Source organism: Pelobates fuscus, chromosome 4 (assembly GCF_036172605.1).
Source record: "Pelobates fuscus isolate aPelFus1 chromosome 4, aPelFus1.pri, whole genome shotgun sequence".
Taxonomy (NCBI): Eukaryota; Metazoa; Chordata; class Amphibia; order Anura; family Pelobatidae; genus Pelobates; species Pelobates fuscus.
In genome coordinates this window covers 63,109,854-63,181,942 of record NC_086320.1, presented here as the reverse complement: position 1 = coordinate 63,181,942, position 72,089 = coordinate 63,109,854, and the positions used below count along the sequence as shown (strand labels likewise).

At 41.3% G+C, this 72,089-nt stretch overlaps 2 protein-coding genes across 3 annotated transcripts in view; one reads left to right on the top strand and one right to left on the bottom strand.

The window, feature by feature from the left end:
- LOC134608443 (RING finger protein 151-like) overlaps positions 1–11,432 on the top strand; it is a 21,866-nt gene extending 10,434 nt beyond the window's left edge. Inside the window, exon 6 of the mRNA XM_063451248.1 lies at positions 11,123–11,432. Coding sequence (XP_063307318.1) covers positions 11,123–11,359 — 237 coding nt within the window. The 3' untranslated portion in view covers positions 11,360–11,432. The remainder of the gene's footprint in view (positions 1–11,122) is intronic.
- A 15,474-nt stretch (positions 11,433–26,906) lies between these two features.
- On the bottom strand, positions 26,907–63,409 carry VIRMA (vir like m6A methyltransferase associated). 2 transcript variants are annotated; one of them, XM_063451242.1, is made up of 25 exons: positions 63,311–63,409; positions 61,424–61,539; positions 59,043–59,129; positions 58,911–58,959; positions 57,924–58,098; positions 56,135–56,263; positions 51,548–51,841; positions 51,272–51,328; positions 47,448–48,561; positions 42,307–42,798; positions 41,776–41,930; positions 40,752–40,834; positions 39,444–39,537; positions 38,606–39,150; positions 38,002–38,237; positions 37,465–37,714; positions 37,002–37,219; positions 32,704–32,836; positions 31,337–31,486; positions 30,891–31,051; positions 30,602–30,698; positions 29,744–29,907; positions 29,086–29,420; positions 28,594–28,734; positions 26,907–27,334 (listed from the first exon to the last, which is right to left on the bottom strand). In XM_063451242.1, exons 1-25 carry the CDS (start codon positions 63,371–63,373, stop codon positions 27,180–27,182), a joined length of 5,493 nt encoding a protein of 1,830 aa, XP_063307312.1. In that variant the 5' UTR covers positions 63,374–63,409; the 3' UTR covers positions 26,907–27,179. The 2 variants fall into 2 exon arrangements, with proteins under 2 accessions (XP_063307312.1, XP_063307311.1); XM_063451241.1 differs by lacking the exon at positions 51,272–51,328 and having other exon boundaries at positions 63,311–63,387.
- Between the last annotated feature and the right edge of the window lie 8,680 nt (positions 63,410–72,089).

Genomic DNA, 72,089 nt, shown 5'->3' with positions numbered 1-72,089 from the left:
CTCCAGATCAGTGGGCAGGATTATTAGCCCCTTGCCTCAGTGGAGAATCCCAAAAAGCATATTATGATTTGCCTTTCAGCCAAGCACAAGACTATCAAACAGGTGCACTATATACATAAACAATATGCAACAGTGCCAGTGCGTAGTGCTCAATAGTAGTCACTTACTCCCCAGCTGTTTTCTTTAGGGGTATGTAAGATATTTGGGTATTCTTTACTCTGAATGCAGTATGTTCCTCAAAAGAAACAAAGAGAAAACAGGGAAAACTCGCCCTGGTGTTGAAATCCTTATGATAATTGTATCTAAAATCAAATAAAGGTGAAGATTGCTTCTCACCTGGATCAGAGCCTGTAACCTGGCTCTGAGTGTAATAGCCCGTGAGTCCTTTTAATGGGATGACTCCTTCCCTCTTTAGCAGGATAGAAGATGTACCAGGTTTATCAATTGATAAAGCCGGGAGGAATCGGCGAAACGCGTTTTGGACTGATACCAGTGTTATGTATGTATTTCATGATTTTAACAATTTGTAGAATAAAAGTTTTATTGCTTAACATACACCTGGTACATCTTCTATCCTGCTAAAAAGGGAAGGAGTCATCCCATTAAAAGGACTCACGGGCTATTACACTCAGAGCCAGGTTACAGGCTCTGATCCAGGTGAGAAGCAATCTTCACCTTTATTTGATTTTAGATACAATTATCATAAGGATTTCAACACCAGGGCGAGTTTTCCCTGTTTTCTCTTTGTTTCTTTTGAGGAACATACTGCATTCAGAGTAAAGAATACCCAAATATCTTACATACCCCTAAAGAAAACAGCTGGGGAGTAAGTGACTACTATTGAGCACTACGCACTGGCACTGTTGCATATTGTTTATGTATATAGTGCACCTGTTTGATTATGTTTCAATAGGATTGGAGGGTTCCTATTTGTGTGTGTGAGCTGCTGCACTAAGAGCACTTTTTTGGAAATTGTTTTAAGCGCCTGTTTAGCACAGATCACTTTGTGAATTTGTTTACTTAAGCACAAGACTATGACCGATTAAAAGCAGAAATACTAACACGGCTTGGAGTTACGCCTGCAGTGCGAGCCCAAAGATATAATGCTTGGGTTTATGATACTGAGAAATCTACTAGGTCACAAATGTATGACCTCTTGAGACTTGCCCAGAAGTGGCTACAGCCAGAAATGAACTCTGCTGCAGTAATCATTGAAAAGGTGGTTATGGATCGCTTCCTCAGGAGTCTGCCGATAGCGCTACGGAAATGGGTCAGTTAAGCGGATCCAAAGGACCCAGAAGAAATGATGAACTTGACAGAGATACCGGTTTGCTAATGAAACTCAGAGTAGAGAACCTTACCTCCACGCCAAATTGCAAAGTAACAGGATACCTGCAAAGAAGTCTGGTGGGTTTAAAGAAACAGATGGGGGAAAAAAGATTCTGTACAGATACATAGACAGACTGACTACCTGGAAAATTGGGTGCCCAGGTTCCCAACCCGGCCACAAGGCCAGACTGAGAGAGAGATAAAGTGTTATAGATGTCAGGAGATTGGATATATTGCACGTAACTGTCCACAGACTGATGAACCTATGGAATGTAATTTAGGGAGGGGGGGAGAAAAATGGTGCATTGTTGGTATACACACAAATGTCTGCTTTAACAAGTACTGGTGGTATTAATCATGTCAAATCTGTAAATATGGAGGGGAGGAGTGTGCAAGCACTCTTAGATTCTGTGAGTGAGGTTTCATTGGTAAAGAGATCTTTACTTCAGAGTGAGCAAGTAGATAAAATTCACGTGTTGGATATAATATGCATACATGGTGACACCCACACGTACCCCACGGCCGAGGTGGAATTTTCTACCGCGGTAGGGGCGATAAAACATAGAGTTGAGGTGGTACCATCATTGCCTTATGATGCTGTATTGGGGCGTGATTTTCCCCTCTTTCGGAAAATTTGGGAAGATACTGTAATAAAACAGGATAAGCGTAAAGAGGTAGAGGCAGAAACAGTGGGTTTAGAGAATGTTTTCCCTTTTTCTACTGATGCAGTATAGTGAAAATGAACCCACTGTAGTATGTTTGGGTGAGGAAGGGAAACACAATGAAAGTGATTCTTCCCAAGTAGAAAATCTAAGGGAAGAGGTGGAGTTCCATCATCTAGGTATTAGTTCAGGAAATTTTCGGGCTGCCCAATGGGAGGATCAAACCTTAGTAGCTGCCCGTAACAATGTTCAGGTAGTGGAAGGTACTCCTGTTAACCCGGAAACCCAATTGTCCCTTCCCTATTTTGCAGAAAGAAATAATTTACTTAACCGAGTAGAGAGGCGGGGGGTTGAAGAGGTTGAGCAATTACTGGTACCTCAATCCCACAGGAACCTAGTCTTAAAACTAGCTCACAGCCATGTATTAGGGGGGGCATCTTGGGATTGAAAAACCCAGGGAGAGAGTACTAAGAAGATTTTACTGGCCAGGAATCTACTCTGCTATAGAGCGATTTTGCAAGTCATGCCCAGAATGCCAAAGAAAGGCTCCATTCCAAGCTTTCCGTAAACCCCTCATTCCTCTTCCCATTATAGAAGTCCCATTTGAAAGAATTGCTATGGACCTGGTTGGTCCTCTACTTAAATCCGCTAGGGGGCACCAATATATATTGGTAGTACTAGATTATGCTACCCGCTATCCCGAAGCTATATCTTTAAGAAATACCTCAGCTAAAACCAGAGAGTTAATGTTTATGTTCAGCCGGTTTGGAATACCTAGAGAAGTACTTACAGACCAAGGTACTCCTTTCATGTCACGAGTGATGAAAGAGCTATGTAACTTGTTGAATATTAGACAATTGAAAACTTCAGTGTATCACCCACAAACTGATGGGTTAGTGGAAAGATTTAATAAAACATTAAAAGCAAGGCTCTGTAAGGTAATTGATAAAGATGGTAAGCATTGGGATCGTTTGCTCCCATATCTAATGTTTGCTATCAGAGAAGTCCCCCAAGCTTCCACAGGGTTCTCACCCTTTGAATTGTTATATGGCAGACATCCTAGAGGTCTCCTTGATGTTGCAAAGGAAACATGGGAACAGGAACACACGCCTCATAGGAGTGTTATTGAACATGTGGCACAAATGCAGGATCGCATTGAGGCCATAATGCCTATTGTCAGGGAAAATATGGAGAGAGCACAGGAAGCCCAGAAAGCTAGTTATAACAGGAATCTAAGGGTCTTTCAACCTGGAGACAGGGTTATGGTACTAATCCCCACAGTAGAAAGTAAATTCCTTGCAAACTGGCATGGCCCATACGAGATCATTGAACGAGTCAATGAGATGAATTATAAGGTGAGACAACCTGGTAGAAGAAAGCCCGAACAAATATACCATATAAATTTACTTAAACCCTGGACAGACAGAGAGGCCTTGATGGCCATGACAGACAAAGTTCCTCTGACCAAAGTAGACAAAGTACCAGAGGTTAACATTGCTGACACTCTAGCACCTCATCAGAAAAATGAGGTCCGAGAGTTTGTTCTTAGAAATCGGGATGTGTTTGCTCCAGTACCAAGAAAGACTCATGTTATTGAACATTACATAATTACGGAACCTGGAAAAAGGGTTAACTTGAAACCCTACCGAATCCCAGAGGCCAGAAAAGAAGCCATCAAAGCAGAGGTCCGAAAGATGCTTGAGCTAGGGGTTATCGAGGAGTCACAAAGTGAATGGAGTAATCCTATAGTGTTGGTACCCAAGCCAAATGGAGAAATCAGATTCTGTAATGATTTCAGAAAATAAATGGGATATCAAAATTTGATGCTTATCCCATGCCTAGGGTTGATGACCTGATAGAGAGCTTAGGACGATCCAGATATCTGACTACATTAGATCTGACTAAAGGTTATTTGCAAGTTCCCTTAACAGAGCGGGCCAAAGAAAAAACTGCTTTTTCCACACCAGAAGGTTTATTTCACTATAAAGTCTTACCTTTTGGGTTGCATGGTGCACCTGCCACCTTCCAAAGAATGATGGATAGAATCCTTAGACCCCATAGTGAATACGCGGCTGCCCACCTTGACGATGTGGTTATACACAGTACAGATTGGGAAACACACCTTCCCCAAGTTCAGGCAGTAATAAAGTCTATACGAGATGCAGGTCTAACTGCCAATCCATCCAAATGTACAATAGGTTTGTGTCAGGGTCCCGCGGGCGGCTGTGAGGGGAGGCTGCACTCCACTCGCGGTACTCAACCTCCAGACGTCCGCGGTCCCCTCCTCCTCGTGGGCTCGGCAAGCGGCATCCTTCCAGCCTCGGATGCCGCCCGCGTCTTCCTCCACGTCCCCCAGCGGCAGCATGCATGACGCTGCACGCTGGGAGAAGACCAATATATTAAAGGCCAGGGTCAGCAACCTGACCCGGCATTAAAGGCACAGTGCCTCAATCACAGTGGGAGGTTTAGATATCTCTCACGTGTGATTGTTAATTCTGATTGGAAATTATCCAATCAGAATTAACCTTATGATTTAAATACTTACCTTTCCTGTTCCTCCCTGCCCTGTTGTGGTCTTTGCTTGCTAGTATTGCTACTGAAACTTGTGCTTCTGGTTACGTACTCTCTGGCTCGTTTATCTGACTTTGTGACTTTCTCCTACCCTTTGACCTCGGCTTGTTTCTCGTTATTCTGTATTCTGGTTCCACTTACTCGGCTTGTCTCCTGACTTTTCTTTGTGTGCTTAGCCCGGCCACTCTAAGGTCCGGTACAGCGCCTTTTCTGTGTGTGTGTGTGTTAGCGTGTTTGGTTCCCCGAACCGTGACAGTTTGGAAGAGGCTAAGTATTTGGGCTACACTATTGGGAGGGATCTCCTGAAACCACAGAAAAGTAAGGTAGATGCTATTTTGGATTGGCCACATCCTGTGACAAAGAAACAAGTTAGGGCATTTCTAGGCTTAGTGGGCTACTACCGTAGATTCATACCTAACTTTGCTACGATCGCAAACCCGTTGACAGAGCTAACTAAGGCAAAAGGCCCTGTTATGATAAAGTGGACTCCCGAGGTAGAGAAGGCATTTAGTACCCTGAAGGAGGTTTTGTGTGCTGACCCAATTTTGGTTACCCCAGACTTTACAAAAGAATTTGTGGTACAGACAGATGCGTCTGATGTGGGCCTAGGAGCGGTTCTTTCTCAGGTACACAGAGGAGAAGAACATCCCATTATGTACCTGAGCAAGAAGCTGAATCCCCATGAACAGAGATACTCAGTGGTTGAGAAAGAATGCTTGGCCATAAAATGGGCACTGGAAACACTTAAGTATTATCTATTGGGGAGAAGGTTCAAACTTGTCACAGATCATGCGCCTTTGACGTGGATGAGACAAAATAAGGAAACAAATGCCAGAGTAACTAGGTGGTTCCTTAGTTTTCAGCCATATAACTTATCTATGGAGCATAGAGCTGGTAAAGACCAGGGGAATGCAGATGGTTTATCCAGAGTCCATTGTTTGTGGTCAAAGGTCGCTACGACCGATGGGTCTAAGCTGGCGGGGGGATATGTGACAGAGTCTATGGGAGGGTAATAGAAGGAAGGTATCTAGGACCCAGAATCTTCCATAGTCTGTACTCATTCACCTGCCCAATTAGCAACTGCTGAGGCTTTAATTAGCAGGTCTCAGAGCAGAAAGAAGAGAGATACAATCTGACCTGCAGAGAGAGCAGGTCTGTGCAGAGCAGCACCAAACAAAGTGCTAAAGGTTGGTGAAACCAATGTTTATTTTTGATGATTTGTGTAGTTTATACCCTGGTTTAGTAAGGGGCATTACTTTATGTTTAGTTAGCGCTCGAATTTGAGCTAGGATTTTGTTTGTAGATTTTCCTTTCTGTTGTGCTGCAGTTTTGAACAAATTGATTGCTACATGGATTTTTGTGCACGCTGTAAATAAACCACACCATTTTTGCATAAGAGACTGTTGTTCTATACCTGTTACCCTATGTTACGACACTCACCGCCAGGGGAATGAAGCCGCCGTTTAGTCGATAACCCCCTTTCTCTAGAAATGCAATTTTAGTCCAGCCGATTGTAAAACTCCCGAACAGAGTATACGAACGCGGCAACTCCAGATCAGCAATCCATCCGAAATACTTTCACAGCTAGAAATAAACGAAAAAAACTGTCCCAATAGTAAATCCCTCCACAAACGAGACAAAGCTCCGTCTTGAAGGTCAAACAGGAATGTGTTTAATGGGGGCTACCTGCCCGGTATTTATGCGGGTCTCCACAAGGTGGAAGACTGTAAAACATATTGGACAGTATCCAATCGCAGTGGCTTCAATATAAGCCCTTCCCATTTTACCCATAAATCCTTCTTCTCTATCCCGGAGATAATTAGGAGGAAACCTAATTATCTCCAAGGATAGAGACCATCGCCATTTTAAAACATAATAAGAAAAATACAATAAAATACGTAAAGTCAGAAATACCGATTGCATATGGTTCGTGTAACGTATCCCCAGATAGCCTGGATCTGAGGGCATATTCCTACCGAATAGCGCTCAGATCCGATGTACATAGTTCAATCGCCATGGAGTCAAAGTCTCTCACAAGTCCTTCGGTATACGAATGACTCCATGGGATGGCTACCTGGGTAAAGTCCATACGAAGGATAAAAACTCCCGAACTAACCGGTGTTAATACGCCGCAATGGAATAGAAGGTGGGCGGCAGCCTCCAGCGGTGTTCGGCAGATAAAGTATCCGTTTTTAGTTCCATAGGTTTTGCACCGAACACCGCTGATTCTCCTCGTGTCCAAAATGGCCGCCGCCTCGTGGTCGGCATACGAACGACGACCACCTGTACGAATGGAATGGAGAGGTGTCTGCGGTTAACCGCAACGTTCTAATTGTGGTCAAGGTGTTAACAAGCAGCACACTCCTCTCCTGGGTGGCCGTTTGTTCGGTAGTTTCAATCGGTACTAGGGAAAACAGACGAACAGGGGCATACGGACAGGAAATCCATGAAATCAAGGCAAACAGACGAACCAGCAATATAAGTCTATACAGATGGGTTCGTCACACCCTACTGTGTTGCTTTGCCCATAAAGGTCACAGTTGCTATAGGTGTAGGAATTTCATTTATGAGAATAGAACATGCCATGCTTATACATAGACAACTGATAGCACAACAAGCTAAGAAAAGGGTCACTTAGGCCCAATTGCAACCAGACGACTATGAACCCCTTACAAGAGCTCACACCTAGTAGACCATAGACAGGAAGGCCCGAACCTTGAGACTCGACTAAAAGTTTACGTGTTTTATACAGATTAAAAAACAGATAACTCAGGGGCCATGCTGGGGATAAACAATGCGTCCCTCAGCTTACTACTGTCAACATGAGAAACTACTATGTCATATCGTTTGCATACTTGGTAATCCTCATTCACATCATAGCTACTCCAGTTTCAAGTTACACTCTGTAGTATTATTGACCAAGGGATGCGATACGCTCACAAATAATACTGATTCCCATTACCACTGTTTAGCCAGTAGCTCCTAGCTGCACTCAAATTAATTGGTATACCTACTGTCGTCTTACACTACCACTGCATACCGGGAGACTAGCTACACACTATTATAAGCATGCTTTACATCCCACTCTAACTTACTTCTCACTTTGTCTATGACTTTGCATAGCCCAGTATTTCTCCCTCAATAATTATGCCAGACATGTAATGCTTAGTCTGTACTCTACAAAAAATTGTGCTATATATTCAAATGCCATGTAAGTGTGATGTCTTGTTTCATTAACCTTTCTTGCCAATGCTGTTGTGGCATTGGAGAAAATGTCAAACTCATGCACACAAAAAATAAAGAATTAAAAAAAAAAAAAATCAATAACCATAGTGATAACAAAAATAAAAAAGTGCTACCAGATGCAGAGATTAAAAGAAAAATGAAAACGTTTGACGAGTGTTTTGGCGTGTTCAAAACGCCGTCGTCAGGAGCCTGTACATGGGCTTTTATACCTTCATTGCAAATCATGCAAATGCCATTGATTAGACTGTTTTAGCCAATCACATTACTCTATTACCCAGTCATACACTCCATTTGTCACCATTTTCACTTGCATATGAATTTCTAGTGGAATCAATACAATGCTCGGATTAAAAAATATATATTGCAGGTAAAATTCCCGGCCCAGATGGTCGCACCATCAAATACTACACAACCTTTTTCAACATCTTGTCTCTGCATCTGCTACACATGTTCAACGCCATACAGGACGGGAGGACGCTGAATCTCGCTACGCTATCGGCACGTGTCGTTGTATTACCCTAGGAGTGAAAAGACCCTTCCGTATGTCCTAGCTATAGACTGATCTCCCTGTTGAACGTCAACCTCAACCATTGCTACCAGCACTAATCCATCCAGACCAGGTTTCGTGAGTAGGAGAGAGGCAAGAGATAATACCACCAAACTGAATTACGCAGCCCGAAAAACTTCCTCCCACAATCTCGTAGTCTCCATGGAAGCGGAGAAGGTATTCAACAGGGTGGATTGGTCATTCCTATTTACCACACTCCAATGTTTAGGCTTCTGACCTCACATGCTGGTCTGGATGAAAGCCTGGTACCTCTGACATTCTACATAGGTGTAAGTGAATAGAATGTCAGAGGTACAAGGCTTTCATCCAGACCAGCATGTGAGGTCAGAAGCCTATCTGAAATAGAACAGACAGAGGTTCCTGCTGTCTCCTCTGTTTCGTCCTGGCTCTCAAACCCTTCTTAAACTTGGTTTGCACTAACCCCCGAGGTGACAGGGATCTAAAGCCCCACAATTCATGTCATTGTTGGGCTTACCATTGCCATGTCGCTTGAAAGACATTTACAAGAACGGTACAATTTAACCCCTATCGGCACTGATGCCATAGCAGCCTCCTACACGGCTGCATGAACTGAGATACCATCAGTTAGTGCATTTTGTCACTCACATTCCGAACCTAGATACCGCTAATAGGCAACTGACTCTGTACGAAGAGCTATGCACATCCTCGTCTCCTCCACTACAAACTATCTCAATCCTAAATGGGATGTTAATCTTCCCTTGGGATGATAATTCCCTCCTATACTTCATGACTAAAGAACAATAAACGGAGACATTCATCCTCATGCACAAGTCCTCCACCAAATAGCAAGAATCCGGATACAAGATGACATCCCACTGGCACAAAACTCCAGAGAGACTCGCCATCACTATATCTGGATGTGACCTAGAGTGTTTGAGATACTTGATGGAACTGGGCTCCCTTTTTCACATTTGGTGGCCATGCCCACTCATACAGCCCTCCTGGAAAAAAAATACACAAAATCTTCTCCTCTCTTTCTGACACCCCACTAACTACTTCTGGTTCACCTTACTCCTATTCCATTGAAACAATACAATAATTCTGTAATCCCACACCTGATAAATGCCATCCACAGCCTTTTTACATGCTTCTGGAGGCAACAAACGGTACCGACAATTAGAGATTGTATTTCTAGGGTGGTGGAGATCAGAGTAATAAAGACTAAGAGATGATATCCTTGGGGGCAGGTAGGGCACAGAAGTATGCACAGATCTGGTTCCACTGGAACTAATGGTGTCTAATAGGTAGCCCTAAAACCCACCAGCTACCATGACAAATGAACCCTGGGGGGGGGGGTCGTGCCAAGCCTGTTTATGCTATTTGCAGGTGCTGGGCAGGGGTGACCCAGGGGGTGGAGGGCAAACTGGCCCTCTACCCTTTTCAGTAGTTCCTGGGGGGCGCAATCCTCTTTCCCTCTTATTCATATCCCTCAATTTAAAAAAAAAAAAAATGTTCCTCCTTCTTCTTATCTCTCTTACCCCTCCCTCTCCTACTTCTGACAACTGGCAACATAGTCACCAGACACACTATGGACACAGGGAGTGTTGGGAATATCCAGATTCCCTTTCTCCTACCCTTTAGCGACCCGAGAGTCAGATGTGCCGCCAAGCCCTACATAGTGGTGTACTTGTTCTCTTGGATAATGTATGTAACAATCTGCTTAGAACACAAGACACATGTTCGATTGCTACATGTCTTCATGTTATTGTTCATGTCCGCACTCTGTATAAAATTGTTTTGCTGATGGTCTCAAACATGTCTATTAATACTTGTGTTATATTCTTTCTGGATACTGCTGATTTTGTATCATTTGCTGAAATGTTAATAAAAGCGACTTGAATAAAAATATATATTGGCGACAGTCATTGGCTAATATAATATTATAGTATTAATGATTGCATTTATGTAACATTTCTCAGAAACTATACCTTATTTTTTAAACACCATAATAGTGTTGAAAATGCTTGACATTCCTCGAGATAACTCTCTTGAATATCATGTTCCTTTTAGTTTTCCACTGTAAATCATTGTAAATCATTGGTTAGAGACAGTGGCAAAAATAGTAGACTTTTCTGTGATAAATACATTTAACATAAACACTTTGTGTTGTAATTTATTATGAAAGGCATCCATTTTAGGCAACAGTTATCCTTTATAGGCAACTGCCACAATAAATTCTTACAATATTGACTAGAAGAAAGGAAATTCTTTTTTTACAGTTAGAACAATAAGGTGGTTTTATCAGAGTTTGTACGGATGTTTTAACAGCAATTGGATAAATACTTGCAAAAACTAAATATTCAGGGATATAATTTCTTATTAGTGAGATAATAATTTCTTGATCCAAGGAGATATCTGACTGCCATTCTGGGATCAAAAAGGATTTTTTTTCCCCCCTAGTTTGTAGGAAGCGCTTCAAACTGAGTTTTTGCCTTGTTTTGGATCAGCATAAAAAACTGATCTGAGGAATGATGTACTTAATGGACACATGTCTCGTTTTAGTTATGTAACTATGTAACCCTTTAACCCCTTAAGGACACATGACATGTGTGACATGTCATAATTCCCTTTTATTCCAGAAGTTTGGTCCTTAAGGGGTTAATCTATTCTAGATTACGATTCTCATGCAAATATTTCATAATGCTGAACAAATAATGTTTTATGTAGGCACCAGTCAGGACCCCTCATGAAATAACAATACTTGCTAATTATTTCTTATTTTCAGAGCCAGATGTCACGGTTAATGGCCGATGTTCGCGCGCTTCTGGCATCTGAGAGGCAACATCGACAGGACATTGAGCAGGCAGATCTGGAGAAGAAAGAGTTAATGGAGCTTCTAAAAGGACTACAAAAAGAGTGCAGGCTAAAAACTAGCGATGGAATCCAGAAACCTGCCATTGTTCGCCCTCTTATGCGTCTGGAGAGCATCAAGAGGAAGCCCAAAGAAGTTACAATTATTTAGCCTAGAATTATAAGCAGGATAGTCTGTTAGCATAATGACTTTTTATTGGTTTTGCAATGCATTTGAACATTTAAGATACACTGTAATACTTTGAATAAATTAGCATTGTTTGGTATGTTTATTGGCGTTTAATTATCTGGTTAAATGTAATTTTTTTCCAACAGATGATCTGCATGATGATGAATTTTCAAATTTTGACAAAATGTAAAATAAACAACCTTTATATTAGGTACTTGCTGAAGTTCTTTATGTGTCTGGAGTCTGTCACATTTGTGACATCTTAGACAGCAAGCTCCACTGGCCACGGGACCACCAGGGAATCCTGGTATTCCCTCCTCCTCCCTGGCCAGAGGCATGCGCGGGGGGAATAAATATGAAAATATTTAATAAAATTAAACTGCTCACTCCAGACAATACACAGTCCATACACAGTCCATGTCCTCCTTACATCACAAAGTTACACACAAAGTACTGCCTCCACTACACCCACACCACATCCACTATACACACCCCGCATCCATTACACACCATGAACTGCAGCCTTGTGGATGTACTTGAGTGTGTGTCATTTGTATGGACTCCAAGTGAAAAGGTTAAAATTCACTGTTTGCACTAGGCCGAGAATAATGATAACATGTTTATAATTGGGGTATGTTGGTCCCCCCAGGAGAATTAGACTAACAATTCACAAAATACAATGTAGCACAATATCTATGCAATTTCAGACAAAAGAACAACTTACTAAAGGAATATTTATTATGAACAAAACAATAGTCACAGTGAATACAAAAAAAAACTGATCACAGACAAATTATTTACACCAACAACAGTTAAAAATAAAAAGGAGAAATAAACAGAAAAGTAAATTACTCACTTAGAGATTAAAGTAACAATATCTTCTGTCTGGGGGGGGCTCAGGCAAGGAAAATCGGCGACTTAAAGGGACACTCCGGGCACCCAGACCACTTCTGACCATTGAAGTGGTCTGGGTGCCAACTCCCACCACCCTTAACCCGGCAAGTGTAATTATTGAAGTTTTTATAAACTGCAATAATTACCTTGCAGGGTTAAGTCCTCCTCTAGTGGCTGTCTATCAGACTTCTGTGTTCTTAGAACACGAAAAGTGTTTTAAACAACGCTGGACGTCCTCACGCTATGCATGAGTACCTCCAGCATCTCCGGAATCGCCATAGGAAAGCATTGAATGCTTTCCTATGGGGAGGTCCAATGTGCGCGCACACGCACGGCCATTGCTGCGCATGCTCATTAGGTCTCCCCCGCTGGCTGACGTTGGGGGAGGAGAATGGGCGAGGCGCTGGATTCAGGTAAGTAGTTGAAGGGGTTTTAACCCCTTTAACAACATGGGATGGGGGTGGGAGAGGGAAGGGGCACTGCAGGGTCCTGCAGTGCAAGGAAAACGGATATGTTTTCCTAGCACTGGAGAGTCCCTTTAATTAAAATGAGATCTTGGCCCCCTAGTCAGCACACCAGTCATTTTCATGTCATCAGATTTATTCTTGTTGAATTCATCTTAAGTTTCCAAGACGGAGGTGGTCTAGCTAGAGGGAAGGCGTACCTATAGGAACTGCAAGTGGACACCCCATTGGAGACAAATACCAATCTAAAAATAAAATTATTTTCTGTTGTGTGCTTTCTACAGAAATAATTCTTGCATCTATGAATTTGTTGCAATGTATCATGTCACACTTCCTACCTACGACCCAATACCATGGACTTTACAGTTCCTTCAGAAAGTCTTAAAGGGACCCTATAGTCACCATAACCACTAGAGTATTCAGTATTAAACTGCTCGAAAATGCTTTAGCACTAACTGGGTAGATGTTTCCTCCAGGGGACTCCAGTCACTACAATATAACCAGTGCAATGAGAGACAGTGCATTAAAGATCACATAGAACATGCCTGAGATACAGTGTTTAGTCATGGTTACCAATCATGTACCAATCAGGAGCCTGTCAATAATAATGGAGATATTTTAATTATATTCTTCTAATTTAACCCCTTAAGGACACAGCTTCAAAAGCTTGTCTAACCCTTAAGGAAACAAGCCATTTTTGCATTTTTTGCCGTTTGTGTTCAAACGCAATTTACATCTGTCATTTATTGCACCAACACATATTATATACCGTTTTTTAGAGGGCATAAAGGGCTTTAATTTGATGTCACATATACATAGAAAAATTCTCACTAATTATAAAAATAAATTCCAAAAAATGGGGGGGGGGAATAAAAAAAAAAAAAATTCCCCCACACTTTGGGCAATAATAGCGTGTGCATATGTCCAACTTACGAAAAGTAATTCAAAATAAAATCATTTATGTGTCTTGATTTGACTACATAATATGTGTAGAATTTCAGCTTATTTTGAAAGTTGCAGGACACAAAATACAAGGACTAAAATAAAATTTCAATGTGAAACAATTTTAGAAGTTGGTATGTTTGTCTTGTAGGTTTAGTAGCCATCACAGAAAACAAAATTGCCACAGAAAAGTATGTATTTATATAAAGTAGATATCATCATATAACGTAGCTAATCTCTGCTAAATATTGGAGTAAAATAGTGGGTTTTTTTATCCCTCTATTTTGGCATATACACATATAACAAGGTTTTTGTAATGTATATTTTGTAAAGCTAGTGTGCGGTATTCCTTCACAGAACCCCATATTGTGTTCAGCTACATCTGCTGAGTATAACGATACCCCCATTGTATGCCTTTGGCACTATTCTGTGAATCTACAATGCCAAATAATAGACAAGGCTATTTCAGTTTTTAGAGTTAGAATTTTCATAGATGGATTTGACGGGCCTATGTCTCATTTTGGGGTATTATAGCAGTTTGACTGTTCAAATAACCCCACAAAGGGCTTTTGTTTGATAAAGAAGGCACCCCAGGGTATTTTATATGGCGTATGTTGTGCCTTCATTTGTCACCATTTTTTCATCAATTTATGCCAATGTTTGTGGTGAGAGGAAAATAATTGCATTTTTTTTTTGTATTCTTTATTTTTTCGTGCATATAGGTTTAACAGACATGCTCGTGGTACCCCAAAGGCATTCCACTCGCTTATACCAATAACATTAGTAACAGTGGGGTATACAGTGTCACGTGCACTTTTTGTATTTAAAGTGAGAGTAAGTAATAAGAAAACATGAGTACATTGAGTTAATCTTTGTCAAGGTGCTTACTAAGCAGTGTGCGTTTACGCTTCCTGCGCATTCTAGACATTATACATGGAAACACACACTAGTCATTGTGCACTTATGCACGCTATCCATGCTTAACATTTAACGTTTTAGAGCTTATATGCATAACAGACATGTGCACAAACATTTTTGGAAAACAAATAGTTTGTCTAGGGAGGTCTGTCAAACAAGGTAAAGTAGAGTAGATTAAATGAAAGTAAAGTATAGTAGAGTAGAGTACCACCAGGCAGATTTCGGCATGTTGGGTTATCATTTGCAAAAGTCAGGATGTTGACGGCCATTATGTATTGCCAGTTTGAGTGTGACCTTACTGACTTAAATGTCCGTGTAGCGGTGAGTGCCGCCAGAGTGTCTGTTGGAGGGGGTGTCTGCGGTGAGTTCCGCGGCTTGTGCCCTTCATGTATTCCTTCGTGAGGAGTTGGAGCTGCCGACAGGTCTTGTGCCATGGATGCTGTTGCTGGGCATGCTCTTCTTGGACGTAGGGATAAACCCTGCAGATCATCCAGGGTCCGCCGGGTCCCAACGGCCCGTTACAGGGCATAGGGCCAGCGCGGCCACACCACCCGGCCGCGGAGCGAGCACGAGTACAACTCCCGCACCCACCCCACGGCCGAGCAACATGACCACACCGACCCCACGCTGCACAGACCTCATTATCCGGGTGTGGGTAGCAGTATCGTAGTGCGTTTATGAGTGGACCGCCCAGTGAGGGTCTGCGGACCCGGTGGCAGGAGGCTGAGGTAAGATGTTCTCAAGTAGGGCACATATTGGGCTTGTCGCTTGAATGGACGGCAGGTTTGTGGACCGCCGTCTTCTCCTCTTTACCACCTTTGCTGTCGAGGGATGTGCATGGATACAGCTGCGTGGTGTGTGAGGTCTGCCTGCGATTCACCCCCAGCCGTCTGTAAGGTAGTTACATCGCTTTCGGCCATTTTGTTAGGGCCGCGTGGTGGCTGTCGGCGGTCGGCCTCGAGCCGCCCAGGAGTGCCTTGAAGGTGTTTGCTTGCCTGGTGGGGACCGGGATAACCCCCACCGGTCCAAAGGGGGGGGTGAACGAGGCCGGGAGGGCTCCAGCCGCGTTGTGGGTCTCTTTAGTCGGGGCGGAAAGCGAGGCAGTGGCCGTCCGCTCCACTCCCCCCCGGGTAGGCCTCAGTCCCCAAGCTCCAGAGCATCTCACTGGGACCCAGAGTCACCCGGTTTCAGGCGCTCTAGCTGCACCAGGACACTCCGAGCTCTTGTTCCATGAGTTTCCAGTGTGTTTCAGGCTGAATTAAGTGGGTATTTGCCCAAAATTAGCTGAATTCCTCAGGAGCCGTGGTGACTTGCAGCCTGCTAGCATGGCCGCCCGGCCCCGCCCCCCAATAATTGCATTTTTACATACATGTTGCATTTTTGCTGAGTGTTTCTTACACTTCAAATGTGCCACTGTCATAAAATCCCCCAAATTACGATCAATTACATCTTCTGAGTAAAACAATATGCCCAATGTATGACCTAGACACTATTTTATGAAGTTACAGTGCTGTAAAAGAGACGTGACAAGTTCAGGTTTTTAAGTGTGAATTTTCATGGAGGGTTTTAATGCGTCCGTGTCCCACTTTGGAGCACTTTAGCAGGCTACATATTCCAACTACACCATAAAGGCATACTATTTCTTAAAGAAAAACCTTGAACCTTAGTGTGGGATAATTTTTCTGCTAGTTTGTTCTAGGTGCAGTGGTAATGAGAATGTTTTAATGATTTTTTTTACTCTTTTAAACTTTTTTTACTTTTTAAAACTTTTTTACTTAATAAATATTTTTTAACTTTTTAAAAACTTGTTTTTACACTTTGAAAAGTTTTATCAACTTTTTTTTACCATTAACCCCGAAGTAGCCGTAAGCAGCACTAACAGTAAATTCCACAATTTCCCATAACTCCCAACCACCCCAGCCAGAAAAACATATAATTTAAAAATATCAGGGGTTAAACAAAAAAAATCAGATCACAGTTTAATACTGTGATCTGTATTTTGATCACTGTAGGCAGTGATCAACTGGTAGGGAACGGGTTAATTTTTATTAGGACTAGGTAAATGGGATTTTTATAAACTTTTTGAAACGTTAAAACATTTAAAAAAAACTTTTAAAAGCTTTTTTTTTTTTTTTAACGTTAAACCCCTAGCTAGCCTAACATTAAATTCATCAATTCCCCACTAACTTCCACCCACTATTTCCTATCTAATATCGCCAATTAGCAGTGCTCCCTTACCCGGATATGTAAGACTTACTTTGATGCTCACAATAACCTACTAAATGTGACCATTTGTTGTAAGTCCAAATAGTAAATAAAAGGACAGTTAATCAAAATGAAGCCCCCATCCTTATACTAGCCTGTAATCCAAAACATTGATACACTTACTGGAGATAAGAAAAAAACCGAAGCAGCTTGGATTGAGGCAGCTAGACTGAGAGAGGCCTGTGCTCCACTCGACAGCCTAATGTGTTTAAAGCAGAGGTTTCCTTATCCACACCATCTACAACTCAGGGATGTGGAATTTATATTGTTTGACACCCCTGGGCATGCAGTTGCAGGCATAAAGTTTTTTTGTTTTTACATTTTATTCTTTTTGCCCTGCTGAAGCGGCCATAGTTCCTTGGAGGGGTTGGTAACAGGGCTGGGGAGTGAGGTCTGCAGTAGTTGCCATCTTGCAGTCTGGTACTCTCTAGTTAGTGAGAGTGCAGCCGACGGGATTCCCAGTGAGAACCCTGACTTACTGAATGCTGGGACCGTGGCAGCAATAGGTAAGAAATGTTGAATTTAGTTATGGGGTGTGCATGAGACAGACAGTTAAGACCGATCTGCTATATATGTGAGTTTGAGCAGAGGGAAGGCATGGGAACAAAACTTCCACAATTCCCACCGCTTCATGTGTCACGAACATCTATAGAGAATATTTCTCCATAATACCATGTACTGACAAATATATATATATTTTTTTACATCAATCCCAACATTGGATGATATGTTATTTTATTAATACATTTGAACTTAAATTACACACACATTATACACAGCCATCACTCACAACACATATATGACAAACGGCCAGCAGTCACCACAAACACTAACAAAGGGAAGGGCCTATTGGAGAGCATATGGTGAGAACCTCAGGATAATTTACAAAACTCTAAAGTTTAAATCAAAGTGGAGGCACGAATAGCCATGTTGTGACCAAAGCAGAGTTTTCAGGATTAGCTATGTTTGCCTCTGTTTTCCATTTAGATTTAATTTGTGAAAATACAGACCAGCAAATAGCCTTGTCAATGTCTAGGGCTCTTGACAGGAGCCCCAATTTTTGTGGATTAAATTATTTTGTGTCGGGACAAGTGGATTTAGCTAAGATTTTACAAGTAGATTAAAATAAACAAGTGTAAAAATCCTACACCTCTGCCACTGTCATTTCCTAGGTTGGATCCCCAAACACTACAAAGGGTACACAGGAAGCCAGTTATGAGTATGTGCCTGCAAAAATAGAAGCTTCCTGACCTTAAAATATAATCTTAGACTCCTAGACTCCTAAGATCACAGACTCCTTCCTAATTTCTTTGCAGGACATAAAAAAAAAACATGACATATCCACTATAAATAGACTGAGCATGTTCAATTGTGTATATGCTGCCATGGTTAACCAAAAATAGTACTAATATTATCTAAAGACCTACCTGGAAAATTGGGGGGGCGTGGCTAACCGCCGGACAAGATGGATGCTTAATCCTTGAGCTCCGGCATCTGGGCTAACAATCCAGCGCCATCCTAGCATACAGAAAGAGAACAAAGCTTAAAACGACAAGATGTCACAACCTAAAGCAAAGAGGGCGACATCTAAAGCAGAAAAATTAAATTTCTTCGGCCAAAAACCTAGCCAGCTCGGGAATGACTGCCAGACGGCCACCCAAGATGGCGGAGGCGCAGCAGAAATAGGCGATATCTCGCCGACAACTTTGAGCAAAGAAGATATGCTCACCCCAGACCACCTCACAAGAGCGATGGACGACCTCTCGCACAAACTCATCACTGCCTGGCAACACTCCATGGATTCCCTCCGAAAGGATGTCCAGGAGCTAGGCCGCAGAACGGCACATGTGGAATCTAAAATGGATGACATCGCGACGGCCCACAACGATTTGGCTGACCATGCCGAAACTATGGCAGATAAAATTACGCTCCTTGAACAAAAACTGGCAGACTTAGAAGACAGATCGAGAAGGAACAACCTCCGGCTGAGGGGTGTGCCAGAATCTGTCACACAAGCGGAGCTACCAGCTTATGTCAGAGGGCTGCTTCGAGCATATGGCCCTGAGGTTCCATCTGACATGCTCTTGATAGACCGAGCACACCGGATCCCGCGCCCACGCCATCTACCTGAAACCACGCCAAGAGATGTACTCATTCGCATCCACTATTTCCATATTAAGGAACACATACTCAGCGAAAGTAGAAACAAAAACAAGCCGCATGGCGACTTCCCCACTGTTCAGCTATTTGCTGACCTCTCAGCAACCACGCTTCGGTGACGAAAAGAATTTGTTCCAATTACCGAAGCTCTCCGCACGAATGGCATAAGATATAGATGGGGATTCCCCACTAAATTACTGGCGTATAAAGATGGTAACTTTAAAGCGATCTTGACACCAGAAGACGGGCACAAGAAACTAACAGCTTGGGGCATCAACGTGACAGACAACACTGAAGCAAACAACGCACAAGTACGAAGACTTCGTCTGGAGTGGATGAAATCACCCTCCAAACGTTAAATCGGACGCTGACCCTGGGAGAAAACCCGCAACTACTCTGAGCCTGATGGCTCGAAGCACCGACAAGAACACCTAAACCTCCAAACCCTCATAGACTCCTTCACTAGAGACACACTCCCCTAATGTATTGCCGGCAGGCCCGATGCACACTGGAGTTGGTGAGTCGGGTCCTGGGCGTCTCAGCCTACCTGCCCTCCTCACAAGAGGAGGCCGGGCGGGAGGACGCGCCCCGGGGCCTGGTGACACGACCGATGGGGGACGGGAAAGGGCTTACTAGCGTGTACAATTTAAGTCATCATGCTCTTCTGGAGCGGACTGTCACTATCTCAGGTAAACAGGCCTGCTGTCGCAAAGCCCACTATAAGCCTCCTAACTTGGCTGATACCTCTAGGTTGTGTGCCTTCGGTCCCCCCACCTTCCTGACTGATATACCATATAGAACATCCTAATGTATACTGATTGTGTATCGATCATAAGCTCATATGTTATATGTTATTTGGGCTCTTCTGTCCCTTTGAGAGACAGGGATGTAATGTTTGAGGACAAATAAGCCACTCCTATTATGAGATCAAGTGGTTTGGGACGACGAGAGAAAGGGAGGGAATCGAGGAGCGGGAGCCTTGGCCTACTTTCTTCCGCTCCCTGCGGACTGGAGTAGCGCCGATGCGACCGCACTTAGACCGCACTTAGACCGACCGAAATTCCGGGGTGTGTACCATCAACGCCCACCCTACTCGCTGCTCTACAATATAGCATGTCACATTATATATTAACTATGTATAGCTCTAGTGAGTGCAAATATGTATAATAGATTGTCCGGGCTTCCCTGCCCTGATGTGGGGATAGAGAGCGAAACTTTAATGAGGTATACACTGTATCTGATGTAGGCTCAAGATATTTAGAGACGGAGAAGGGGAGAAAAGGAGATGGGAGCGCGGGGGCCTTGGCCAACCCTCTTCCACTTGAGGCGGACTGAGGTGGGGTCGACGTGTCCGTGCTCTGGCTAGACACACATCTCTAAGCTGAAAGCCTTCAAACGCCCACCAACCTCACAGCTCTGCAAACACAGTGTTTAAATAAATATTGTATATTGAAGGTGTATTAAACACGCAAAAACAGCAGTCTGCTGTCTTGCCTGTACTCTGCTGTTCCGTTCCGAAGCAGAGGTGCTCAATTTGGAAACAGAAATGTGCATATGTTAGTAACTATACTTGTTTTGGGTAAGGGATAGGGAGGGGGGACTAGGAAATGGAGCCTTGGACTACCCTCTTCCGCCGAGAGTGGACTGGGGTAGTGCCGACGTGACCACATACTAGCCAGCTACGGGTGGGAGGAGGAGGTTCATTTGAGTAAGCACAGAAATTAAAAATTCATAAAACTACGATCCATTCGCGGATTAAATACGCCGCACAAGAGGCGAGTCTTACTGGACTCAGCAAAAAGGGACAAGATAGATATTCTATGCATTCAAGAGACGCATTTTGTGCGGGACCGCACGCCAGAATTTGCACTTAGGGACTACCCAACTCAATTCCACTCATGATATATATGACGCTTGGAGAACTACGCACCCCAATGACCGCGAATACACCTACTTTTCCCCCATGCACAAGACATATTCGAGAATAGACCATGCACTTGTGGCCCGAACACTCCTACCCTCCATCAAACAATGCTCCATAGGAGATATAATCTGGACGGACCACGCCCCAATAGACATAACATTGATGGACACCTTCCTACACAGAGGAAAAACCCCATGGCGCCTCCCTGACTACTTACTAAACAACCAAGACTTTAAAACGACGTTACAGTCAGAACTCACTGCATACTTCAATACGAATGACACTTCAGCCATTTCTCCTGTGACAGTATGGCAAGCACATAAAGCGGTCCTCAGGGGCCTGGCTATAAGTAAAGCAGCCTACATCAAACGGTCAGCGCGTCACGAATATAATGCACTCCTGAAAACACTAAGAGACCAAACAAATGAACAATTGCTTAACCCAACGGAGACACGACTAAACTCCATAACACATACTACCAAGAAACTCAATGACTATTTACTAACCAAAACAACATCCACACTACAGAGACCCACACATATTGTCAGGGTAACAAAGCGAGCAAAGCCTTAGCTTCTCTCTTGCGACACAAACAAAGCCAATCTAAAATCCCATATCTTAATCTACCAGAGGGCACAAAAGTCTTCGACCCGCAAGACATTAATAACACTATGGCGATGTATTATACGTCGCTGTACAACCTCAAAAATGACTAATACGCAGCAGCCGACAGTTCAAGAAATTCAATCACTCCTGAAACAATCCACTCTTCCCACGCTGGACACAAATCAGCGAAACGACTTGCAGGCCGAAATTACACTCACAGAACTTACAGAAGCCATCAGGGCTCTCCCATCGGGGAAATCACCAGGCCCTGACGGGTTTACAAATACCTACTATAAAACATACTCCGACATCTTAGGCCCGTACCTACTCAAGACATTAAATCAAATCATAGACACAAGTACTATGCCACCAGATATGCTCCTGGCCCATATTGCAACAATACCAAAACCTGGCAAGCCCCCAACTATACCACAGAACATGAGACCCATATCCTTGCTAAACACGGATACGAAAATTCTGGCAAAGATATATGCAAAGCGAGTATCACAAATGCTCCCTGCTCTAATACATGAAGATCAAGTGGGGTTTGTCAGGGGCAGGCAGGGAGCGGACGGCACGAGAAAATTACTTAATCTCTTGCACGTCGCGAGAAGGGGGAGGAAGCCCAGTGCATTTCTGTCACTGGATGCTGAAAAAGCCTTTGACAGATTGCACTGGGGTTTTCTTGCTGCTGTCCTTGAGAAATTTCACTTCCCTCCGAGGTTCATATCTCTAATAGCAGCACTATACTCTGCTCCGTGCGCCAAAGTAGCAAACAGCGGGTTTCAGTCTATGCAATTTCCAATAACGAATGGAACTAGACAAGGCTGCCCCCTATCCCCTCTCCTTTATGTTTTGGCCCTGGAGCCTTTAGCGCAACTAATAAGGAACGACCCACATATACAGGGTATTAAAGTTGGGAAAACCGAACACAAGATCACAATGTTTGCGGACGACATCATGCTAACGTTCAAGAATCCACACGAGTCACTGCTACATGTCACAACCCACCTAACAGCATATAGCGCCTGCTCATATTATAAATTGAACATAACCAAAACAAAAGTAATGCACCAATATTTGCCAAATAAAACACTATGCACTTTAAAAAACACATATGCCTACCAATGGGACAATAATAGCCTCACATTTCTGGGCATAGACTTCCCAACCGATCCTAAACTCCTCTTCCAAGCCAATTATGTAGTGATAGCCAAAGAAATAGCTACCTGGAAGGGGAAGTATGTATCATGGCTAGGCCGCATAGCAGCAATAAAAATGATTCTTCTCCCCAAATTACAGTATTTATTCCGTACCCTACCCATCGCACTTCCACCTCCTTATTTGAAAGCTATACAAAAAACATTCAGCGACTATATCTGGAACTATAAACGACCCAGGGTGGCTGCTGAAATTTTACACAGACCGTTTAGGGAGGGAGGGCTAGGAGTACCCAACATAACTAAGTACTACATGGCGTCGCAACTGAGCCCGTTAATCTCAGCACATCACCTGGACACCCAACCAACATGGCTCAATATCGAAGCTGCATTCACAGACGGTCATACACTCGCAGAACTTTCATGGCTCCCGCACCATCTCAGACCCACATATGACCACATACTACCTACTACATCCCTAACTCTTTCTATGTGGGATACATTCCAAAAGCAAACCAAAGAAAAAATCTCCATAACACCAAGGACCCCCCTGACTGCACTTGCCCCTCTACTTCCCACCTTCTCCGTGGCCCACTGGACCGCATGCGGGATATCCCAAATCCGACAATTATTAAATGGCCAAATTATATACTCATTCCAGTACCTCCAAACAACATTTGGTCTGTCCAACTCGGCTTTCCTCTCTTATCTCCAAATAAGATCTTGGCTCAAGGAGCAAATACCCACAATGGCGGCTGAAATAGATAAAACAACGAGCTCCCATATAACGCCAATTATAGAACTTTGCACTCAAAAGCAAAATCCAAAGAAAAAAAATTGCTCTCCTCATTATACTCCCTCCTAACACGACAACACCATACAGGGAAACCCTCCTTTGTCAGGGCATGGGAATCGGACTTCCAAGAGACATTAGACCACACACAATGGTCAAAAATTTTCCTTGCAAACAAAACACTTACCCTGTGCGCCGCACATATAGAACTAACCAGAAAAATTCTCTACCGGTGGTACATGGTGCCCACACGGCTACAACATATGGATCCCGACAGATCAAATTTATGTTGGAGATGTAAAGCTGCACCGGGAACTATGTACCACACATGGTGGACATGCCACAAGATAACACAATTCTGGGGTGAAGTGAGGCAATTAATACAAGACTCAGCGGGGATAAGATTACCACTTAACCCGAAGACTTACTTACTGCAACTTTTCCCCAATGATATAACGAAAACCACAAAATACCTCTCTTATCACATCATAATTGCAGCTCTCTCTTAGCAAAACCTGGCTATCCGAAAAATCCCCAAATATTAACCTATGTATACAGACACTACAGTCCACCAAGTCATACGAAACCATGGCCAGACTGACTAGGCCCCCTAGACCTTTCTGGAGGGAAGCTTGGAGAATGTGGGAATCAAGTCAACCAAACAGAGGGATGGAAAACGTCTCCCAGAACACACACACCTCCTCGTGCAACTAAAATCTCTCTATTAGAAAACATGCCTCAGACAGCATGCATCTCTAACCATGCAAATCTACCCGGGCACACATTATTTCACAACCACGGCACATAAAGACAAGGAAACTCCCTCCCACCCTGAGTTATCTTTCCCCCCCCTCCCCCAGTTTACATATGTGTTTAAGCTCATGTCTAGCAAAATAAGACGACTTGAGAGATGAAGTATGCTATCACTTGAAGTACCAAAGGGTGGGTCAAAGCTGACATATTGGAGCTTATCAAGTGGTAGACAAAAATTTAACAGACAGGACAATCCAGAGATGTATTTCACTTGTCGCATCCATATACAGAGAGTACAACGCTTTATGTTATCTAATGTTATGGTATAACATCAATGTATTGTAAAATGGAAGTGTGTAACCTCTTAAATAATGTATATACTGTATGCTCGTTCTAACCACCACTTCTTCTCTTCTGTAACCAACATGCTTATGCTTAATTCTTTGAGATATAAAATCAATAAAAGAAAATTAAACTAAAGACCTACCTGCAACATGGACTCGAGTGAAACAGAAAATACAGCATTTTTCATTAGCAGTAAGGCTTTATAAAGCTGACATTACTAAAGGAGGAAATTCAGTTGACTAAAAAGCAGATTGTGATGGCTGAAATTATATTGGACTTTAAAAATATAACTAACCCAGGATAACTCAAATGGTTATATATTGATCAGCCACAAAATTAAAAACAGTGACAGGTGAAGTAAATAGCACTGATTGGCACCTGGGTGGGATGTATTAGGCAGCAAGTGAATAGTCAGTTCTTTAATTTCATGTGTTGTAAGAAGGAAAATGGACAAGCAAAAAGATCTGAGTGACACGAACAAGGGCCAAATAGTGATGGCTAAATGATTGGGTCAGAGCATCTTCAAAACGTCAAGTCTTGTGGTGTGTTCTCGGTATGCAGTGGTTAGTACCTGCTAAAAGTTGTGCAAGGAAGGACAAACTGTGAACGGCATCAGGGTCATGGTGCAAGGTTCATTGATGCACATGGGGAGCCAATACAAAAGTAAAAGACAGATAAGAGCTGCGCCACATGCAATAAAATATAATTAAAAAGTGAGAATAAATAAATAAAATTAAAAGTAAATACTGTGAGTCTTATAGGATAGTATCTTATTCAGGAGGTAGATTCAACTGCGGTTCTTTATACTTAGGGGGTCTTGTATTCTTGGGTCTCCGTATGTGGATGAGAAGAAACACAAAAAAAGACCTAATAGTGCAGTAAGCCAGGGCTGAATAAGCCGGTTATTAAATAATCGTATTACACTCACATTTGAGAGAGCTTTCGCCAGCTATGGTATGAATCGCCTAGATTGGTATAATCCCCACTATTTAGGATATAATGGTGGTGGATCTTGGTAGTTGTCTGGATGCTCAAAGACAAAAGTAAAAAAGGCCACAGATAGTGCTCTCAGTAAGACACGGTAATTATATGAATATTAAGGTTCGACTTACAGACATAGAGCAGGCTCACTGCTCTGTGGTTCCAGCATTGGTGGTATAATCCCAACCTGTGGATATACTTGGGAGTAGTAGTGGACGAATAAAAATATAAAAAATAAATACAAATAAAATTTGGATAAAAATAAAGTAACATAAAATAATAATGCTAAGAAGCCAAGGAGAGTATATGAGTAAAGGTATTGGTACAATAAAAAGTGTTGAAAAACATGGGGAGCTATGGCTAGCAGTCCGGTTCAATCACACAGAAGAACTACTGTAGCTCAAATTTCTGAAAAACGTAATGCTGGCCATGATAGAAAGTGCATTCAATGGGAATGTGAGCATCAGCACTTTATTGAGCCATGAAAGAATGTTACCTGTCTTGATGAATGAGGTTTTCTTTCAGATGAGGTGGATGGGTGGGGCATGTGTTTACCAGTGGAACGATTGCAGGAGGATGCACTGTGTAAAGAAGGCTGGCACAGTGTTATGCTCTGGTCAATGCTCTGCTGTAAAACTTGGCCTGGCAGTCATACAGATCTTACTTTGACACGTACCACCTACCTGGAGATTATTGCAGACCACATACATTCTTTTCATGCCAATGGCGTTCCCCGATAGCAGTGACCTTTTTTAGCATGATAATGCACTCTGCCACATTGTAAAAATTGTTTGGGAATGGTTTTAAGAACATGACAAAGAGTTTAAGGTGTTGCCTTGGCCTCCGTATTTCCCAGATTTCAATCCAATTGAGCATCTGTGGCATGTACTGGAACAACAAAACCAGTTCATGGAGGCTCCACCTCCCAACATACACAACCTAAATGATCTGTTGGTAATGTCTTGGTGCCAGATATCACAGGTCACGATCAGAGGTCTTGCGAAATCCATGCCTCGATGCATCAGAGCTGTTTTGGCAGCACGAGGGGGACCTACACAATATTAGGCACGTGATTTTAATGTTGTGGCTTGTCAGTGTAGGTTCATTATCTGGCTTGCTTCACTACACATTCCAAGAAAAACATGGACAACACTGAAGTAAACTATTCATGAAATTGAAAAAAGACTAAATTTGGGCCAATTTAAAAATAAAACAAAAACCTCAAAGTCTCTTTGATGTATTTTTTTCCTAATTGTCTTCATAATTTGTTTGTCTACAAGCTCATTGTTTAGTCTTTGAGAGAAGACAGCAGTCTCTGCAACAATTTGTGTTTTTATAGTTTTATTATAAAAAAAATTGCGGCAAAGAAAAACCGACAAACACAGAACAATTTACTAGACTGTACATGAAAATAAAATGTCTTATATTTTAACGTTCAGCATATGTATCAAAAGACATACTTTCTTCAAATCCGTGGGTGGTTTAAGAACACATTTTAGCATTTTAAATTCATTGGTTCTTCAGTGCTATGTTTACGATCATTGCAAAATTGTCTCATGATATATTCAAAAATATAGGAAGTCCAGTAGAGATTCTTCTATCGAGTAAAAGACCGTACATGGCGTCCCCTGCTGCCATTTCCACCAAGAAATTTTCCCCGTGAACTATTCCCACTATTCGTAGCATTTGCCCAGGATGGTCCAATGCCGCCACGACCTCTGACAGTCCTGTCTCGTGGATTTGGACGGTATCCTAAAAAGGAAACAAAAAAAAAAACCACGTAACTAGATGTTTGAAACACACTGAATAGTAAACATTGTTCAGGTGATTGGCTTTTCTTTTAATACATAAAGTGAGTCATGTCTTCCATTACGGGTAAAGTAACACTTTGAGGAGGATTGTTGAATTCTATGTATAATAACCTATTTTTTTTCTTCACTCTTTATTTTTGCGATGACAGTATTCAATGATGGGATACACGGAGGTTGGAAGGTACTTACAAGTAACGTATATATAGTGTACAATGAAATATTACAGGCATCAGATTGTAAAAGAACCTTTGTTACAGTATTCCAGACCATTTATCCCTTTGTGAGAAAACCAAGGACCAACTGTCAAAGTATTTTGTTTAGGCATAGGAAAAATAAAGGTATAACAGAAAGGTAGTAAAAGAGGTAAGAAAAGTCCCAGCAGTATTGCCATTATGGGTGTGTGCACTTCGCTATGCGGGGAACGTAGGTGGCAGTAGTTCATTCGTACCATCGCTCCCGATGCCACAGTTTCTATTAATTTGCATTTTCTTTTTGGTTTGTTTTCATCTAGCTCCTCATCTCTACCTGGTTTTGGTAATAATGTGATGTTTGCTAGCGCCACGTTTGAGTCTGGTGCACCTCCGTCCAGAAAGTGTTTGAAAAGGGTAGTGCATGGGGGGCCAGTACTTCCCTGAATTTCTTATAATACCCCATGTTGGATCTGTCCGGTCCCGGTGTTTTATTACCTTTTAGGGCCGTGATAGCTGCGTCAACTTCTAGTGCACCCTAAGTCCCCACCTCTGGTCCTGTGAGTTTTGGCAAATCTAGGTCCGACAGGAATGAGTGTAGGTCTGCACAACCATCAGGGGCAGACCCCTCTGGCTGTGTGCTATGGTTGTAAAATGTTGAATAATAGTCTGTAAAGACTTTGTTAATTGTGTTTGGAATGTCTGCTAGGACCCCCTGCTGACATGCATGATATTTTTCTTTTATACCATAATTTCTCTGGATCGAAGTAAGTCAGCATGGCTGTGTACTCTTAGGTGAAGATTTCTTTATTACATGAAGCTTAGGATTTGGTTACCCCTTAACACGAATAGGTTATCTTTTATTTCACTAATACATTGTACAAAATCACGTAGTTGGTTGAATGGAACCTTGCAGATGCACTTTAACACTACACTGTTCTGGATCACAGGAAATAGAAAAAAAAAATAACCCTTTTAAATAGAACTGATAAATATATGTAGAGGAACAAACCTGTAGAGCTTTGACGAAGAGGAGGCAAGTTTCCTCGGTCAAAGTTGCTTTGTGCTCCTCTGCTTTCCACATAAGTGCCTCGTGGCGTTGTTTGTGCATTCCAGTTGAGGATACGAGTTCCTTCCCGACGGCTATAATTAACTAAACACAAATAGAAATATGTAATGTAAAAATTGGATGTAAACTTAACAGAACATAATAAGATATCACACAAGTCTCTGAAAAGAAGCAAAGAGAGTGAGAAGTAGGATATGACAAGGAAGGCTAGATCTAGCCTTGCTTCATTGAATGAGACAAGCAATTGAAGGAAATATTGGAAAGCCAATAGATCCCTCCCCTTCTTTGGAAAGAAATGTATTGGAAACTAAGTTTTGAATAAAGTCTCCTTACATCTCACTTACCCAGGATTATTTGTGAGACCTGGTCTGTTTGCGAGACCAGCACCACAAATCCTGAACCTAAGTGTTTTATATGGAAAGACCCACAACCTACCTTTAGGAGCAGGTGGAGTGAAGAACCTGCTTTGGTTGTGGAATGTGCCTCTGCCACCACCTCTGTTTCCAAGAAACCCACCACGGGAGGACACCTTTTGAGTCACTTTTGGCAGTCGTTTGGGAGGAGGAATGCCAACCGGTGGTGCCACTTCTTTCCGTTCAGCCGCTACAAAATCATCCACATGCATGGAAGGTGGCCGGCTTGTGTTCTGTTTCCTCTGACGGAAAAGATCATGTGGCCGCATTCCCTGTCCAAATCCACCTCGGCCTCTTCCACGTGGCAAAGGAACAAAATGGGCTCTTTTTGCTGGCTCAATGTACTCAGACTTTCCACTATGAAATGGAAATAAAAGGAAATTATATACACATAGGATATTGGGAAATGGTGAAATTAAATAGTTCAACAAAAATGTAACCTTTTCCCACTGTTTAGTCTGGAATAGGCAACAAAAATGTAAGAAAAATTTAAGAAAAATGTAAGACACAAATCAAAAAGATAACATATGATTGATAAAACAAGAATACTTTTTTGCAGACGTGATTGCAGAAGAAAGCTTTTGCTGCTTGACAAAGGCTTAAGGCAACTAGCGGTGAATGTGTGCGTTCTTGTGTATCCAAGTAAAAATGACAAAGTAATAACAATCACAGAAAGTCACCTTGTAATAAATGTTTCATGCTTGTGTTTTCCCAGTTTAAAACCTTTCGTGATCTTTGTCCGACCAGGTGAAGATGGCTCCAACAAAAACGATCTTTCCAACTCTCCTTTTAAGTCAAACTCACTACAGCATTTGCCAGAGAGATCAATTAAGTCAACTTTCACCTGTAACGAAGACATATGCTAAATTTAATAATAAAAAACATAATAACAAATACAAAGGCCTCCTTACAATTAAAACTGCAGACATGCACATCAATCAGCGATCATTGCAAAAGAAGGCATAGTTAAATGCTAATTTTTTTTAACTGAGATTATAATGAGAAGCTATTCAAAGTCTAGTCCTTTGTGTGGGGTTTACTTTATTAGATTAAAAAAAAAAAATAAACTAAATATTTTCGATGAACTGTAAGCCAAGCTTAAAATGTCTGCATAAAAATACTTTGAGCCTAGTGGTACTAATACTGGCGTAAGGATTCATATTTTTGAGTGGTCCACTGGAGTGGTTGGACAGCAAACATAACTTAAAGATGGTCACACGGAGAAAACAATTTGAGCCATCTAAATTAGTGCTGGTTAACCTTGGATTCCCATACTTTTCTTAACTAAAGCACGCATGATTCTCAGCAACCTTTAAGACTGACTCAGTATCATGAAGAAATAATTCAGAAACATTTGAAATGGCCAACCATTACGGTCTTAGAGTGCATTTGCAGGTATGATCCACACTAACCAATGATATGGTTTACCAGTCATCATTGCATTCTATTTTAAAGCTATATAAATTAGAACACCACAATCCTGAACATTCTAAATGGCATTTCTTCTACTACTACAGGTGAAAAGAGCAGGCCCATACCATGTCTAAATCTGCATCTGCGTCATCAGGCTGGAATGGTGAAAATGACAAAGATTTCAGTTGCTCATCCATTACATCGGCCAATATATATACGGTCCTGAAAGAGAGGTCACAAAGAATACAGTATTAAAAGGAAAACTATTTTTCCCCCTTCAGTCACATGTTTATGCAAAGTTACATTTTCATAATCTCCTCTCTGTCCATGAAGCACTGAAATACTTGGAGTTTTTGTGGCAGGGAAGTCCCAAAACACAAACACAATCACATATAAACAACGTCATGGAATTACCTGTTGTTGAACAGATTTTGCAGGGAGTCCGCTGGGGGCAGCACAGGTTCTACATCTTGATCACCGAGTGGCACTGGATCTTTAGCGGACTCCAAAATATGTCTTAAACTGCCTATGCTGTCTAATAAAGTCTCCAAGGTGTCATCTTCCTTACATTGGTCCTATGTAAAAACAGCAAGAATTAGTATTATTATTATTTAAAAAAAAATAAAATACAAGTTATTTACAAAAGAAACCCACAATATTTACAAAATGGGCTTCTTATTTACAATGGACTAACCAAAGTGCAAGCTACTGAGGATTTTTTGAGCTTTTGCCTATTATCAGAGCTCTCATATGCCTTTTTTTTTTTTGCAGCAAAGTAATAATCAACTGGAATACAAGAAATGTAATCTCAACCACAACAGGCTTTGTGTAGTTAGACGTCACAGGAAATTCTGGCCTACCAAAACAACTTTTTCCAAATCCAAGAACAAGCGCTCTACAGGCTCTTCTTTGTTGGTGAGTAAGTGCCTTAACTCCGCAGGGCTGAGTCCCATTGTCTTGGAAGGATGAGAAGAGTCTACTTCCATCATTCCACTTTCTTCACCACAAGCCTGAAAAACAAGAGTACAAAAATAGGTAAACTAAGTTACTCTCAATTCTGTAATCAGAATTCCAAAACTGCATTCCATCCACAACTGGCTAGAAAGACAGGATATACTGAGCCTTTAATCTACCTATATGTTTTTGTTTGTTTGTTTTTCCAATGTTGCTATACACAAACAAGCACATTAAATTAAACATTTCTAAATCTATAAAGTGAATTCCAGTAAAGGATTTGTCAGAATGGACTAAAGCTATAAATGTGCATAGTGGAGTAGAGAGGCAAGGCTAATTTTATACCCAGACTATGTGCATGTTTCTTTCTACAGCTTCTATGAAAGAAAGAGAAGGTTCTGGTTAGTGGACTCATTAACCAAAATAAAGCTTATGCTGGTACTGGTATTGATTAAGTTGTGTGTTGATAGTGTGATTAGTGAAGCAATTTGTAGAAATGTGTTTAGGTCTTGGTTTATGGCTTTGTCCCCCGTGTCTTGTGATTTTTAAGGAGGAATAAAGTTTTTGAATAATTGAACTGGTGTGCGCTGGGTGTTTACCATGCTCCTTGGAGACTGGCTACAAACTGCTTTACCTAACAAAAGGAACTTAGTTACCAGGCTTCTCCAGGATCATATTGACAAGCCTATTGGTTTTTACACTATGAACATTTTTCATCCAACAATTTTTCTAAATTGACTACCAAGATATCAACAACTGAACACAACATTTACAATAAATAATAATAAAAGCAAAAACATAATTTACCAATTTTATCTCACAAAGAAGGTTCTGATTTACAGTTTGACAGCATATGATATGATATACTATGATTATTGATTATGATTATTATTAAAATTATAGATGCGGTCATATGTGTGTCGGCGATAGCGGTCACCAAAGAAGATTACGCTCTGCAACAGGAAGTATGTGCAGAAAAATGTCTTCAGAAATATGGGATTTATAATTTGTTTGGCATTATTGTAGGTTTTATTGATAGGCAGTACATTTTAAAGCCATGAAATGAAAATTCACATTGAAGGAAACAGCTCATCACAGAGACCAATTTAAGAGGTCAAAGCGGTCTAGGAATTTTACATATAGCATTCCAATGAAGCAGCATATTTCATTTAGGTTCAAGTTGGCTCCCAAGTTCAATACATGCACGCCTGTACAACATAGCATTCAGTATGATGACAAATCATGGATTTAAAAAAAAAAAAAAAATGCTTACTATGGAATCCGAGTTTAGGATTTGTCTCATGAAGTCCAGGAATAAAGATGCCAGCTCACCAGTGTCTTTTCCAAAGCCACAAGAAATGCGTTTCAATAGGATGTGCAATGCATTGCTGTGTCGCCGGATAGAGCTATGGAGAGGGTAAAACATGGTTAAATCCTTTGTCCTGTGAAGATGTAGAATGCATGTTATGGGAGCATCCGAACGTATCATTCAAGGTCATAAAATATTGAAATACAAAAAATAAGAACCTAATTTAGAGATATACATATTTTACATGTGAAACTTGACCCTTGGAATCTCAAAGCAAATTTTCCCTACCAATGCCCTGCCAACTTTGAGCATATTGCAAACTGTAGCTTTAAGTAATCTGTCCTCAAAAATGTATTTTTTTAGATTTATAAATCTTTACTGGGGAATCATGCCTCCACGTAAAAACAAAGGTAGTCAGGTGAGCATTATTCCGAAATTTTGCGTTAATTATACATGCCACAAAAACACACATAAAGAATGCAAAAAAAAAAGAACATACAAAAAACAAACAACTGCTATTTTAGGGGAATTGAGCAGAGGACCAATAACAGAGCCTGAATCATTGAGTCTGATTAGTTAGTAAATAAGAACATCGAGCATGAGAGGGCGACAGGGATAAATGTTTAGATTAAGGCTAATAGAGAGGGACCTGAATCCACAGGGCATACATTGTTCGAGAGCGTAAACCATGGAAACCATATTTTAGTATATTTCTCTAACATTGGAGGAGTTTTGTTGTAAAAGTATCTTTCTGAAGATGCCTGATACGAGATTTGAGACAAAAATCGCAGACCACTTAGGAAGTAACTATTTTCCCCAGTACCTAGCCATGCAGATTTTAATTGCAAGAAAAATATTACTGTATAGATAATGGGATAAATGATCTTCAGAAGGAAAATCTATATGAAAAAGAAAGGTGTGAGATGGTAATACGATTCATCAAGCAGTTTTCTTAAGAGTCCCATTAGTTTTATTTGGATATGCTTCAGTGATTCACACTCCCACCAAATATGATATTGAGTGCCAATTCCATTATTACAACGTCAACAAACATTAGTATGTACATGGGCAAATTTGTTTAACTGATCTGGGATAAGGTACCAACGACGAGTTACTTTATAATATTGTTCCTGAAGACTGATGCAATGGGTAGCTTTTCTGGTAATTTGCCAGGCTTTTAACTAAGCATGCATATGTAGTGAAATTATACCTTCCTGTTCCCATTTATGTATATACACTGCTCAAAAAAATAAAGGGAACACAAAAATAACAAATCCTAGATCTGAATGAATTAAATATTCTTCTGAAATACTTTGTTCTTTACATAGCTGGATGTGCAGACAACAAAATCACACAAAAATAAAAAAATGGAAATCAAATTTTTCAACCCATGGAGGTCTGGATTTGGAGTCACACTCAAAATTAAAGTGGAAAAACACACTACAGGCTGATCCAACTTTGATGTAATGTAATTAAAACAAGTCAAAATGAGGCTCAGTGGTGTATGTGGCCTCCACGTGCCTGTATGACCTCCCTACAACGCCTGTGCATACTCCTGATGAGGTGGCGGTTGGACTCCTGAGGGATCTCCTCCCAGACCTGGACTACAACATCTGCCAACTCCTGGACAGTCTGTGGTGCAACGTGACGTTGGTGGATGGAGCGAGACATGATGTCCCAGATGTGCTCAATTGGATTCAGCTCTGGGGAACGGGCGGGCCAGTCCATAGCATCAATGCCTTCGTCTTGCAGGAACTGCTGATACACTCCATCCACATGAGGTCTAGTATTGTCTTGCATTAGGAGGAACCCAGGTCCAATCGCACCAGCATATGGTCTCACAAGGGGTCTGAGGATCTAATCTCGGTACCTAATGGCAGTCAGGCTACCTCTGGCGAGCACATGGAGGGCTGTGCGGCCCCCAAAATAAATGCCACCCCACACCATTACTGACCCACTGCCAAACCGGTCATGCTGGAGGATGTTGCAGGCAGCAGAACGTTCTCCACGGCCTCTCCAGACTCTGTCACGTCTGTCACATGTGCTCAGTGTGAACCTGCTTTCATCTGTGAAAAGTACAGGGCGCCAGTGGCGAATTTGCCAATCTTGGTGTTCTCTGGCAAATGCCAAACGTCCAGCACGGTGTTGGGCTGTAAGCACAACCCCCACCTGTGGACGTCGGGCCCTCATACCACCCTCATGGAGTCTGTTTCTGACCGTTTGAGCAGACACATGCACATTTATGGCCTGCTGGAGGTCATTTTGCAGGGCTCTGGCAGTGCTCCTCCTGTTCCTCCTTGCACAAAGGCGGAGGGAGCGGTCCTGCTGCTGGGTTGTTGCCCTCCTATGGCCTCCTCCACGTCTCCTGATGTACTGGCCTGTCTCCTGGTAACGCCTCCATGCTCTGGACACTAGGCTGACAGACACCACAAACCCTCTTGCCACAGCTCGCATTGATGTGCCATGCTGAATGAGCTCACTACCTGAGCCACTTGTGTGGGTTGCAGACTCCGTCTCATGCTACCACTAGAGTGAAAGCACTGCCAGCATTTAAAAGTGACCAAAACATCAGCCAGGAAGCATAGGAACTGAGAAGTGGTCTGTGGTCACCACCTGCAGAACCACTCCTTTAATGGGGGTGTCTTGCTAAATGCCTATAATTTCCACTTGTTGTCTATCCCATTTGCACAACACAATGTGAAATTGATTGTCACAGTGGAAAAGAACCCTGCGAGTGTTATCCTCTCCCGATCTACCAAACATGAAGCCGGATTGGTTTGGATGAATCAAATCTGGCATTATCATATTCAATCTCTGTGCTAATATTTTTGAGTAAATTTTAATATCCAGATTGATCAGGGATATAGGTCTATAACTAAAAACACTCGCAGGGTCCTTGGATCGTTTTAAAATTGGAGATATAGTAGCCTCCAACATTTTGGAAGGAAAAGACAAAGTTTTGCCTATTTGGGCAAACAAACGAGTCAGTAAGGGGGAAATGACCGTTTCCAGGACTTGATAGAATATCACTGAGAACCCATCTGGACCAGGGGCTTTGCTAAATTTCAAATGAGATATTACATTAGAGATTTCAAGTATTGAAAGGGGTTTATTTAACACTTCCAGCTTTGACTTTGAAAGTTGAGGTAATTTTAAATAGTTTAAAAACGGTTTCATCTCTACCTTAACTTTTTTAACTTCAGGTAGATTATATCCAAAACATTTTTTTTTATATGTTTATTTAGCCACTTTTTTTAAATGTATTTTTTGAGAGGACAGATGGGACTTTTGTTTGATACCAGATAAATATATATATATATATATATATATATATATATATATATATATATATATAAAATCGTTTAGCATGAACATTGTTTCTTCTCGGTTTGCCTAAAACAAAGGTAATAACAAAGAGTAATAAATTTGTTCTTCTGAGCATTTGCTACTATTCAGAGCATTTCATGCAAGTACTACGGGTCTACTTGTTTAGCACAAATTGTTGCCAAAGGTTGTTGTTTATTCCAATATATTTTTCCGCACATATTGCATTGTGGCAGAGTATTTTGCAAAGTAAGTATACATCAGTATACTTTACAATCTCCTAGAAATCAATCACAATTTATAGACTCAATCAACAGAACAAAGCAATCACCTGAGAGTTCTGCCATTTAGTGAACCCTAGGCCATCCTGTGCTGTTATCGCTCCTTGTTAAGCAGGGCAGGCTTATGGCATCGTTATCAGCCACTGTTATCAGCCACTGCCTCCCATTAATTGTTCCCCTCAAACTTAGAAATGTCTATTTCCGTGACATGCCTATTTCTATTCCTATAAGCAAAGCTAATACTGAAAGAAATTATTTTTTTTTTTTTGAATGAATGAAAGTTGCCCTTAACGTGACAGCACTATTTGCACTGACAGTTCTGCTCTTTAGAACATATTTTAACCCAATCCCTAATAAAATCGACAGAGATGGTGAGGAGAGCCCTTCAGAGTACACAATGTGATACCCACATAACTGGCCTTTTAAGCCATTTATGGACAGCATATATGTATTACAAGGCTGGGCTGGCACTTAAGGGGTTAAAGCAGCATGCGACAGTTGAAGACCTTAGAAGACTGAAAGCTTTGGTTCTGATATTACCACACAGGAAGTAATTGCATGCATGTAAAAAAGCACAGACTATTTTATACCAACACCAGGTGCATTATTTTCTAACTTTGGCATCTTAAACGATATGACTTCTAATGGTTAACTTACTTCTTCAAATGATAAAAAACATAGTCGTGTTCTGAAAGGAACATCATGGTTCTGACACAGGTGAGTAGAGCGGTAAAACTGCTGTCACTGTTGATTAAAGCCTCTATCAAGCTGTTACAGATGGAGGGCAGGATATCTTTACTTGGTAAAGAATTGGAAAGTCGGTCCAACTCTGACACATTTAGCTCTATTGAGCTTGGTAAAATAAGGGCAATATCCTAAAATAACGTGAAAAAAAGAAAAAAAAAGATGAAAAACATTAACATGACAACTTAAAACCAATTTGTAATTGCCATTTTGGAATATGGTACCAAATAATTAAATATACCACCTGAATAAAATATATGTATAAAAAAAAAATATATATATAACCTAATACACAGAGCCTAACACGAACCATCCATGAAAACCGTTGTAGAAAAATATTATGCGAGTATATGCCTATGAGTTTATTTTAACGTACCTGGTCACAGAGATATTGCACAATGGATGCTACATATTCCGCGCACTGTTGTTGAATGATGTTGTCGCTGGAAGATTTCATCAGAGTCAGAAGTTCCTGGAAAAGTTCAAGGTAGCGCTCATCCCCTTTGCCACCATTTATCAGGTGTAATATGGCCACTTTGCATGCTCTGTAAGAAGCCAGCGAATCGAGGAGAGCAAGCAGACGAGCGGTCTGGCCAATAAACTGCTTCTCCTTCTCCTCTGGACCACTGAAACAATAGTATGTGAAATAGAAGACAACAGCAAAAAATATACATTTTCTATTATACATAATACATAACTGACAGAGGAAGAATGTTTGAAGGGAAAATAAAATGAATAAAAATGATCAGATATGAAAAGAAAAGTCTTTCAACAAAGTTGCTACCGCACTGTGAAGCAGGATGTACTAGCACAGCACAGAATTATCCATTATGCTCAATTGCCATGAACAATCTGAAAGTGGAGTTAAAATAAACACATTCCTAACTTGCCATATAAGAATTGAATACAATACCTTTGAAGCTCTTCTACAATCAGATCCAGTACTGTCCGCATGATCAGCAAAGCGGTAGGTGAAGCCAAATCACACAGCTGGATGCAGATGCGTCTGATAGTATGCTGCAGAGGTTGGCAAGATGTCCCAGAAATGGCCCTCACAATGTCCTGCAAAAGCTTTGAATGCACATGTAGATGCATACTCCATAGTTTTCTAGTGTTTAGGGCCACTGCAACATCCCCGGGTTCAATAAGCTGAAATGCAACACATGACCTGCTCAGAGAGGTTGGCAGCTGAACTTGAAATCTTCACGTAGAGAGCAAATAATAGATGCTTGTATGAACTGTCAATTTCTACACACGTCCCATTATGTACACTTTCTCAGAATCCATAGCTACACTTACAGCAGAAAAAAAACTCTTTAAAATTCAGAATATATACGATTAACAAATATTAATGGATTTAAAATATATAGGACAATTTTTCATATTTTTAGTAACAAAAATTGCATGACATGTCTGCTTGCATGATGGTGATTTGTATCTGTTTAATACATCATCTTCCACATATACACAGAGTAAAAAAAAAAATATATGACAAAAGAAACAAAATGTCACATTACCTGGGTGGTTTGCATGGGAAGCGGTAGGGGCAGAAGTTCTGACAATATGATAAGACCAGAGAAAAAGCCTTCTGGAGCTTTTAAGACAGAAGAAAGAACTTCTTTAAGCATCAAAGACCAAGTGTTATTGGCCAATGTTTCCTCCGATATGGTCAGCTGTTCATTAACGCCTTGGGTAAAAGTCAACAGGATGTCAATGATATCACCCTGGATCTTCTGCTCCTCTCCATCCAGCCTTCCAGAGAGGGGGATAGAGCACAGCAGCATGTGCAAAGTAACTAGGGTAGATGGGACCCTCATGTCTTTAAACTCAAAGGAGCCACCCCTCAAAAGCTCAGTTAACATGGTCTTAAGCAAAGTAAGAGTGCAACGAGCCACGGAAATGGTGATAGCTCTGTAGAGTGTGGTTCCAAGGTTGACATGAAGTCTCCATGGTTGGATAAGGATACCATTCAGCTTCTGCAGGATACGGATGAAAGTATCCAGGCCTTCAGCAGAAAAAAGTTGAATAACAGCAAGGTTCCACTTCAGGTCTTTCTGCTGGCCTGCGATGTCAAAAACAGATCATAAATGCATTATGTAGGAGTTCTTGCAATTAGCAGATTGGAACAGATAGCCAGCAGTTGTGCAGTAAACAAAGCACATTTTAAAGACCTATATGTAGCATGACCACATTTGTTTTCAACCAAGGACATTAAAAGGTATTCACATTTCAGGAACAAATAGAGAAGGCATTTATAAATTACATTGTTGGCATATATAAACTATGTGTATTGTTTAGAAGCCAAACCCCTTTAAACTCATGAATAGACAAACAACATGTCTGATTATCAATTACCTTCAACAGGATTAGGAGGACATGCAACAAAACAAAGAATTCGAAGAGCAGTCAGGAGACCAACACCTTCCGGTGTCATCAGGTTGTCCAAGTTCTACAAGAAAATAAGTAAATAGTCAGGCATAATAAAGCTCTATACATAAAAAGGAAGAAAAAAAACAACAAAAAAACAGTCTATATCACAGAACTAGAATTATAAAACAGTATTAAGAAGCCATAGCTATAAGTATTCTTGATATATATTGTTGACTCTTTGACAAAATGCCGAATGGTAAAAACAAATTAATTCCCTAATCTGACAGATTGCCAACTCTCTTGAGCTAATGAGCGAAAACTCTCATTTTCAGCTCGATTGAAGTTGGTTCTTTAAGAATGTATGGATTTTCCCCCCATGAAGAAGTCACACATATGACTGTCAATCTGAGCAAGTTACACTGCAGTTTGATGAACAGAAAACGATAATCATGTCTTGATTCAGCTCAGTGACCTGCCTTTTCATGCTTAGGTCACAATGCTTTCATGGTGTAGCCTACGCATACCACCAGTATGTTCATTAACCCTTTAAGGACTAAATGTTACAGGGAGGGTTGCACTCAGTCACAAGTTATTAACACAGGGTGCTAAGTGAAAAAAAAATCTCAGACACTCACTGTGATCGCTTCCTTTATCAAGCTTGATAAAGACCTGGTTACAGGTCAAAACGTTGCAATAAATCTGCCTGGAAGCGATCACAGTGAGTGCCTGAGATTTTGATTTTTCACTTAAATGTTACACTTTGTCATCTTCACAATCTGGCAACTAAATATCTTATGGTAATATGAAGTGTACTTTTGAGCTAGCTTTCACAGCTCTATGCAGTCCAGAACAGATTGGATCAATCCACTTTGGATTAGGATCTTTATAGAACAGATTGTTAAGAGAGCATCTTATCTCAGACACACATACCCCTTAATCTTTTCCGCATTCTCAATACCCTTCTCAAAATCTTTTACACACCACCCATCTCCATAAGGTTACCAGATCTGGACACTATTGCTTTATGCTGATCATTAGTTAGCGAGAAGCACTGCCCTATTCTATGCTAAATGTTTTTTGGAAAAACTTTTTGATGTTTCCTTTCTGCTGGGCAGTGTATATATTGTAGATTTGCTTCAGTTTCTGAATATAGGCAATCTACTACACAGCATATGAGCCAGGCTGTAAATTACACACAGTGTGAGATGCATCTTTTGTTAGAAGGTTATACAGTAAAACAGTTAGAACGACCATGCTGGTCAAAAGTGCCAGTCACCATAAAAATTTACTCACCTGCTTTATATAATCAATCAGGCCAGGGATGCAGTTTATCTCAAATCGAATACTTTTTGATGGTTCTAACCATTTGGCAAGCTCTATTAGAAGAAAATGAGGGCACTATTTAGACAAAATTTTAATAAAGCACAATATGCACACAATTCTTGTGAAGGAATAAAAAAAAAAAAAAAAAAAAAAAGTCAATTTCATTGTCATGATCATGCTATTACATGAGAAACATTCAGGAACAATCAAGCAATAATTCCTTGTTCGTCTAATTACGGATTGGTATATTTCATTTGTAACAGTATCAAGAAGCCTTAAGTGAGAAGAGAAGGGTATCCCAAAACGAAAATAGCTCCTTGTACAAAATAGCAGGATCGGAAAAACCCTCCAAACCTCCATTTTGATTTAGTTTGGACCTTAAAAAGGAACACTATAGCATTAGTAACACAAATGTGCATTACTAACGTTGTAATGCCTTGCTAAACATTTAGGTTGCCCGCCTCCTCTCAAGGAGTGAAAATTTATTTTTACATAACTTTTTATCCCTTGCCGCACTGCAGTTTCGCCTCCTTGGATAAGGTCATCAAGATCTATGATCTCTGCCAATCAAATGCTTTCCGTAGGAAACCATTAGGAGGCAAGTGCGCAAAATGCAACACTGCAAAGGCTTACTCTGCTAGTTCTGTGTAAGTGCCTCTAGTGACTAAGCATGAGGCATTTAAAAACTACAATGTAAATAGATGCAGTGTTAATACTACAGGGACATGACACCAAGACCACTTCACCGCAGTTAAGTGGTCTGGTGTCTATAATGTCCCTTTAAAATTTTCTTACAACTCTTGGCTTAGTAAATAAAACCAACAAGATTTTAATCGTGAATAGGTCTATATTTATTTCTTTATTACTAGGCTACAAGCTTATCCTTAAAATCTGCAACATGGCTGCCAGGTGCCTACACAGGCCATGAGATATTCTGAGTAATTTCTAAAAACATAAGCATATGCCTCTTAATGATTTGAAAGCCAACACCTACCTTGCAGTTTTATATTATTTTCGTCTGCCTTGCAAAGCTTCAGAAGAGAGGCAGAATGACTTTCCAATGTCTGTACATCATTAGCAGTCTGGACCACCAGCAGTACAAGCAGACATGCATAGTTATAGGCAACAGACTTCTTGGATTTTGTATCTCTGCAAAAAGAAGGTTAATTTGCTAAATATACATATAAACATATTTTACACTATATGGAAGCAATTATGTGGAGCTGTAACAATCACAGATCCTCACAGATAGATGGCTAAAGATAACTATTGGCTGTGGTTTTATTAATTGCAGATTTAACACATCATTGTGTCTGTGAGGTCTGGAAGTTACAATTAAAATGTAATAGATCAGGTATCTCTTTAAACCGATCTAGATATATATTACTTGTTCCAAGAACAAAGTTACTGAAATACAATAATGTAGGAGGAAAATCTCTCTAATGCATTGCAAACTGTAAAAGGCAAATAAACATTTGACTGGATTATTTTTAGGATTGAAACATGCAAAAATCAGATCAATTACCCAAGAGCTTCCTTAGAGCAAAACTCCATGAGAGTTATGAGACACTGCAGGTTCTTCTCAAGGCTAAAGACATGGGCAACAGCCGACCTCCCGATGGGGTTGAAGCTGATGAGGTAAAGGCTGTGTAGGATTCCCAGGAGATTGGCATGGTCGGCCTCTTCACTGGCTTCACAGTGCTGGAAATGGTGAAAGAGCTCAGAGATGTACTGCAGAGCCTGCGTGGCATGCAGGAGCCAAAGAGCACATGGGTCCTCACTACTTGCATCTGATTGTATATTCTCCTCTTGGTCCTGCTCGGAGGCCTGGCAAAGTGCTCGGGCTATAAGGTTGGTCGACTCATTCTCAAATAATAGGAAAAGAAGACCTTTCTGTGACTGTGTCAGAAACCTGAGTATTTCCCTAAGGGTGCTGATCACTCCAGGATGACAACTAGTTGCAGGGAGAGAGAGGAACAATGTGGCAGACTCCATAAACTGCTGGCTGTGAAGGTACCTGGGAGGAGAGAAGCACACAATACATGGGATCTACAACTACAAAAAACATTTTTTTTTTATTAAAGGAGCACTATAGTAAGACACGTCCCATTTTTCGAGAAGCATCATAGCTGTCTGGTGCGCATGCACGGCTTCGCGCTGCACCAATTGTGTTCTTCATAGAGCGGCATTAAATGGCGCTCTATAAATAAACTGAGCGCTCTACCGCGCAAGTGTATTCGCGAGCTGTCTGCGCCCGCAACCCTCCAGCCCAAAGTTTGTATACAAACACTATATATAGATATCTCTATATATAGTGTTTGTATAAAAACACACTAATTGTAAATAAATATTGTAACATACACACACACACTATCCATATCTATCTATTCATGCATCCATCTACCGAAAATTCAGGATTCCCTTGGCCGAAAACCACTTTATCCCCCAAATGCAATAGATCAATCTGGAAGGTAGACAAGGGGTTAAAACATAAAATATGTTGGAGGTAGCCAGGGGAAACTGGAGGTAAGACTAAAGACTAGTACCTTTGGTCTTACCTCCAGCTTCCCCTTGCTACCTCCGATGTATTTTGTAACCTTTTCTACCTTCCAGATTAATCTATTTCTGTATACAAGGGGACAGTTTCTGTGCTAAAAACAAGCCTTTTTAATAAAGCTCACGTACTTACGTTTTTAAGCACTACTTTGGAGGTCTACTATGGATATTTACAGCTGTGACTTGGTAGAGGAGTATCCTTATAAGGCTAGGACTTATTAATTTTTTGCTCTTGAGGTATATGTGTTCTGTGATCATACTGTGTATTTAGAGTGGATTATCAGTCACAGACAGACACACATTACAGGCTAGTTTTGCCCACTCCAATCTCAGGTGTGCTAGGTTGGCCGCTCTAGTATTTCCGGGTCTGAGGGTCTGTCAGTAAAGAACGTGGCAGTCAGTGAGCAGTGGCTGGACCAGGGATAGAAAAGGAGAAGCGCCTGGAGCTGGTACTCCAGGGTCTGGCATGTGGTGGCCAGTTCCCCCCGGCTCTCTTCACCCTCTACCTCAACTACCTGGAGGTGAGTGGGTGCTTGGAGCTGTGGGAGCTGTCAGACAGTCTGGGCCTCCTCTCCCACGTGCAGAGCCTGGTGCTGTGCCGCAAGAAGCTGCAGAGCATCCCCCCGGCTCTCAGCAAGCTGAAGGCCCTGCTGGTGTTGGATCTGTCCGGGAATGAGCTGGAGGAGCTGCCGGCGGAGATCACTCAGCTGTCTGAATTCAGCACCCTGAATGTAAGCTGTAACCAGCTGCAGGGCATTGTGCACTACTAACCGGCCACAATAAGGGGGAAAGGGGAGGGGTGTGTAATTTTCAGCAACCGAAATTTCGGTGCATCCAAAATCTCCATCTATCCGACTGACACACACACACACACACACATATTCTCAGCCACTCTCTCCCACTCACACACTTTCGCTCTCTCACTCACACTCACTTTTAAAATAAGTGTACTTACGGTATGGATCCTCCTGCTGTGTCTCCGGTCTCCTGCCTGTCAACCCGAGCCGACGCTGTGCACAGGAGATTTTTATCTCGCACACTGTCAGCTCTGACTGCTGACAGGCTCCGCGTTTACTACAGGACACAGGAGGCACATTCACAGTGCCTCATGTGTCCCGATAGCATGTTTGATTTCTTCAGCTTAGCATGAAGACGTCAAAACGTGAGTCCTGCGCATCAGGAAGGACTTGACTCGGAAGACCCTCTGGTGGCCGTCTGAGTGACTGCCACTGGAGGTGTTCATAGGTTCTAATGTAAACACTGTATTTTCTCTGAATGCCAAACTTACCTTTCTTTAATCGATTCCTCTTTTCTTCCTCTGTCAGGATGTGTTCATTTCTTCCAGTCTGCTCTAGTTATCCTTAAAACATAAAACAAAGTAGGTACTACTTTGTCTTATGAAGGTTTCCGACACTTGACCAGTTTTGACCAGCGGAGGAGCAAAGTATGCTTCATTTCCGGTGGTCAAAGCAATTTTCTCACAAGTCTCACCTTTCCTTCGTGTTCCCGCGAATCCTCCTTTCACTTTTCCTATGAGTCCTGTCACTTAAACAGAAGGCCGGCAAAACTACCGAATTTCATTCTAACAGAATATGAACAGTTTCTCCAATCGTGTTAGGACGCAATTCGGGACTTTGTTCAGATCGGAATTCCATTTGAATTAATGAAACTCCAATCCTATTCGTGCCACGGCTGCATCTTGCATCTGCTTAGTAGATAGCTCCCTAATTCCCACAGTATCAGGGAGTCATCTACCAAAACGCTGAAAGACCTAAATTGGTCTTTCAGCCAAACTTATTAATACTAAGTAAAGATTACTTAGTATTAGTAAATTCTGCCACTACTCGCTATATCGAGAGTAGGGGCATGTCTACTAAACCGTGAACAGCCTTATTTTTTTTAGCCTCGGGTTTGATTGTTTTTTTTCGTCTGATTTTTTTAAATGTTATTTCCAAAGTTCGATGGGTATTATGGATTTCATTTAGGGCCCCCACCCGCCGCTCAGGTGTGGGGGCCGACGGGGAGGAAATTAGGTCCCCCCTTATTGTTATTTAGGACCCTCGCCTGCTGCTTAGGGGTGGGGGAAGACAATACGTCCCCCTATTGTTATTTAGGGCCCCCATCCGTCTCTCAGTGGTAGGGGCCGGCAATAGTGACAGGATGTTTGGAAAAAGTGAAAGGAGGCTTCACAGAGGAAAGGTGAGAATTGTGGAAAAATTGCTTTGAGCACCGGAAATGAAGCACACTTTGTTCCTCCACTGGTCAAGCGTAGGAAACCTCCATAAGACAAAGTAGTCCCTACTTTGTCTTATGTTTTAAAGAAAACTAGAGCAGACAGGAAGAAATTTGGAACAGATCCTGACAGAGGAAGAGAAGAGGAATCGATTAAAGAAAGGTAAGTTCGGCATGACAGTGCCGCTTTAAGGTCAAAAGCAGGCAGTGCACTAAATAGCGAGGACCTCTGGAACTAAAACATCTAAATTGTGCATTTCACCAGGCACTGCCAATCTTACGTCAAAAAGAGATTGAAAAACACCTGACATTTTTGATTCAGCTATTTTGGCCTTAGATTTTCAAACACCTTTTTAGTTCTCTAAAATCCCTGTTTCTTTTTAATAAACCCTTAAAATGTAACCTTTGAGTAACAAATTCAAACTTGCCTGTAGTCACCTTGATAACACAGATATTGAGACTTAATTTTCTGTACTTTTTAACCTGAGACTTTATGCCTTTACAAATACAAATATATTCTTCTGGCTGAGAAACTTCAAATCCAGAGTTATCCTTTTTTTTTTTTTTTTTATTGTAACAGAAAATTGTGGGCCTATTATGTGAAAATTACAGTTGTTTGGGACAGTGTAGAGTATGGATGCTTCCTGAAAGGTATAACAAAAAAATTAGAAGTCTGGAGGGTCCAAGACATGCTCACTATGGGGTTAATTTCTAATCTCCTGGACTAAATTTGTACTCGCCAATGGCTAGGGGAAATTTTGAGTCCTGATGAAAGTACAAATTACGTTATCATCAAGCATATTTCTTGATCTTTAACTGTATTAAAAGCAGACAAGCAAATGTGTGTGAAGCTCTTGAATACTTGTGCACATCAGCAAATAGAGATAAACTGAATCCTTAGAATAACTTATTGAAAACATCATTGGACTTAAAGGACCATTCCAGGCAGCATAACAACTTCATCAGAATGTTGCTATTATAATGCAAGGAGGTCCCAGTCACGCCAACTCTGCCTCTGAACGTCCACTAAATATTGGAGGCTTTATCGGGATGCTTTGGAAGTGCTTCCGCCTATGGTCAGAGAGCATTAGCATCAGCAGCTCCCTAATTATAAAAGAGAGAGTGAAAAAAGGTAGACATAGGTGCCTGGGACCTCCCTGCACCAAAACAACTTAATTCCGATAAAGTTGTTATGGTGCCCACTAACAAACAAACCACTAACAAACTAGTTTTCCTGGCACTATAGTGTTAATAGGTCCCCCCCCCACCCTCATGGCCCCCCTCCCGCCGGGCTGAAGGGGGAGGAAGGGGGTTAAAATCTTACCTTTCTCCAGCACCGGGGACTCTACTCCTCCTTCCGACGTCACCAGCTGAATGTGCATGCACGGCAAGAGCCGCGCGCGTGCAGTCAGTCCATAGGAAAGCATTTCTCAATCGGAGCTGGGAAGAGGCAGTGTGCTATCAGCAAGTTGGTCCCCAGTTTTCTTCATGTCAGAAAGGATCACTGTGAAAATCACAGTGAGAAGCGCGGAAGCGCCTCTAGCGGCTGTCAAGGAGACAGCCACTAGAGGCTGGATTAACCCTAATGTAAACATAGCAGTTTCTATGAAACGGATATGTTTACAGCAGGCAGGATTAATCCTAGATGGACCTGGCACCCAGACCACTTCATTAAGCTAAAGTGGTCTGGGTGCCTATAGTGGTCCTTAGGCAAAGAGGAATAAAAAAAAAAAAAAAAAAAAAATTATAATTACTCTTCCAGAATTAGGGGGAGGGGGGGATAAAATGTTTAAACCTACCTCTGTGAATACCTACAGGTTTACTATGCAGTGATTTGCCATGAATTTTTGAAGAGACAAAATTTGCAGGACTTCTTACCGAAACAAGATAGGATAGGGATCGTCTCTTTCAGATGGTCCAGTAATCCGAGCACTTGTTGGAAAGGATTTTACAGGTGGCTGAATCATAGCGTGAGGAGCAGTTTCCAGAAGATGTAAAATTTCATTAAGAAATGCAACCAGTTTTTCCAAGTCTCCTTCACTTATATTAGAGGCCTCTAGAAAATTATCCATATCCATTTGAACCTCAGCATCATGGTCTAGGACAGATTCTGTGTCTTCAGAGCTGGGAAGAGGCAGTGTGCTATCAGCAAGTTGGTCCCCAGTTTTCTTCATGTCCAAAAGGATTTCATAGAAGTGGCATTTCTGAATAACAGCAGAGCAGGCAGTGAACACCCTCACAGTTTGATCCCGTAAAATGAGTTCTAACAGTTTCTGGTAACCGCTCTTCCCTTGCACAGAAGGATTTTTTAAAAAGGCTTCCATTCCCTCGGTTGTACTGATGAGGCTGTCCAGTGATTTAAAAGCATTCAGCTTTAAAGAGGAGGATACATGCTCAGCAAAAAGCAAATTATACAGTTTGCTTATGATGTCTCCATTTAGAAGAAATTCTACAGCTCGGGTACCACACTCTGCTAAAGAGGATACCAACTTGGTGCCTGCTTTGAGTTGTCGGACATTCAAGGCTATGGGCTGCTGTAGAGCTAGCTGCAAGTCCAGCGCTTGCATTGCCCAATCAACTAACTGACTAAGATGATCGCGTCCAGGTTCTTTAAGTTGCAAATAACTCAATCCCTTCACAATAAGACTGGGTACCTCTTCTAAAGCAGTAACCCATTTTGCTCCTCTGTCATCTTGATACAGTTCAAGAAGTTGTGTGAGCTTAACAGAAGTTTCTGCAACCTCAGGGCTTTCCTTTTCTAGATCTTGCTCCTGAAGCCTGTAGAGCTCATTCTCAAAAGCAGTCCTGTATGGACAGCTAAAGTACAGTAAAGGGCCAAAGTCCCTATCATAAGGATCATAGGCCATGGTGGGCACAGAGGCTAAATCCTCAGGAGTGTAATCAATGTCAAAGCTTGGGTACTTAAATGCTTCACGCTCAAAGTCTGCAATCACATCCTCATCGCTTGAGATCAGTTCATAGCCATCATCTCCTAACAGAGAAAACATGATTAGAAGACATCAAATGAAGGTGTACAAATGCTTATTAAAGACAAGAGCTTAAAGAGAAAAGAACAGGAGAATTTTCTGTGAATTAAAGAGCAAAGCACAACAGAGTACATTAATTACTTAATCAAACACCATATTCTCACACGTTAAAAAACAGGAGAGACAAACGGAATCTGCAGAAATATTTAGAGTGGAGGGATAAGCTATATGACAACGTCACCATCTGGTAGGTGTATATTTTTAGGGTTATTCCAACCACCATGACCACTTCTGCTTTTAGAATTGGTCATGGTGGTAGGAGTCAGTATGTGCAGCATTTCTGTTTGAAAAGAAGCAGGGTGAATTGTTAGTGCAGGAATCACCTAAGAGGTTTGCCCTGATGTGGCAGGTGAGCTTACACTCAAAGTGTCCACTGAAGTCATACTAAAAACCTCCAGTTATTTAAATGTGCATAGGGATTCGGGATAGTGCACAAATAACTATTTTATTTTGTTTTTATTGTATGTATTGGAGCTGATGTGTACTATAGTTGTTGCCACCCATGAGTAGTGTGAGTTTGAGCATAGGACTTATTTTTGTATATTTGTTTTGAGTTTCTTCCCTGCAAGTGTCTGTCTCCCCTCTCTCCCTCCCTCATTGCATTCAGACCTCCCTGCCTCCTGAAACTACGAATATTGTTGTTGGGTTTTTTATTAACCCCCCCCCCCCCCCCCCTTCTTTGTGCTCTGAACCAGCAAACAAGTCCAAACAAAGGAAAAGGTGAAGGGGAGTGCTCAGGTGTAAAGGTCAAAGAGCAAAAGAGGGCATGGAAAGTTTAAACTTAACTTTTAGGAAATATTGATAAGAGGTAACTGACAAAAATCACTCAAAAATAAACAGAATCCAAAACAATTACAATTGTAAACCAAGAAAAATAAGATATATACAGTCTTAGTGAAAATAAATGAGGTATATACAGGTTATGTCAGATAAAGTAGAAAGATAACAGGCTGTACAAAAGAAAGGGAGATACAGCCTGAAAACTTGGACCATAAAGACGGTAAGTTAGAGATGCTACCAAATGTCTATTACCACTGTACAGCCTGCTTTGAGTAAAGTATGCAGTAGTGATTGTAGCAATAAAGCGAACAGTGTAGCTGTCAGTAATAACCTGGAGAATTGCAACAATGTTGCTATGCTTAGAGCCTGGAAACTTTACTCTTTTACTACTGGATACTTTACTCAAAGCTTTTGACACTTTTACAGCCCCATAGGATGTACAGTGGTAAAACATATTTGATAGCATCTCTGACTTTATCTCCCTTTCTTTTGTACAGCCTATTATCAATCTACTTTATGTAGCAGAACCTGTATATACACCTAATTTATTTTCAATAAGATTGTATTTATACCTTAATCTTTCCTGGTTTACAATTTTTAATTTTTTTGATTCTGTTTATTCTGATTTATTTTTTTATTTATATTTATTCAAAGTTAAGTATCATCTTATGTGCTACTAGTAACTGGCCAGGGCTTTTTTTTTTTTTTTGCGGTCTTTGTAGTCCAATCAAATGAGAAGCCTTTAACTGAACTGTGTGAAGCCCTGGCGGGATCGAATAGAGGCGGGATCTATGCTCGGTGCCCGATTCCAGGTGAGCAAAACACCCTCTTTTATTGCAAACGAAGGGAGTGTTGGGACACCTAATAAACAGTGCCCAATAGGGCATTATATATAGAAAAATGCATTTTATAAGAATATAAATAAAATACATTTTAAGAAAACGTGTGGAGTAACCCTTTAATCTAGACATTATTTAGCAAATGTGTGAATAAAATAAGACACCTGGATATCGCCTACTCCAATTAAAAGATGCCCACTAAAATTAGCACATGCAAGCGTTTTTTTTAAAGCACATATGTGCATGAGCTATATTTATAGTATACATGCCAATTACTTGAGGGGAAAAAAAATACATTCTAACCAATACACAACATGGATCACCATGTATAGATGTACAGATTCTGTCCAGAAGGAATAGTGCTGTGAAATACTGACCGTGTGCTGTAGAGTACTCCAATAGCAGCAGAGATCATTATTTGAAGAATAGATTAATTTAGCTTATGTGAAAATATGAGCTGCAAATGGGTGTACCTTACAGCATCTCATCAAGGACCTGCACTGAGCATGTGCAAATACACTGGAGATTAAAACTACATTTACAAAGTCAGACAGTGACTAATCGACCACCTCGATATTTGGGATTTATTTCAAGGCAATAAAATAGACATGGAGTTGCAAAACACACAGAAATTATACATGTGATGCAGAGATAAAGTATATAGGAAAGAACCATATATTAGTGTTATTAGGAGACATTTATCAAGGCAAAACTGGGCGCTATTCTGGGGCAAAGCACTAAATAAGCAGCAGACACCTTGAACTCTAATAGGATGGCTCGATATTTAATAGCAAAAAAAACAAAACAACACATGGTATGCCTGATAAATCTCTCCATTAAGTCTAGAAGGTGGCTTATGGACAGAGTGGTATAAATAGAAGATGCATGGAATATGCTTTGAGTTCATGGAAAAAAAATATATAGTAATAAAAAAATAAAAAAAAAATCCTTGGTTATTTTTTAACATTATGACATCATAAAACAAATAAAGGTGGACACTTCACCAAATCCTCCAGTGAACTCACACATAACTCACCATACATTTTCACAGCAGGCACTTGAAGGAGTGGCCTCTTTTGCATTTTAGGGGAATCTATCACCAACGAGGGAGAAAAAAAAAAGTCTGCAAATAAGCGGCAGTACGTGGCCTCTGCACATGGCAGCCACTGATAAGGATGCCTCAGATACCAGTAGCATGGCTCCAATATCATGATAATTACACATTTACAGCAGTGGGGATGGAGTTGACAGACAAAGATTGATGGTAGATACAAGTATTTTCTCACAGTGATGAAAAGATGTCACTAATTACCTTCAATTTCCTCATCGTCTCCCTCGTCTTCATCATCTTCATCAGCTATACTGTCCTCAGTCTGCCCATCTTCATCTTCTTCATCCTCTTCTTCTTCCTCTGCATTAAGGTCATCATTGTCGTCGTCTTCATCATCATCATCTTCATCGACGTCATCTTGACCATCATCATCTTCGTCATCGTCAACATCATCTTCATCAGAGTAGGTGCCTTCAGGGCGAATGGACACTCGATCAGGAGATATGGGTTCAAAGTAGCCTTCTCTCTGTTCTCCATCATCTTCCTTATCACCACCTAACAGAACAGTTACAAAAAATATTACTTACAGAACTAGAGTTTGTAATCAAAAGCATGTGTTAATTTATCTGTCCTAAACTGTAATTCAAATTGTAATGTGCTTCAAAAATTTCAGGCAGATAAAATGATTTACAGGTGATGTAATTTGCTATTTTTAAAGAGTACAATTAAAAATATACAAAGAGTGGGATAAATATAAATATGCACTAGACATGCTGCAGGTAAATGTTAGAGAATAGAGAAATAACCCTACGTTAGGGGTGTTTGACCATTTGTGTACCCCAGTAAATAAGTGGAGCAGACAGATTGTGCTATAAATTGTTAAAGGAACATTCGAAGCACCGTAGCTGCTTCAGCTTACTGTAGTGGCTTTGGTGCAAGGACCCTGTGCCTGAACTCTCACAGTGTACATCAATGCAGTTTTCATAATATTTGCATACATGTTTGGAGTCTTAAAAAGATACTCTAGGCACCATAATCACTTCAACTAACTAAAGATGTTATGGTGCCTGGAGACAACTGATACAGTCTCATTGTTTGTCATTAAACGGTTTTCGTACACTTTACATACACTGAATGAGGGCCCTGGCTGCATGGTTAAAAGGATCTCTTGGCACAAGTTAAGCCCTTTAGCTTGCTCTTTTATCATTTTACAAAAGCTGTTCATTTTACAACAAGTGCAGATTTAAATAGACACCTTTATAAACAAACATTGTTACACCCACTTAGCTGTCAGACAACTGGCCCTGATACTTCCTTGTGGTTTACACTTGAGCTAAACTTAAGGGGCATTCTCTAGACCATTCTCTAGAGCACCTGCCTTGCAAAGACTTCTCATTGTGCTGCATTGGGAAGCCTGTGATTGGACAACCACAGAAAGTCTGGGTTGTGGAAGAAGGTGGTGGGTGGGGGGTGAGCTTGCAAGAGACATGCAGCTCTTGCAAGTTGGTTTCAGATATTCCCTCAATATATAAAAATAAAAAATATGCATAATGGAGTATATCTACTAAATAGTGATTTCTCATTTATTGTATTTGAGCAGTAGAGTGTCCCTTTAAGACAAAGGGAAAGTCCACATAAGCAATACAAATCCATACAAGTGACAGGTGGTAGCAATAGGCTGGGAGTGTTTAGCTGATCAGTGCTGCTCAGGTCAATGTGTAAGCATCAGCCAAAGCAGCAGAGGGGGACAGGGTGAATGAAACCAAGAGAACCTCATGCAAAGTCAAAGCATTTCAGAACATTGAACAATAGGAAGGAGCCAGAGGACTCCAGGCACCCTAATGGACTTAAATAAGACATGAGACAACTTTTAATTGTGCCTATAATGTCCCTTTAACTGTGCCTACTGGCTAACCACTGGCTATAACCGTACAGATCAAAAAGAGCAAATCAGTTTTTTACACACGCAGAATTGCTATGACTGCAGACATTGCAAACAAGACTGCTAAACACTGTGCATACTGTGTGACAGTGAACGAGGATGTACAGGAGTTACTTCAAAAATGTATGCAGATAATACAAATATTTTTTTTTCATAAAAGAGAATCCGTATGATTGCATTCAGACAACATGCTTAAAGGAACACTGTAACATTAAAAAGATGCGTTTATTTTCTAGAGTATCCCTAGTGTTCCTTAGATACAGGCCCCTCGTAAGAAGAAAGAGGAAAAAAATCCACACCATTACCATAAGTTGCCACTCTGCCCTCTGTGAGATTCTAATGCTTTTCATAGAGTAGCAGTGAATCCAACGCTTCTCTATGCATAATTGCATACCGCATCTTCATGCTGAGAGTGATTATGCTGAATATGAAAGCCTTCAAAAGTTGAAGGTCTTAAGGAGAATCTGCCTTTAGTGGCTTTCCAGTCACTAAGAGTACTCTCAGACTAATGTAAACACTGCAGTTTTTCAGAAATGGAGATGTTTTACATTGTCTGAGTAAAGGGACAGCATCCATGTACCAAAAGCACTACATTAATATGTAATAGATTTGGTGATTTGACTGTCCATTTGAACCAGATTCTTGCTGAACAAACGGTTTCAAAACATGAGGAGAAAAATAAATATATAAATGACAACTAAAATATTTACACATTTGGGGGGCGGAGCCTGGCATCCAGACTGAGCGGTTGTGCTGAACCTCAGCTCCCGCTCTAATCTACTCTTCTAGGGGTAAAACCCCAACAAAAACGGCACAATCGCCCACTGGAAGGAAGCCATCATGAAGGGGACACCCGGGGGACTCACCCGACACAAAACACAAGCCTGTAACCCCCCCAGGGACCCGACAACAAGCCCTGAGGCCTGCCGGAGATCGAGCTTCGGGGAGGCGGCCGCTCCCCGGGCTGACATCTCCTCCCCCCCCCCCCCCCCCCCCCTCTGGACCGATGGGGGTCATCTCAGTCTGCACCAAGCGACATGAGGGGCAATCACGGGCTGACACCACAGCTTGGCACACCGCAGCCGAGCACATGGTGCAACCAAAATGGCAGCGGCATCCACATTAGGCGAACTAAACAGTATACCCGCAGGGGAGACTCACAGTGACATAATGCAGCGCGTGGAAGCTGCGTTTGCCCGATTCTGGCACCGCTTATACGAAAAGCTGCACGCACACCCGGCAAACCGCCACAAAAAAAAGGCAAGCCGAGTCGTCCCCATGTGAACATGGGAAAAGTACCACTGCACCGGCAGACGGAGCGAAAGTATCGAGCCACACAGGGAGGGAAGAGACGCTCCACTCCAGGCAAGTCCGCAGCCCCCAAGATACCTGCCCAACAGAGGCGGAGAGGTGGCAACAAGAGTTCCAGCTGCCAAGTTTCTCACAGAGATATAGCCTCAAGACAGGGGGCCCGAGCATGCAGCCTCACGAAGTCGGTCACAGATCCGACCCAGAACTGGGTGACCTGTGTGCCCGACCCATATCCGGCAGGACTCCCATTACAGCTCCCACATCACCCTTACCCACCCCTGTGGACACTTCTTCGGAAAACCCAGCGGCCACCTTACAGAGTGGGAATTGGCTAAAGAGGACTGCCTGACCAACACCGATCCACTCCCAGCTTGGCTTACAAATGGTGGACTCTCGTTGCACATTTACCTGCACTCCGGATAGCCCTGGTGTTTCTGACCTCCCTGGTACCCGGTCTTGCTTTGACCTGCCGAAATAGGGAACAGCGACCAGTGCAAAAGCCCCATAAGCTTACTGTTTTCTATTTCTCTTGCTCCCCACCTCTCGTTCCTATGATGTATGCATCACCTGTGTTGCCTTATGAAGAACTGCCATTATTAATTTACAGGACTGCAATGCTATGTTAGAATTGACCCAGAAAGCCAGACCAGCATCAAGGCATAGTTATTCAGGGAGAGATAGTCAGTTTAGTGTATGCATTATACATAGTATAACTCACAGTTAAACCAGTTTTCCCATCTTTGTTTGTATTATCGCAGTATGACTTAGCTTAACCTCACCTACTGAGATCTTAGCACACCCAAAACAGCTTATTCATGCAACGACTAACTCCTGATATTTATGTCATAATATAAAAATGTGCACTGTATTCCCAAAAAAAAAAAAAAAAAGATATTAAGTACAGTTGACAGGCAGGCCCAGTGCTCCACTGCCCCTAGGTGGTTAAACCATACTATGTAAATGCAAGTTAACGAGTAACTATGCTTACCTATGTCGGTCCTGCATAGCCTAGCAGGTCAGTCTTGTATGAATACCAGCATGCCTACTTAAATCAATGCAGGTCAAACAACTAACTATAAGCATCTTCTGTTAAAGCTATTATGCTAATCTATTACGTTAACCTATGTCAATGCTACCTTGTCTTGCATAACTCATGTTTAGACACCATGCCGACTTATCTGACAAGCCTGTTTATTTCACATGCATCAAAAAAAAAAAAAAAAAGCGCAACATATCATCTTTCCCATTATGTCTTTGTGTCGACTCATGTAACCAGTTAAATGTCATAACCTTACGATGTAATTGACAATGCGCTTCAAAAATAAAGAATTTAAAAAAATAAAAATATTTACACATTTCATTGAGTAAATAAATGATGCTGTCAGATGAGTCCACTCACTGTACTGTACTTTTTCCCACCACAAAGTCACAGACGGAGCAGGGATATTATGTAGCACGTCAGCATGCTCTAAAACCAATATTAAAAAAAAGCCTATTTAAACATGTCGAGGCGTTACAACCATCTACAAACAATTGTACAAGAGTTTGATGTTAAGGAATTACTTGATCACATGTGTAATTATAGTGAAAAACACCTGAAACTGGCATAGGCTCGTCATCATCATCATCGTCATCAGGTGGCGGCGGCCCGGGGGGAGTGCGAGGCCCCCGTGGCTGAGGCCTAGGTGGACTACCATTGAATTGATCTTCTTTGTCTTCTTCAACTGGAAAAAAGGAGTAAAATAAAGGTAATCCAGTCAGATAATAATGTATCCAAGCTGGCCTTTACAGTACACCTGTCATGCAAATACTACATGGTGTCACCTTACAGACAATATCACTTCATCTATACATTATGCTATCCAAATGGCAAGCAAATGCTTAAAGGGACACTATAGTCATTAAAACAACTTTAGCTTAATGAAGCAGTATTGGTGAATAGAGCATGCCCCTGCAGTCTCACTGATCAATTCTCTGCCATTCAGGAGTTAAATCAGTTTTGCTTATGTTTATGCAGTCCTAGCCACACCTCCCCTGGCTGTGATTGACACAGCCTGCATGAAAACAAAATGGTTTCATTTTCAATCAGATGCTAACTAACTCTAAAAGTTTTTATCTCCTGCTCTGTAAATTGAACTTTAATCACATGAATGAGGCTCCTACAGGGTCTAGCAAGATTTTAACAGAGCAGGAGATAAGAAATTCCAAATTAAACAGAATTAGCAATAAAGGAAGTATAAAAATTAGATGACTTTACAGAAAGTGTTTAGGAAGGCTGTGCAAGCCCCATGCAGGAAGGTGTGACTAGTGCTGCTAGTGATTTAAACAAAGTGATTTAACTCCTAAATGGCAGAGAATTGAGCAGCGAGACTGGAGGGACATGATCTATACACCAAAACGTCTTCATTAAGCTAAAACTTGTTTTGGTGGCAATAGTGTCCCTTTAACTAGCATTGTATTTCCAGATGAAAATTGCAGTCTACATCGTTTAGGATAAAGAGTATGTATTCCCACACAGCTGAGGGCAGCATCACTCAATTCACATCTCAATGCTGAACGGTCACCCTTTCATTAGCAATGCCTTTTTAATGGAACTTAAACATTGCAATTAGTGAGGCAGAATGGTTTTAATAGTATGAATTTTACTTCATTAATAATCAATAACTTTGCTCCTTCTCCCCACCAGGAGCATTTCTATTTCTGTTTCAATAGTATGGCTGTATATAACATCATCACTTTTAGCTGTGCCAACCAGAGATATTCTATGGGCTCTCACAAAGAGAAAAATACAACAATCAGATTAAGTATAAATAACTCTGTAAAATAAGAGGTAGATCCACTGCTTCCTTTGCCTTGATCAGACAGACTTATTCTGTGTAATCATAAACGTGTGAGTCGGAAAGTGCTGAAAAGAATCCTATCTGAACAGTGCTTCACTAGAAAGTCATGTTAACACCAGGATCACTACGAAGCTTTTTAGTCAATTTCTAGTCTAATGAAAACCTACTCGAGGAGCTGTAAAATGGGCACGAATGGGCACCAAACGCAGATATTTATGAATACCCATATTTTGATTTGTGATGCATTTTTGCTATATTACATGTAAAATAGGGGTTTCATTCTGGACTGGAGTTCATTTATATTTTGGGAAACAAGGGTTGTGATACAGGTTGGAGAGACACAAATATACAAATCAAATACAAGTAAAAACAATGCAATTCTAAAAAAATAAATTTAAAAAAAAATAAAGACAATTTACTTCTTTAAACTGTAAAAGGAAATATCCAACACTGTTAGAGGCAGTTTGTAAAGTGAAAACAAGATAATTAAATTACAGTAAGTACCCACCTCCGACTCCACATTTAAATCAACAAACATACTAACCATGCTTTGGGTTTCTTTTCATGACTAGCTGCTGAAGTTGAGGAGGAGGCGGTGGGGGTGGGGGCGGTGGAGGAGAATCCCGGTCATGGCTTATGACAACTCTGTCTACGGACCCATAGATAGCTAGCGTAAGGCAGTTATACCACCCCTTAAGCACTAGGCCATCTGTATTAACCTGACACAGAAACACGATTTGAACAAAAAAAAACATGCTACTTACTGCAAACGATTTACAACTAGACAAGTAATTTAACATTAATATATTTTCACCATAACTGTATGGGTATCTGAACAAACACTGCAAATCAAGTTTGCATCACATAGAGTATTTTAAAAGGTTTATGAATATTGTGGGGAAATATTCTGACAATATCAAGAAGAGTAATTCAATATTTACAAGCAAGAACATTTTTTTTTTATAAACATGAAAGAGGATGAATGAAGGCTGACGGCAGACCGTAAATAATGGAACACAAACACCAAAATGTATTCAAAGACTGAGTATAGATTATATTGCTTCTGTTATTACTAGAGTCTCAGCTTTCTTCTAACTTATGTTTCAAAATCTAAATTTACCTTCATATAGTGCAAGAAAGAAATACATTCACTATTAATAAAATAGATATCAAGTCTTACCACGTGCGTAACACTAATACTAGGAATTGGAATTTCAGAAACTAATGTTCAATAGGTACAAACAAGAGACTGAATAGGACGAGAAACCCACACAATTTTTTTTTAAAAAAAAGAAATAAATGCAAAATGTCATTGTTGCCGACTACACATGTCACAAGGTAACATACTGATTAAATCTTTATATTTCGGACAGCTAAAAAGGCACGTTCTGTGAAGTTGGCATTGGAAATAATTCTTACAAATGCAAGCAATACCAGTTTAACTATTCAATAACAACATTATATATTATTTGAGCACAATAGATGACCTAATTTTTTATAATAGAACACCCAGAGCAGCAGCCTCAGTTACCTTTGCATTTGGTCTGAATATGATAGCACTGCCTTCGTCATAGTCCAGACTGTTGATAAAGAAACACAAAGAGGCAGTTAACACATATATACTTAATAGAGATTGATTTTTACCTATTTTAGTGCAACTCACCTCCCGAGCCTGTCAAACACAGTCGCACTTGGCTTGCTGACATTATTGAAGAACAAATCCAAATGAAATGTGTGCGGTGAGGTCTCTCTGCAAAACACAAAATGGATGGTCAAAAATATATGGTGTAGGATGATTTGTGTGCTGAGCTTGGAGTTAATAATTGTGTGTAGCTTCTAGAAATATAAATTAAAAAAAAAAAAAAAAAAGTTTCATTTAGGACCTACAAAAGACATGAATCCATAGATATCCTTATAAAACAGTCAAAAGTGAGCCAGCAACCACACTACATGTATCACTGCCCTCTAAAAACATGGGCAGAAAACATGCGTGTGACATGCTTATCACTGCTATTCTACTCCACCATATGTAACGGCCCTCTACATACTTATACAACCCAAAAATACGTATATATGTAACAAACACAACAATGTACACAATAACCCCGTCAAATACGGACAATATGTGCATAGCAAAAAACGAATAGATAGCTACTTTTACAAACCTCTGTTATTTTCTGTTTATTTTATCTCAGGTTACTGCATTACCCTGTAACAATACTTCAATTTTATTGTAACTGCAAAAAGCCATAAAGGCACCTCATGCTCAAGTCTTAAAAAAAAACACAACAACAACTAAATAAAGAATTTAAAAAAAGAAAAGTGAGCCAGCAGTAACAATTAGAGGTGTAGGGTGTAGAGACATTAATTGTTTAGCATAGCTGTCAAAACATATATTATATATATTTATAACCTGTTATCTGCATCATTTAGGACTGCTATTAAAAACTAACTAATGGCTCAAAGCAAAGTATGAAAATACAATTGCACATTATGATTTGTCAAACAATGCATTGTAAAGAAATCCATTTTACAAGAATATTGAGTAAAATGAATACAGTTGACTGAAGGCACAATTGTAGCTGTTGCAATCTATTTCTCTTATGATCCTCAGATAGAATAATTTGTTCAATTAAAAACAACACTGATGTTGTGCCAATACTTCCTCTAAGCAAGCTAGATGAAATAATATTTGAAGCTTTTAGTGAAGGGTGTTGAGAAAAACAAAAAGAGAATGCTACATGCAGTGAGGACAACTTATAAGAACCAGAATGCACTACAGTTAAAGGGACACTCCACTGCCCCCCCTCCAAAAAATAAAATCACTGTTTAGTAGATATAGCCCACATGATAACATGCGTGCATTAATTATCATTTTTTTTCCCCATTGTGGGTACATCAAAACACATCTTGCAAATACTGCAGATCTCGTCTCCCCAGCCCAGAGTTTCTGTGGCTGTCCAATAACAGACTTCGTAATGCAGCTCTATCAGAAATCTTTGCATGACAGGTGCTCTGATCAATTGCCTGCCTCTTGGGTTTACCTCCACTTAGCTAAACAAACCACGAAGTAACAGGAGCTGTTGTCTGCTTGAAAAGAAGGGGTTGTAACAAGGTCAGTTTATAAAAATGCCAATGTCTCTTGAAATCTGCACTTTTTGTGAAAAAAAACAAAAAACAAAGAGGGCACACACTTCACACACAAAATATTTCTGCAAGCTAAAGTGCTTTAGGGATCCAGAATGTCCCTTTAAACTGATTAGTTCCCAGCATGAGGTCTCTCAGCTTCCTGATGATGTAGATCCTGATGACACAGGATTCAGGATTGTAATAATAATATCCAATAAATATCCTGCAAACAGTTAACCTATTTTTTTTTCTTCCATTAAAGGGATACTATAGTGCCAGGAAAACAAAAGCCATTTTCCTGGCACTATAGGTTCCTACAGTAGCCCCCTGCTTTGGCACTGAAGTGGTTAAAACCCCCTCAGTCACTTACCTGAATCCAGCACCAATGTCCCTCGGCGCTGGGTCAGCCTCCGCCCACAATGCTTTCCTATAGGGATTCGATTGATGCTGGATGTCCTCATGCACAGCGTGAGGACGTCCAGCGTCAGTTAAGCAACTTTTAGTCTCCTACCCACCCGGAGGTCCCTCTAGTGGCTGTCTAGTACACAGCCACTAGAGGTGGAGTTAACCCTGAGAGGTAATTATTGCAGTTTCTCAGAAACTGCAATAATTACTTGCTCAGGGTTAAAGGTGATGGGACATTGCACCCAGACCACTTCAATGAGCTGAAGTGGTCTGGGTGTCTATAGTGCCCCTTTAAATTGCTTAATTGCTTTACCATGATCAACAAAATCACTTTGTAAAGTTTTACTTTACATTCCAATGACAATTATTTTAATTTAAAAAATAAATAAAAAAAAAAACAACACAACAACAACAAAAAGAACTGAATCTGTTAAGGAAGGAAAAAACAAAGGATAATTAAAGAAGAAATTATATATTTGTCCAGGCATAATTTTTAAATATAGAACTCACCCATATGCCCTGCTGTCTGGTAAGCTGCTATGTGCTCTGACTCCTGGTGGGATGACACGGACTTCATTGATGTATACAACACGTGGAAATCGAACAACATCCACATTGCTACCGTGCTACAAAATAAGAAACATATAGGTGATATATAAAAACAATATAGCAGTGCATAGCATAAAATAAATAAAATATATTTGATTTGAGAATTTTTCAAATTTAATTATATGTGGACTTAAATATGCATCCCCCAGTTGATTTTTGACAATTTATGATTTAATAAATGAACGCAAACTAGGTAGGAAAGAGAACCATGTGACCATGACAAATTTATGTAACTACATGTATACATGCAATTTTGGCAAAGAAAAAAAATATAAATCAAAACAAGCTAACTACTAGTGAAATTCTGATATTGTAGATGCAACTATTTTACTTCTATGCATTGCTGTTATATTTATACACCAAATCAAGAATTGTGGGGAACTGAAGTGAATCTAAAACAGCTAATTTGAGGAGATAAATAATTCCAGCACTTCTAATTTGACCTGAAATATTCAACACTCTCAATTTTCTTCAATGTAGTGAATAAAGCCCTTTACAAAAAGTTGCTCTATTCACCCTCTGTAATAAATGAAGCAAGTATTTAATACAAAATGCTAAATACTGTTTACAATTTATTGTTATTTAAAAAAAAAAAAAAAAGCACAATAACCGGACAAACGTTCCTGTACAAATTATGGATCATTAATGGACTGTCACTTTATAGATATGCCATAAATATAGTTGCAGAAATTTCGGAGATAAAAGCCTCTTCCAGGTGTGGGACAAGTTTGCCTGCTGAAGGTGTATCCACTAAACAGTGCAGAGAAGAGATTATAATGACTAACAACTTTTATTTTATTATGTATTTTATATTGTATTGAATAACACTGGCAATTTTACCACATACCTTCCATTTTCGTATAAAGCAAGTTAATTTTTTATTATTATTATTTTTTTAAATGGATTGTGGCACTCACAGGTTTGCAGTCAGAGATAAGCGACAAAACCCTAAATAAGCACAGTCTTCAGACAGTCAGCTTGTAAACATATTGTAATTATTTTAAAACACATTTTGCAGAGCTATACAATGACATTTAATAGTAAGAATTAAAATTTGATTTTGGACATTATTTAGCTCACATGAAGCATTGGTGGCTGGAGTAATGGGTTACATTATCCATTACATGCTAGTGGTGGCTTGTGACAGTTTGCAATTGTGCAGCAGTAGTGCCCATGATGTAAAATAGGAAACAGGGCTCCCTCCACCTGAATAGCCAAGGGTTAACTGTCACAATTATAAATCACCCCAAATCAGTGATGGCCCAAAGGTTTGCTGAGCATCATGGGACATGTAGTTTATAAACATGTTGGGTGTAAAGGTGCCATAGCTCTTCCAGAGACACAGATCTTGATTTTATTTCACGTTACAGCTCTGGGGACTCACATGCTGCTCCTTGCCCTTACAGGCAGTGCTGGGTTAACACACAGGCAGTGCTGGGTTAACACACAGGCAGTGCTGGGTTAACACACAGGCAGTGCTGGGTTAACACACAGGCAGTGCTGGGTTAACACACAGGCAGTGCTGGGTTAACACACAGGCAGTGCTGGGTTAACACACAGGCAGTGCTGGGTTAACACACAGGCAGTGCTGGGTTAACACACAGGCAGTGCTGGGTTAACACACAGGCAGTGCTGGGTTAACACACAGGCAGTGCTGGGTAGGCCTCAGTGTCACCATATCCCAGGATAAATAAATAAACACCTATTCTCCCTCTGCTCAAACTCCCCAGGATCCCCGCCCCATACACCTGCCTAGCTCAGCCTGTAAGTCACCATTGTCTCACTTACCTCCGTGTTCTGGTGTTTAAAAGTGTCCAGGAACAGCAGCTCCATTGCAGAATCCCCCGCCATGTTAGGTAAGGGCGGACAAGCTGGGAGGCGGGGCTTCCGCCAGGAGTGTTCCACTTCCCAGGCTGCGGTGCGCTCGGTTAATCGTTCCCCCAGGAGCTGAGCACAATGTGTTCCTAGCTGGAGTGGGTCCTAGCGGGTTCATTGACATTTCATACAGTCAGGAATATAATCTCACTGCATTCATCCTGGGTGCACAGTTATGTACTGGATTTTATATATATGGTATATGCTCACTGTCCAGATTATATATCTGCATAATGTCATGTTTATGGTATCTCCACAAACTGCTCAGATTACAGCTGAATACTGTCCAGATTACTGTACTAGGTTGTTTCTGCATAATCACACTGTCCTGGGATATGATATCTCCATCCTATCCCAGGTTATATCTTCGTACTCTCCTGGGTAATGATATATCCATCCTATCCCAGGTTATATCTCCGTACTCTCCTGGGTAATGATATCTCCATCCTATCCCAGTTTATATCTCCGTACTCTCCTGGGTAATGATATCTCCATCCTATCCCAGGTTATATCTCCGTACTCTCCTGGGTAATGATATCTCCATCCTATCCCAGGTTATATCTCCGTACTCTCCTGGGTAATGATATATCCATCCTATCCCAGGTTATATCTCCATACTCTCCTGGGTAATGATATCTCCATCCTATCCCAGGTTATATCTCCGTACTCTCCTGGGTAATGATATCTCCATCCTATCCCAGGTTATATCTCCGTACTCTCCTAGGTAATGATATCTCCATCCTATCCCAGGTTATATCTCCGTACTCTCCTGGGTAATGATATCTCCATCCTATCCCAGGTTATATCTCCATACTCTCCTGGGTAATGATATCTCCATCCTATCCCAGGTTATATCTCCGTACTCTCCTGGGTAATGATATCTCCATCCTATCCCAGGTTATATCTCCGTACTCTCCTAGGTAATGATATCTTTATCCTATCCCAGGTTATATCTCTGTACTCTCCTGGGTAATGATATCTCCATCCTATCCCAGGTTATATCTCCGTACTCTCCTGGGTAATGATATCTCCATCCTATCCCAGGTTATATCTCCATACTCTCCTGGGTAATGATATCTCCATCCTATCCCAGGTTATATCTCCGTACTCTCATGGGTAATGATATCTCCATCCTATCCCAGGTTATATCTCCGTACTCTCCTAGGTAATGATATCTCCATCCTATCCCAGGTTATATCTCTGTACTCTCATGGGTAATGATATCTCCATCCTATCCCAGGTTATATCTCCGTACTCTCATGGGTAATGATATCTCCATCCTATCCCAGGTTATATCTCCGTACTCTCCTAGGTAATGATATCTCCATCCTATCCCAGGTTATATCTCTGTACTCTCATGGGTAATGATATCTCCATCCTATCCCAGGTTATATCTCTGTACTCTCCTGGGTAATGATATCTCCATCCTATCCCAGGTTATATCTCCGTACTCTCCTGGGTAATGATATCTTTATCCTATCCCAGGTTATATCTCCGTACTCTCCTGGGTAATGATATCTCCATCCTATCCCAGGTTATATCTCTGTACTCTCCTGGGTAATGATATCTCCATCCTATCCCAGGTTATATCTCTGTACTCTCCTGGGTAATGATATCTCCATCCTATCCCAGGTTATATCTCTGTACTCTCCTGGGTGATGATATCTCCATCCTATCCCAGGTTATATCTCCATACTCTCCTGGGTAATGATATCTCCATCCTATCCCAGGTTATATCTCCATACTCTCCTGGGTAATGATATCTCCATCCTATCCCAGGTTATATCTCCGTACTCTCCTGGGTAATGATATCTCCATCCTATCCCAGGTTATATCTCCGTACTCTCCTGGGTAATGATATCTTTATCCTATCCCAGGTTATATCTCCGTATTCTCCTGGGTAATGATATCCCCATCCAATCCCAGGTTATATCTCTGTACTCTCCTGGGTAATGATATCTCCATCCTATTCCAGGTTATATCTCCATACTCTCCTGGGTAATGATATCTCCATCCTATCCCAGGTTATATCTTCGTATTCTCCAGGGTAATGATATCCCCATCCAATCCCAGGTTATATCTCCGTACTCTCCTGTGTAATGATATCTCCATCCTATCCCAGGTTATATCTCCGTACTCTCCTGGGTAATGATATCTCCATCCTATCCCAGGTTATATCTCCGTACTCTCCTGGGTAATGATATCTCCATCCTATCCCAGGTTATATCTCTGTATTCTCCTGGGTAATGATATCCCCATCCAATCCCAGGTTATATCTCTGTACTCTCCTGGGTAATGATATCTCCATCCTATCCCAGGTTATATCTCCGTACTCTCCTGGGTAATGATATCTCCATCCTATCCCAGGTTATATCTCTGTATTCTCCTGGGTAATGATATCTCCATCCTATCCCAGGTTATATCTCTGTATTCTCCTGGGTGATGATATCTCCATCCTATCCCAGGTTATATCTCCGTACTCTCCTGGGTAATGATATCTCCATCCTATCCCAGGTTATATCTCCGTACTCTCCTGGGTAATGATATCTCCATCCTATCCCAGGTTATATCTCCGTACTCTCCTGGGTAATGATGTCTCCATCCTATCCCAGGTTATATCTCCGTATTCTCCTGGGTAATGATATCTGCACACTTTCCTAAGTTATATCTATACATTGCCACGGAGTATGAGATCTGCAGGGCCGTCTTTAACGCGGGGCAAACGGGGCAGCTGCCCCGGGCCCAGTTGCTCCTGGGGGGCCCAGAGCAGCTGCCCCGTGTGCCCCCCGATTTGCGCAGCCCCCTTTGGACCCGGCGGTGCGGCTGCACAGAGCCGCACCGGCCCGCACGCTGAGGAGGCTCCCCGGGTGGCTCATGCACTAAGGGCCACCCGGGGAGCATGTGTGAGCAGGGGCCCGGTCTGGCGCTGTGACGCTTAAACAGCGCGACCGGGCCCCTTCCTGTACCGGCTTCCTCCCGCACTTCCTCCCGACGGAGAACACAGCCGCGCGGGAGGAGAATGGCAGGGAGGGGAGTTCCAGAGGAGAACTCCCATCTGCCTCAGCCTGCCACTGGACCCCAGGGAAACCACCCTCCAGGAAAAGGTAAGAACCTGGAGGGTGGCTAAATGTATGCTTGTGTGTAGGTATGTCTGTGTGTGTATGTATGTATGTATGTGTGTATGTCAGTAGGCCTGTGTGTGTCAGTATGTCTGTCTATGTGTATGTCAGTATGCCTGTGTGTCAATACTTCTGTCAGTGCATGTGTCAGTATATCTGTCAGTGTATGTGTTTGTGTGTGTGTCAGTATATCTGTCAGTGTATGTGTCTGTGTGTATGTATGTCTGTGTGTGTGTCAATACGTCTGTCAGTGTATGTATCTGTGTGTCAGTATATCTGTCAGTGTATGTGTCTGTGTGTGTATGTATGTCCGTGTGTGTGTCAATACGTCTGTCAGTGTATGTGTCTGTGTGTGTCAGTATATCTGTCAGTGTATATGTCTGTGTGTGTGTGTGTGTGTCAATACATCTGTCAGTGTATGTGTCTGTGTGTGTCAGTATATCTGTCAGTGTATGTGCCTGTGTGTGTATGTATGTATGTATGTCTGTGTGTGTGTGTCAGTATGTCTGCCAGTATATATTTGTGTGTCAGTATGTATCTGTGAATGTTTTAATGTCTGTCTGTGTGTATGTGCCAGTACGTCTGTCTATGTGTATGTCAGTATGCCTGTGTGTGTGTCAGTATGCCTGTGTGTGTGTCAGTATGCCTGTGTGTGTGTCAATACGTCTGTGTGTGTGTGTCAGTATGTCTGCCAGTATATATTTGTGTGTCAGTGTGTATCTGTGAATGTTTTAATGTCTGTCTGTGTCTGTATGTGCCAGTACGTCTGTCAGTGTGATTGCACATTGGGCGTAATTGGGGGGAGGGATAGGAGGGGCAGGGCCCAGGGGGCCCAAGAAAATGCATTGCCCAGGGTCCTAATCATATTAAAGACAGCCCTGGAGATCTGCACTGTGAGGATGTCGGGGATTACAACTTCTTGTTGTAGAAATCTTCTTCAGGGTTGAACATGTGAGCAATTATCTCATATGACGGGGTGTGTCATTGTAAATTTTTATTCCTCCCAACTCTCACTGTGTGTCCAATTTTAAGGAACAAACTATTTTAGTATCCAAATTTTAAACTGACAATTGTGTGTCTGTAAACTTCAGCTAAAATCTTTACAAATTAGTCTGTGTCGATAAGAAATGTTGGTCTTATTCTAAATCACATTTCGGTGATGTAGATCATCATGAAGTCAATTAAAGGGACACTGGATGAGAATCCTTATGAGAACATATCCCGGTTTCTTTCATTGTGATGCTTGACATGACTCTAACAAGCTGGGGCATGATGATGCGACAGTACCCTAACCATCGATCGCTAGTGGACTACATATGTAGTCGATTGCGGTTCCTTTGGTAATGACTTAGAAAGTGTGCGTTTTAGTATTATACATTTGAGTCACCAAAATGGGGTTGGTATCTTTAGTGGCAGGTGTTCATAGAGAAAGACTGCAAATCATGGTTGGTTGGAAATCTGTTAGTTGTATATGGTCGCAAAAATCTACCAGCTGTAAAAGAAGCCTTCCAAGCACTACGGCATCTTGTAGTGATTATGGTGCAAGGAGTGCTCTGACACCCCTACCCCCTAAATGAAAGTAGTCAAACCATTTATTAGAAATTTGAATTCTTACCTGGGGTCCGCTATCCACGTATTGGAGTGTTCTTTTACTAATAACAAACATTTACGGCTGATATTTCACATCACTTTGGAAACAAGCCCTTAGTCTGCATAATAGTGTAATAAATGAAATATCACTCACCAATATGACAGGGACAGAGTGTATTGCGGTGCTAAAGAATCCAGAGCGATACAACAGTAACATAGTAATAAATTCCAAATATATGGCAGTCACAATGTCCCAAAATAGCTCTGTCTCAGGAACCTACAATGCTCCAGCACCGACACTGGTTTGGGGGAAAATAGCCAGGGCCTGGGCTGAAACAATGTATGTAAGTTCCTAATAAAGAACTGTCTTGGGACATCGTGAGTGCCAGGTCTGTTCTTTGGAATTTATTACTTAAGCTGTAAAATGACAGAACCTGCCCTCTATTGTGTTGTCAACTGAAATATGCCAAGTAAGCTAGCGTTATATAAGTAAGTATAATAAACATAACACTTATATAATAATAATTTCCTTATGTGAGGAAAGAATATCTGTCAGAGTTATTTACTAAAGTGGGACTTGTTGAGTATTCCAAATGTTGTTAATAAGTAGGGATACATACATAGTAAGCAATGAGAGTAATCATAACAGCATGGAATTAATTTCACAAATTAACAATAAAATCCTTTAGAGTTAAAGGAGTATAAAAAATTATCTCGGAAAGGTTTAGAGTACATGATCCACACCGAGTGATGGGCAAACAAGGAATGGGGGTTCAAGCAGGAGATGAGACCCCAGGAGAGAACCTGGGAAGTCCAGGTATGTTAACCTGGTCCTTTAAACTAAGAACCTCGAGTGGTTGTTGGTTGTTGAAGTGAGATCTTATTTTTAAGGAGTTGGAGAAACAGTATAAACGTAAAATGAGCACCACTAAAGAGAGTGACAGCTGTCAGACAAAGGTGAGGATAGAGAGGGAAAGAAAATGTGGTGTGTGAGGATGGAGGTTGTGTGTATGAGGTGACTTAGTAAAGACAGAAGGGGAGGGTAGAGGATGTGGCAGGCAACTATAGTCAAACATTAGAGTAACCCAGGTGTAGGCAACCTTCAGCACTCCAGATGTTGAGTTCTACATCTCCCATAATGCTATTACAGCCATAATGCTGGCAAAGCATCAGGGGAGATGTAGTCCACAACATCTGGAGTGCTGAAGGTTTCTTACTGCTGGTGTAATTATCAGGTCTACAGGCCTCTAGGAATCACAGAACTATGATCTCAGGTAACTGCCTGTGCGAGTAGCGTTTCTTAGCTGGAACCTTGTCCTCTTGTCCGTGTCAAATTTTTGAGCTTCTTCCATTTTGTGTACCCACCTCTGAAGAGAAAGTGAGGAAGATGTCTTCCATAACATGAAAATCACTGCATCGACGAGTCAAGAGATAACATAGTGTTTATGTGTTTTTAGTGGAAGACATCAGGTAAAATGCGTTTGGTTCATCTGAGAGCTTAGTGATAACCTCGTAAATGGATTTCCAACATGGTGAGAATTCAAAATGAAGTCTTACAGAGTCGATAACAAAACAGTGAGTTGAAATCTGAATTGCAAAATTGCAAAAACTGGTGAATTTAGCACAGCTGTGACTATACCTGAGCTGAAGACATTTTCCTGATCAACTCAATATTGCCAATGTTTAGATTTCAATTCAGAGTTTAGTGACTCAAAATCGATTACAAGCCTTATAACAAAAATGTCGCCTGTGTGTTCATTTTGGTGCTTTGGCATCGTTTGAAATTCAACTTGATTTCCTGAAATGTCGCCATTTATTGAATAATCTAATCCTACCTGTGCTAAATAAGTAAACTCCACTAGAGGGCGTGTTCTTTGCACAGCTTGTCCAGCTATAGAAAGTGGAGCTGATTATTATATTGCTTGTTTTTTAAATGAAAACATTACCTTAGGAAACATGACATGCGCACAGTCGATTATTCGGCAGGTGCGCTGTTTACCCCAACCCCCCAATAACTTACAGACACCGTATTTCTGTTGGAATAAAAAAGTCCACAGCTTTATTTATTATTATAAACAAGGTAACAAATTGGGGTCATTGCCACAAAAGTAAATATACCTCCACCCCCCACCGTACATAAATTACCCCCGGCAATGACCCCGCCAATAACAGTAAATAACATTATAAATAACAAATAACACATAACACATGGCCTACCAAAGAGGCCCCATATCCATAACTTTTTAAACTGTAGGGGTGTACCGAGACCCCCCTACACCACCTGGTTCGGAGCCACCGATGAGCTCGAACCCACAAACCATTTCACACTCCAGTTTAATCCAGCCTAACCAATTTATACTCCTCCTACCTTCCAATTACCCAAGCCCTATCCCGCCGCTGTGACCAAACGGGAACTCCAAAACAACAGGGAGGGTGGGAGGGACAATTACCAGGTAAGTGTCAGTTTAGTTAAAATGTCCCTTAGTCATAAAATGGCCGCTTAATATACTCCTATAGTCCAACCCCCATTTACCAATAACCACACCCCTTTAACTGGTTACTCCCCTGCCTACTCCTGGCTCTGTCAAGGCCCACTCCTCTGACTGCGCTGTTCCATGGGCTACATGACATGCGCACAGTCGATTATTCGGCAGGTGCGCTGTTTACCCCAACCCCCCAATAACTTACAGACACCGTATTTCTGTTGGAATAAAAAAGTCCACAGCTTTATTTATTATTATAAACAAGGTAACAAATTGGGGTCATTGCCACAAAAGTAAATATACCTCCACCCCCCACCGTACATAAATTACCCCCGGCAATGACCCCGCCAATAACAGTAAATAACATTATAAATAACAAATAACACATAACACATGGCCTACCAAAGAGGCCCCATATCCATAACTTTTTAAACTGTAGGGGTGTACCGAGACCCCCCTACATCACCTGGTTCGGAGCCACCGATGAGCTCGAACCCACAAACCATTTCACACTCCAGTTTAATCCAGCCTAACCAATTTATACTCCTCCTACCTTCCAATTACCCAAGCCCTATCCCGCCATAGCAAGAGACTTGAACCCTTAATGTCTCGAGCGACCCCCACCACACATAAATAGGGCTTTGGAAATACCCTCCTGGAAACCTAAATTTAATAGATCGCACCCCACATCAGACAGGTGCACACCATCCCGCCTAAAATAACCGGGCAACCCGCCCTCCAATTCAAAGTGCCTCACTGGGACCCCCCCTATTCTCCTAATAAAGACAGACATGGCCTTATTTACTTTACCACGGCAACGTGCCACAGCCGCCGGGTCCCTGGCATGCCTCCAGTTCAACCGCGGCACCATTTCAGACCACACTATTGTAACTCCTGGGACCAGAGCCCTCACCCTATCCAGGTCCCTCTTCATTCTCCTGACCAACACCTTCTGGGGGACCAAACCTAAGTCATTGCCCCCACCGTGAATCAACAGTATATCTGGGGCAAACCCCCTGGACAACATCCCAAAAATTTCACCACTTATACTCTGCCAGCTGAAACCCCGAAAACCAAACCACCGAAGGTCCACTGTGTCCAGAAGAAAACCCAGTTGTGTGCCTTGTCTCCGAACTGCGGCCCTCTTCTCCGCCCAGTAGACAAACGAGTGACCCACCAGCCAAGCGACCAAGCCTGAAAGGAAACAAATTCAGTTAACCGGCAGAGCACCCTTTTCCCACATCCACAACATTCCATTCACACCAACCTTTCCGGCCTTACATATGCACGGAACCTGATGGATTCCCATCTCCCAATCTGCTTTATCCGCTCCTCCCCCAGCCCGAGACGCGCCGCCTCAGTCGCAGCCCCAATACGGAAGGAGTGCGTACCAAATTGTCCGGGCTGCAAGCCCAATCTCGTCAACCCCATGCGGAAAACTCGCAAGAACTGAAAGCGCGACAGCGCCTTCCCATCCTCGTGAATCAGGAAGCAACCACC

Excerpts from the sequence above, each read along its gene's own strand:
- VIRMA (XM_063451242.1), bottom strand. The coding sequence starts at position 63,373 with ATGGCGGGGGATTCTGCAATGGAGCTGCTGTTCCTGGACACTTTTAAA. Across the intron at positions 56,264-57,923 it reads GAAAAGAAACCCAAAGCATG|TTGAAGAAGACAAAGAAGAT; the intron begins GTTAGTATGTTT and ends CCTTTTTTCCAG. Across the intron at positions 48,562-51,271 it reads GCCTGCTGTGAAAATGTATG|GAGATGATGGCTATGAACTG; the intron begins GTGAGTTATGTG and ends TTTCTCTGTTAG.